We start from the raw sequence: 72,089 nt of genomic DNA, 5'->3' as shown, positions 1-72,089 counted from the left end.
CAAAATGAAAACTACATGCCAATAATACTGCTGAACATAGATGAAAAAATACTCAACAAACTACTAGCAAACAGAATCCAACAGCCCATTAAAAGGATCATACACCATGATAAAGTTGGGCTTTCCCTGGAATGCAAGGATTCATCAATATACACAAATCAACCAATGTGATAAACCATGTTAACAAACTGAAGGATAAAAGCCATATGATCATCACAAAAGTTGCAGAAAAACCTTTTGACAAAATTCAACACCCATTTATGATAAAAACCCTCCAGAAAGTAGGCATAGAGGGAACTGACCTCAACATAATAAAGGCCATATATTACAAACCCACAGCCAATAACATTCTCAATGGTGAAAAACTGAAACCATTTCCTTTAAGATCCAGAACAAGACAAGGTTGCCCACTCTCACCACTATTATACAACATAGTTTTGGAAGTTTTATCCACAGCAATCAGAGAAGAAAAAGAAATAAAAGGAAACCAAATCGGAAAAGGAGAAGTAAAACTGTCACTGTTTGCAGATGACATGATACTATACATAGAGAATCCTAAAGATGCTACCAGAAAGCTACTAGAGCTAATCAATGAATTTGTTAAAGTAGCAGGATACAAAATTAATGAACAGAAATCTCTTGCATTCGTATATACTGATTAAAAATCTGAAAGAGAAATTATAGAAACACTCCCATTTATCATTACAACAAAAAGAATAAAATACTTAGGGGCTTCCCTGGTGGTTGAGAGTCTGCCTGCCGATGCAGGGGACATGGGTTCTTGGGGCGGGAAGATCCCACATGCCGCAGAGCAGCTAGGCCCGTGAGCCATGACTGCTGAGCCTGCACATCCAGAGCCTGTGCTCCACAATGGAAGAAGCCACAACAATGAGAGGCCCACGTACCGCAAAAAAAAAAAAAAAAAAAGGAACAAAATACCTAGGGATAAACCTACGTAAGGAGACAAAAGACCTGTATGCAGTAAACAATAAGACATTGATGAAAGAAATTAAAGATAATACAAACAGATGGAGAGATATACCATGTCCATTGGATTGGAAGAATCAACATTGTGAAAATGACTGTACTACCGAAAGCAATGTACAGATTCAATGCAATCCCTATCAAACTACCAATGGCATTTTTCACAGAACTAGAACAAAATATTTCATAATTTGCATGGGAACACAAAAGACCCCAAATAGCCAAAGCAATCTTGAGAAAGAAAACTGGAGCTGGAGGAATCAGGCTCTCTGACTTCAGACTATACTACAAAGCTACAGTAATCAAGACTGCATGGTACTGGCAGAAAAACAGAAATATAGATCAATGGAACAGGATAGAAATCCTAGAGATAAACCCACGCACATTGGTCACCTTATCTTTGATAAAGGAGGCAAGAATATACAATGGAGAAAAGACAGCCTCTTCAATAAGTGGTGCTGGGAAAACTGGACAGCTACATGTAAAAGAATGAAATTAAAACACTCCCTAACACCATACACAAAAGTAAACTCACAATGGATTAAAGACTTAAATGTAAGGCCAGACACTATAAAACTCTTAGAGGAAAACATAGGCAGAACACTCTATGACATAAATCACAGTATGTTCCTTTTTGACCCGCCTCCTAGAAAAATGGAAATTAAAACAAAAATAAATAAATGGGACCAAATGAAACTTAAAAGCTTTTGCACAGCAAATGAAACCATAAACAAGACGAAAAGACAACCCTCAGAATGGGAGAAAATATTTGCAAATGAAGCAACACACAAAGGATTAATCTCCAAAATATACAAGCAGCTCATGCAGCTCAATATCAAAAAAACTAACAACCCAATCTGAAAATGGCCAGAAGATCTAAACAGACATTTCTCCAAAGAACATACAGAGACTGCCCACAAACACATGAATGGATGCTCAACATCACTAATCATTAGAGAAATGCAAATCAGAACCACAGTGAGGTAACACCTCACACCGGTCAGAATGACCATCATCAAAAAAAGTACAAACAATAAATGCTGGAGAGTGTGTGGAGAAAAGGGAACAATCTTGCACTGTTGGTGGTAATGTAAATTGAGCAGCCACTATGGAGAACAGTATGAAGGTTCCTTAAAAAACTGAAAATAGAACTACCATATGACCCAGCAATCCCACTACTGAGCATATACCCTGAGAAAACCATAATTCAAAAAGAGTCATGTACTACAGTCTTCATTGCAGCACTATTTACAATAGCCAGGACATGGAGGCAACCTAAGTGTCCTTTGACAGATGAATGGATAAAGAAGATGTGGCACATATATACAATGGAATATTGTTCAGCCATAAAAAGAAATGAAATTGAGTTATTTTTAGTGAGGTGGATGGACCTAGAGTCTGTCATACAGAGTGAAATAACTCAGAAATAGAAAAACAAATACTGTATGTTAATATATATATATGGAATCAAAAAAGAAAGGTTCTGATGAACGTAGGGGCAGGACAGGAATAAAGATGCATAGGTAGAGAATGGACTTTAGGACACGGGGAGGGGGAAGGGTAAGCTGGGACGAAGAGAGGGAGTGACATGTGCATATATACACTACCAAATGTAAAATAGATAGCTAGTGGGAAGCAGCTGCATAGCACAAGGAGATCAGTTCCATGCTTTGTGACCACCTAGATGGGTGAGATAGGGAGGGTGGGAGGGAGATGCAGGAGGGAGGGGATATTGGGATATATGTATATGTATAGCTGATTCACTTTATTATACAGCAGAAACTAACAGAACACTGTAAAGCAATTATACTCCCTAAAAATGTTTTTAAAAAAAAGTACTACGGCTGACAACTATTACTTATGCAAAACATAAATGTTTTAAATATAACATTTTATTTTCTTCATAAACAAAAATTGTCACTTAGTTTGGGTTTCACAATAAAATGTCCAGAAAAATGCCATTTAGAAGACACAATCATATTCTACCTCAGAAATCACCGCAAGGTAATCTAGGAGCTTTAAAAATTTCAGTTATCTCAAATTTAGCCACTTTGAACTCTATTTGTTTTGTCCTTACTAATTACAATTGCCATTTTATAAGAAGAAACAATTACAATCAGGTTATTATTAGAAATATTTTATTGTGTGTTGATGCCTGGTATTGACACTGTCAAATAAGATATCAATAGGTAAATATTGACAATGACATTTGCAAAGACGTCCTGAGGAGAAACATGTTAGAGAACATTTGAAGAAAAAGACTGAAGCAAAATATAGAAACCGTTATTTTCATTTAGTGGAAGCTGAGATCCATATTTGTCCTCTAATTAGACATCTGCTCTATTCTCATTCTTTATATTCCTAAGAAATTATCAGGCCAGGTTTCCTCAGTATCAAGGACAAGATACTCTGATGAGCTCCTGCTGCAATACAATTTCCTGTCCTGGATGAATTACAACAGTTATACTTTTGAACGTATTGCTAAAATCATAAGAAAGTAAGTGAAATCTCCAAGGGCTAGAGAGCAAAACAAAACATAAAGGCAAGTCTGCATTTCCCTGGGCAAATGACGACTCTAGAATCTGCTCCATGGCCTAAATACTTCAGTCTCCAAACCTGACACTTCCAGATATGGTCAGGATCCCACAAGGAGGAGTCTGCTCAGTGATTACCCCTGGCTACAGATCCTACCAAACAAGTTGTATATACATTTCAGTCTGCTGCCTGGGCTTTGCCTCTCACTGCCTCTGGCTTAGTGTGCAGCCCTATTTTATTTATTTTTTAATGAAACTCAGAAATATTCATGCTGAGCCAGAAGGTTCCATTTGTGTCTTTTAAATTCAGTCTCCATTCTATGTCTTCTTCATCTTTCAAAATACGGTCTATTTTACCACCAAAGTCTCTTGAACTTCTTTCACTGAAACAACTCCATGTCTTTTGGGTATACTTTTGAATCAATTGAGCAACTTGGATAAATTTTTTCTTTTTTCATCAAACATTTTTCATTTAATGGCATTGATGGCAGCTGTGGTAGCAGGCAACCCCATCCTGTGTCTGCTCTTCTGTCTCACTCAAGTTGAATGCCAAACAAGAATAAGTTGTGTTTCTTCCCAAAACTGGTTACATGATTTGTATTTATTATATAATTAACATATAATTTGATTAAATAGTATGTAAACAGAAGAAATATCAATGTGAAAAAAAATTCTCTGAACAACTCATTGACTGCTTTGGAAAAACTTGATAGAATTGAGTATAAAATTGTTGTTGATTTGGTTGTGGGAAAAACAACTTTAAAAAGATAGGGAACAAATTCATAAAAATCTAAGAAAATATTGCCTTCAAAATGCGTTGCAGTGTCGTTAAATGCTTACTTGACATAAAAAAGCAGAAATAGGAGATGGCAAATGCTGCATTATGGGTAGGATTTATGCAAGAAATTGAATAGAGAACTCCAGCCAGCCAAATCCATGGGCCCTTTCCATTGGACCTGGAAGAAGCTGGCAATCTTCTCATCACCCTCCACCATAGCAGTAAACTGAAATTCATTTACCACCCTGAGGCCATGTTGCCTCTTAAGAGGGCAATGTTAGGCAATCTCTCTACTCTAATTCTCTCTTTGAAGAATACTGTCACACATGGGGAGGAGAGGAGGAATAAGAGGCCAAAGCTAGCTTTTTTTTTCTTTTTTGAGGACGAGCAAAGCATCAGACACTACTAAATGTTTTGTAACTCTAACCCATTTAATCCTTACAAGAGTGCTAGCATAGGAGTATTATTCTCATTTTACTAGTGATTTTTTAAAAGACCAAGAGAAGATACATACATAACCAAGGACCCCTGACTGAGAAGTGGCAGGGTATGGATTCAGCTCATATCTTTCTGAATCCAGAGTCTGACTCTTTCCTCTCTCCCATTTCTTTAGCAATCAAATACTAACTCTTACTATATGATAACAATTTAGAGAGAGCTTTATTTCTCCCAAACTCAACCCTTTAGTGTGGTATAATGAATTTTATGTAGGTCCATTAGTTCACAAAAGATTGTAAGAAAGTGTTTATAAATCAATTCAAAGAAATATTTTTAAAACACATAGCTTCAAAACATCTGTATTTTAAATCTTCAAAATTCACAAGGGTACTCTTATAAACAATATATTTACTTTTAAAGTAAAAGTGTTTTAAATTATGTTGACAAAACCATGGCTTTTATAACTAAAAACTTTCCCAATATCCCATTCAAATAAAGACAGTTTTTTAAATTCTGTATGCTATGATATTGAATGTATAAGCCTACTATATTTTCTGAGAGTTTATCCTCAAAAAAAGTACACATTTAAGAAGGTCTTCAAAATATCTCCTCTACTAGAAGCACCTGCTCTAGAACTTATGCCTTGTCTCTAATTAAACTTGTCAACATTGAGCTTCAATTTCCCCATGGATTTCAGTGCTTGCTACTCCCTGCTTTGCCATGATTTTTCCAACTGTACTAATTATGGGTTGGTTGATTCTTTCATTCATTCCCACACTCATTAACTCATTAAAGCATTCATTCAACAAGTATTTATTGAGTTCCTACTATGCTCCTATCACTGTTATAGACACTCATGATGCAGTCAATAAATAATTCACAGTACCTGCTTTCTTGGGCTGTGTATTATTCTGTATTTTCCAGCCCCCTTGAAACTACAAGACAGAGGGTGGGAACAAACAACTGAATTCTGTCCAATGAAACAGAGACAAAATAAATGTAAATTATTTTTAAGCCTGGCATCAAAAACCTCTCAGTGATCCTCCACATTTCCCTTATTCCTCATACGCTGTCTAGAAACAGGGATCCAGTGAAAGACTTTGAGTTCCTAGGGGATGATGAAGAAGCCTGGTAGAAAGAACCTGAATTCCTAAAACACATGGAAGACCACTCATCCAACAACTTTGGCATAAGTGACAAATAAACACATACTCTAATAGGGCAGCCACTGTGGAAAACAGTAGGGAGGTAGCTTTAAAAAATTAAAAATAGAAGTATGTATGATACAACAATTCCACTTCAGGGTATATGTACAAAGAATAATAAGACTGAAATATATTTTTTATTCAGTCTGGTTCCTTTTGGACCCCTGAACAAAGCTGACTTCTAGAGATGGACTACCCTAAGCATAGGCCTTTTAAATTGTCAACTGAGACTGACATTTTTCATTTTATTATTTCTCAACCAAATATTTGGTATATTTTCTTTAGAATAATGATTCTCATTCCTTTTATCTATTCATTAATGGAATACACCACTTTCCTCTAGGTGAAGTTACAGTTTGAGTCTCTGAAAGCCAAAACGTTGATTAAAGATAATGTAAATAACTATAGTCAGATCCAACTAGAGACCAAATATTGGAGAAGGACTCTTGAATATGTGGGCAAGACACATAAATGCCAGAGGTTAACAATCCCCTCAGATCTCTTCTATGGCCTTGAATGAGATAATGAAATCTGAGCAAGCTAGGTTAGCACTGAATGTGTAGGTCTAGAACAATAAATTTCAATAAGAGTGCTATAAGATCTCTATACATTATACACACATCTATTCCAAGTTATTCTTATTGATATGGAACTTTTGTGTCAAAGGGCACATACTTTCAAAAAAATATCATCAAATGTCTTTAGGAAAAGTTAATACAATTTAAACACCAACCAATAGTATACAAAAGGGTAGTTTCTATGAACCCACTCCAATACTAAGTATTGTGATTTTCTCTTCACCTTTGACATGATACAGAGTGCCATACTATCTCATTTAAACTTTTTTTCTAATGATTTTCAGTAGTTTTATCACTCTATTGTTCATTTACATTGTGTGTGTGTGTGTGTGTGTGTGTGTGTGTCTGTGTGAATTTAAGAAGTCTCTGAATAATAAGCTATCAACTGTTATAAATGTTTTCTAAAATTTTCCTTTTGTCTTTTAAATTTCTTTATATTATGGCATACCAAATACATACAATAATAGTCAGCTTTATCAATTTTAAAATAATTTTTCAAATTATCATGTGTTTGAAACTGGGTTTCTTTTTAATGATTAGAAGTTCAAAAGTCCTTTCCATCTCTACATCAGAAATATATACTTAGGTTTTCTTCTAAATTTTAATAGCCTTTTTTACATTTAACACCTTACTATATATAGAATTTATTTTAATATATAGATATTATATCTTTTCAAATTATTATTCAATTGTTTTTAAAACATTGGTTAACTCCTTTTTTCTCCCAATTGCTTGCAATGTATTATTTAATAAAGTCAAACATACACACATGAGGAACTTTTGTAGGTTACTTTATTGTCCCATTCATCTCTAAATCCTTATGTTAATATCACATCGTTTAGTTATATATCTGATGTATAAAATACTTCTACATTTAAATCCATTTACAAAATTTTATTAGCTATCTATATTTGCTTATTCTTCAGATGAACTTCAAAATTTTATTATCTATTCTTGTTTTTTCTTCAAGAGAAATTTAAAACCACTATCAAGTTCCAAAAGTAATTTAATGGGATTATTGTAAGCATTGCATTATAAATTAATTTTTATAATTATTTTTTATAATAGCCTTTCCATTCAAGAATGCAGTATGCAGAATAATTTAGTCACTTCTACTTTTTATGACCCACAGTGTATTTTTTTCAAATACATCTTTCTAATATAATATTATGAAATATAGAAAGCCAATGTACAAAGCATGTAGATGAGTATAAATAAACATTACACAACATACACACACCTACATAATGATAAATATTTACTCTGGCATAAGACATCTTTCTATACAACTTACTAGTTATTACTGGTATATTGGAAACTTAACGGTTTATGTATATTTACTTATTACCAGTTTCAGTAGTTGGGGTCATGGCAGAGAAACAGATGGCACACTCAAACAGATAATTGTTAAGAATTTCAAAAAGTCTATTGACAGAGGTATGAACAGGGTTAAAAATCCAACAAGAGGTGATGAAACACCAGGGACTGGCAACGCTGGAAGCTATTACTTTGTACTAGCATGCAGGAGCAAGGAAATAGTCTTGCACTGTGTTCCCAGAACCCAGTGAGGGTTGTAGCTATGGAAGAGAACCTCCTGAGCAAATCCATGGCCTGACAGGGAGTAAACAGTAAATCAGTACTATGATTTCATTCTGCTTCTACACATGGCTTTCCAGCTGGTGCTTCCCAGTTGCTGAATTCAAGCAAAAGGCAAAAGTGGATTATCCCAGGTGAAATATTTTGAAGAACTCAACCTCCCTGCTGAGAAGAAAAGGATAAAGAAGGGCTCTCAAGAGCCAAATAAATAGGGGGAATAAAGAAGCATGGCTTTTTAATAGAATTTAAATCTAGGCACCTGTAAAAAGAATGAAAGAAAATTGACAAATGTTGACAAGGATAATTACTAAAAATGTTGAGTGAATAAAAATAAGTTAAAAAATACAAGTTCAATATGATTCAAGTCATGTATATTTATGAAGCACAAAAAGCAACGATATATATTTTATGTCCATAAACTAACTTATTAAAAATAATATTAAAAAGTAAAAACATGGAAAGGAAAAATACATATTAATTTCAAAATTACATCTGAGAAGGGAGAGAGTAAACCCTGTGGGAATGAAAAGGCTTCCACTTCTATTTTATTTTATTAAATTAAAAAAAGAGATTTGATACTTTGTAAAACATGGGTAATGGGTACATGAATTTCTGTTATACTTTCTCTTTACTTTTCTGTATGTTTGAAGTATTTAATAATTAACTATACAATCTAAAATTGGGGTAAGAAAGAGAGAGGGCAAGAGTAGCCCAGTTCCTTAAAGAAAGCAGCTGCAAGTTTTCTTTCTGGTTCAAATCAAGGTCTCTGAGTCAGGACACACAAACTAAAGGAGATTCTTCCAGAAGCCTCTGTTCCATAAGCTAAGGCTGTGTGTATCTTTCTCAGTCCAGTGCCATCTCCCTTAAGAGTCAGTGGGAATTGCAACTGGATTCTGCCATTAGATTTTCCCTAAGGCTTAGTTTTAAGTGGTGTTGCTAATTTTTTCTCCTTTCCTATGACTTGATTTTAAGAAAGAATCTAAGATAACCTACACTGGCTGCTGGTAATGCTGGTAGGCATCATTTTAAACTGGAGCTCAAAAGAATGAATCAGTGTAAATGAATCATTTTGTGTGAAGATTTTTAAGACGTTGTATTCTAATTTATCTGTTTTTCATTCTCTTCCTTAATAGCCTATATGTTCCTTTGGGAAAGGAAACATTTTTTATTTCTATTATTTATCTTTGTGTCTCAGCACCTGTCACAGTGCCTGACAGCAATTAAAGCAAACACCTGTGTTCAAGATGTAGTGAAAATTTAGAAGTGTATAGCATTCCACAGTAAGAGGAGCAAAATCAAAAAAAAAGAAAATGATATATAGGAAAAGAATTTTGAGAAAAGTTATATAATGAGACACACTACAAATTAGGACAATTCTGACAATACATTTATTTCTGCATATGGATTAATTCTAAGATATAAGTATTATTCTACAATGCATGCATGTATGGAGTTTATATAATTTATATGTTTCAGATGAACTAATAGGTCCACTGACCTATTCTATCCCACTGAAAGCCTTCTAGCTATTGTCTTTTTCTTGCTTTTGTCTTAGTTTCTTTACTTTCCTAAATTTCAAACTAATGGAAAAATTGATAAAATAACACAAGCACTGGTATAAACTTTGACTAAATAAAGGCTCTTTATAGCTACTTTTCCCCTATTCAGAATTCAATCAATGTATTATGCATTACTTTTGATTGTCATGTCCCCTTAATCTCCTGAAATCTAGAAGTGACCCCCTTTCAATACGCTTTTTTTTTGTTCTCCATGATATTGGCATTTTTGAAGACTCCAAGTAATTTTTCTTATAAAATGTATCTTCATCTATATTTGACTAATCGTTCCCTCACTTTTAGATGCTGGTTAAACATGTTTGGCAAAAATAATACTTATGTGATTTTGTGTGTCTCAAAAGATGTGTGTGCATGATTAAATGAAGTATGTAATGTCAGTTCGTTCCAATAGTAATGATGCCAAATTTGATCACTTGGTTAAAGTAGTGTTACCAAATCACTCCTGTAAAGACACTGCTTTCTCTTTGTAATTAAAAAGTAATCTGTGGTAATACACCATTGTAAAGCAATTATACTCCAATAAAGATGTTAAATAAATAAAAATGTCACAAACATTAAAAAAAAAGTTAGTCTGTGAGATGGTTTTTGGAGACTGGATATTCTATGATCCCAAAGATGTAGTCCACTGATGAATCTTACTTGAATTAATTATTACATAGATTTTGCACAATAATGATTGTCTAATTCTATCAGGCATTCTACATTTCTTAGCTGACATCCTTTTGTAAAGAAGAGTTTTCTCTCCACACATACATTTACTTTATCACTGTGTAGTCACAGCTTCTATTTCTGACTTCAATGTGCTATCATCTATTACCACTATTAGCTCCTTCGCTGCCTTCTGAATCATTTTGCTGCTCCACCATCATTTTTGAGCAAGTCTTTGCTTTCTGACTCAACAATATTACAGGCTTTCCTTTTGCTTTTCCTTCCCTAGACCTGGAAACAGCCTTTACTCTAAAGACCCTGAACCCTTTACTGGAATGGTGCTCAGATCCTAACACCTGTGCAGTAAATGTGGTCATTGGTACTGAGGTGTAGCTTCAATAAGTCTCTGACCTATCTCCTCTGCTTCCACTATGTCACTGAAATAACCTCCAGTTCATCTCCTGACAGACAATTTGGCTTCCCTTCAACAGTTCTTCCCACTGCACTCAGAGCGATCTTTCCAAAATACAAGTCTATTCCTGTCATACCCAGGGCAGAAGCGTGTGTGCATGCAAATATTCATGACACACTGAAAACCATTTGGTGGCTGCCCTTTGATTGTAAGATAAACACCAAAATCATTAGCATGATCACAAAGACCGCACATGGCCTGTCCCTTTCCCTACTCCCCAGTCACATTTTGACCACATTACCCCAGTCCTAAACCAATATGACTGGTGTCTTTATAAGAAGAGGAATCTTAGACACAGACATGTACAGAAGGAAGACTGTGTGAATATAAAGGAGAAGATGGCCACGTGGAGAGAGACCTGGAAAAGATCCTTCCCTTACAGCACTCAGAAGGAACCCTGCCAACACTGTAATCTCAGATTTCTAGCCTCCAGAACTGTAAGAAAAAATATTTCTATTCTCTAAACCACCCAGTCTGCGGTACTTTTTTACAGCAACCTTAGCAGACTAATACACTGCTTTTCTGCCTTTTTAGTTCACTAGCTTTTAGCACAGAGAATTACATACCACAGACACTCAATAAATGTTTTTTTCTTGTGAATTGAATTAATCCCCATGTTATGGTGTATGCCTTCCCAATTAGAATGTGAATAACTTTGACTTTGGAATCAAAACTGAATTCAAGTTCTACCACCTTACTAAATGAGTGACTTTGGGAAAGAAAGCAAACCTTAGGTTAAAGATAGGGATAATAATAATCTAATTCATGGAAGTAGTTTGATAATTAAATGAGTTACTGAATATAAAGTATTCAACACAGTGCCTGAAAAATAGTAAGTATTCAATAAATATTAACTATATTTTCTGCTATGATTACTGTATTATGTGTAATAAAAATATGATGAGGCAGGTTGGAGAAATATATAGAAGTGTATTTTAGTGATCCAGTGTAAGATAGATAACTTTAAATACATTGTACATTTTCCTCAATATCTTAATTGTAAGTGAACTGAAGAACATACTAAGTTCCCCTAAAGAAGAATATCTTCCTTTGCTGTGTACTAAAATACTTTGTGGGAATATTCCTGCTTTAAGGCTCTCACAACCAAGATTCTTTACAAAGAGACATATCCCCAGGGTAAGACAAGCCCAACTGCCCAGCATTTCTCCAGATTGACAGGCTATTAAGTTTTAGCTTCAGAAGGAGGGCTGTCCAGGGATAGGGCGCTGAAAGACTAAAACTATCCCACAGAGCTTTAAGCCTGGGACAGGGCTGAGCTGGGGGAAAGTAGATTTAAGCACCTGAACAATATTGTTATTCCCTTCTAGAAAATGGCATTGTCACATCTGGGTCACTTTAGCATTTGGATGTAAAATTTTACATAAAAGGAAACAATGAAATATGTATGTTAGGGTGAGAACATTCAATCTAGAAGATACTAGGGGCTGTTGTTTTTCCTAAACATACACACACACACACACACACACACACACACACCTACGATAAATCAGTGCCCCTCATCTCTTAGACTACAAGGGAAATGCAGTGAAGTCAGTCAGGCACATAAAGCCAAATAACATATGATATCACTTACAGGTGGAATAAAAAAGGATAAAAATGGACTTATTTACAAAACAGAAGTAGAGTCACAGATGTAGAAAACAAACATGGTTGCCAGGGGATGGGGAGAGAGAGATAAATTGGAAGATTGGAATTGACATATACACACCTCTATATATAAAATAGATAACTAATAAGGACATACTGTATACCACAGGGAACTCTATTCAATACTCTGTAAAAGAATCTAAAAAATTCTTCGGGAAGAGAATCTAAAAAAAAAGCGTGGATAGGGCTTCCCTGTTGGTGCAGTGGTTGAGAGTCTGCCTGCCAATGCAGGGGACACGGGTTCGTGCCCCGGTCCGGGAAGATCCCACATGCCACGGAGCGGCTAGACCCGTGAGCCATGGCCGCTGAGCCTGCGCGTCCGGAGCCTGTGTTCCGCAACGGGAGAGGCCACAACGGTGAGAGGCCCGCGTACCGCAAAAAAAAAAAAAAAAAGCGTGGATATATATGTATATGTAAAACTGATTCACTTTGCTGTACACCTGAAAACACAGCATTGTAAACCAACTATACTCCAATAAATTTTTTTTTAAGCAGTAGGAAAAAGGGACTCCCTGGGTGGTCCAGTGGTTAAGAGTCTGCTTTCCAGTGCAGGGAACGCGGGTTCAATCCCTGGTCAGGGAACTAAGATCCCACATGCTGCAGGGCAACTAAGCCTGCACGCCACAACTACTGAGCCCACATACTCTGGAACCCACGCGCCACAACTAGAGAGAAGCCCACACACCGCAACTAAGACCCAACACAGCCAAATAAATAAATATTTTAAAAATAAATAAATTAAATTTAAATTAAGGAAAAAAAGAAAGGCAGACTATTTCAAGTAACAGGTGAAATCCATAAACCTTACTTAAGCAAAAAGCAACAGAGGGGAAGAGAGGGACAAGGAAGGCCCAAGTGCAAACAGAGGTAATGAGTGAGACTTGCTGGCCTCAGCCATCTCCTGAGCCAAGCTGAGGCTGAAATTTCAAGGTTAAGAAGCACAATCTCTTGCCTTAGCAAATTTCCAGTAAACAGTACAGTATTGTTAACTGTCATCACCAGGCCATACCTTAGATCTCCACAATTCCTTCATCCTGAGTAACTGAAACTTTGTACCCTTTGACCAACATCTCCTCATTCCCCCCCACCCCACTCCTAGCAATCACCATTCTACTCTCTGCTTCTGTGTATTTGACTAGTTTAAATTACACATACAAGTGAGATCATCTCAATAAAGTTAAGAAAATTCTAAAAAGAAGCACTATCCGATCTTGCCATCTCAGTTTGAGAAAGCAGACTTTGGTGAATGGTTAACTCTTTTCCTTTATTTTTTAAGCATAGACTAGGATATTTCTGAGTCCCTATGGGTCTGCCTGGTCCTAATAGGCCAAATTTTCCTATAAGTAATAAAGAAAATGCTCTAAATTCCATTTGAATAATATCAATTGCCATGCTACTCTCACAACAGCCCTGGAGGGGTATGATCCACTTGATATACTAAAAATCAAAATTATTCTTACTCTTGGAAATCAGATATCCCCCACCTCAAGCTAGTCTTCCAGGCCATACAGTCTATAGGTACAAAATCTGCAGAGGCTCCCAAGACCTATAGCTGAATACCTGGATGCTTTTTCCCATCCAGCAGGATAAAATATCCACTCCTGTGAGTATGCCATATCCCAAACTACTTTACTTTCTCAAGATTGCTAGATCCTATCCTATCCCCAAATTACCCCCATGATTTTTATCCCCAGTGAAGAGGACTCCTTACCCACCCCCATAAGCCATGAGACATTTACACCATAACCTCTTCCTCCATATTTTCAACCATGCTCCTCCACTGAAATTTGGAAGATTACACATAAGGATGAGAGAGATTTTCAGGGACTTTTCTACTATAAAGTTTACTACTTCCTACTTGTTATATTCAGAGAACAGTACTCTGTGATTAAAAATAAATGAAATACAGCTAGTATTTTAAAAATAGACACAGCTTTACAAAGAGCATTGATGTGCTCTTTGATAAAGATGTGTGTTCATTTTCTTTTAATAACTCCACATCCTATGACTGATTTCTGAGAAAATACTGTATAGACCAGTCATAACTCTTCCTTTAAACTTCAAGCAATCACAGTACCTACCACTGATGATGCTGAAAGAAAAACATTTTTATACAGAAGCAAAGGCCATTTATGGCAATGTTTGAATTGCTGTTTAGTAAACACAGACACTTGACAAGAGTCAGCCATAAACTAAAAACCTTGAGTATGAGGGAGTGGGTAGAAAGAACAGCAAGCAGCAGAAGGTTTTCATGACCTAAGCATAGACAGTTTGTACATGTTGTATCTATTATCATAAATATTTCTACAAGCCATTGAGGCAATGATCTCTTTTCTGAAAAATGAACACTGACTTGTAAATATTTAACAGCTCAGTTTGTAATAGCTATATTTTTGCATTTCATTTATGGTATTTCCTTTAATCATCATTTAAAAATTGTTTACTAAACTAAAAAGTATAGAGCTTCCCTGCTGGCGCAGTGGTTAAGAATCCACCTGCCAATGCAGGGAACATGGGTTCGAGCCCTGGTCCGGGAAGATCCACATGCCGCAGAGCAACTAAGCCCATGCACCACAACTACTGAGCCTGTGCTCTAGAGCTCGCAAGCCACAACTACTGAGCCCATGTGCCACAACTACTGAAGCCTGCACGCCTAGAGCTCATGTTCTGCAACAAGAAAAGCCACCGCAATGAGAAGCCCACACACCGCAACGAAGAGTAGCCCCCGCTCACCGCAACTAGAGAGCCCACGCAGCAACAAAGACCCAACACAGCCAAAAATTAATTAATTAAAAAAATTATATTTATCAAGTGTAACAAATACTGTTGCTGTTCTGCGTGTCATCCCCACAGCCCACCTTGGATTCCAGCTGCAGTTTGGAGTTGCCAACATCCCATCTTAAGCATGTATGTTTCATCTCCACCTTTCTAAATCAAGGGCTTTCCAAAGCCAAGGAGCTTGCTCAGCCCTGCAAAAGCACAGCCCAGGAGCATGGGCAAGTTAAAGGCCCAGAGGCACACTCCATCCGTGGGGCATGGGAAATGGCAGAGAAGTGTCCAACCTCCTTTCTTTTAGATGGACAGTCCCAGGAGGTATTCTGTATGTTTCTCAGAGGTTCATGGGAAAATTGTGTCTGCCTCAACTTCAATGACTCATTGTAATATTGGTTCCTTCTCTTTCCCAAGCTCATTCTCTATGCACCTTCACTACTATTTCCTGGGCTCCCCTTCCAATTAAAGTACCTGCTCCCAACTTCTAATCTTAGGCTCTGCTTTCAGAAGAACCCCAAAAAAGACATCAAATATCTTAAAATCTAGTGAAATCTGGACAGTGGAAATTTGTATATTGAAACAAAGTCAGTGAGAGCAACATGGAAAAATATTATCTAATCATTAAATAATACCTCTTTAGCACTTACTAGTGTCAAGCAGTGTTGCAGGCACTGGGGACACTGCTCTAGGAACTGGCTATTAAAAATAACCATTTACTGAGTTAATATTTACAAAGCACTTAGGACTGTACCTGACACATTTTAAGTGGTAGGTGTCTATTAAATAAAAAATAAATAAACGTATGAAATCCTAAGTATCTACTGTTATATCTCAAAGTTTAAATCATCTCTTTGTTTTGCAACAAACTCTGATAGCTTTTTTTAATTAAATTTTTATTTTGAGATAATTATATATTTAATACAGTTGCAAGAAATAATAACAGAAAAATCCCAAGTACCTTTTATGTGAGTAGTTTAATTTTAAATCTAGTGCTATATTCAAATCAAGTTCTCTCTCTGTTTTTTTTTTTTCACTTACCTGGAACTTAGAGTTCAGTGCTTTTATTTTTATTGAGGTGCAATTTTCATAACAAAATTTACCATTTTAAAATGTACAGTAGCATTTAGTACATTCATAATATCGTGCAACTACCATCCATATCAAGTTCCAAAACATTTCATCAACCCATAAGAAAACCTCACACCCAGTAAGTAGGCACTCCCAATTCTTCCCTTCTCACAGCTCCTGGCAACCACTAACATGCTTTCTGTCTCTATGAATGTTACCTATTCTGGATATTTTATATAAATGGAACTATGCATTATATGACCATCTGTGTCTGGCTTCTTTCACTTAGCATAATATTTTTGAGACTCATCCACATTACAGCATAGTATATAGGTACTTCATTCTTTTTCATCACTGAATAGTAAACCATTGTATGTATATACCACATTTGGCTATCCATTAATCTGTTAATGGACATTTTGGTTGTTTCCACTATGGGGCTATTGGGAATAGTACTGCCATGAAGTTTCTTGTATAAGAATTTGTCTGAGTACTTCTTTTCAATTTTTTTTTTTTTTTTTTTTTTTTTTTTGCGTTGGGGAGAACATACCTAAGAGTGGAATTGCTGACTTATATGGTAATTCTATGCTTAACTTTTTGAGGAACCACCAAACAATTTTCTACAGTGCTGTACCATTTTACATTCCTACTAGAAGTGTGCAAGGATTCTAATTTATCCACATCTTTGCCAACACCTTTTAATTTCACTTTTTGTATTATTATTATAGCCATCCTATATCGGCTATAGGTTGGTATCACATTGTGCTTTGACTTGCTTAATGGCTAATGATGTTAAGCATCTTTTCATATGTTTGTTGGCCATTTGTATATCCTCTTTATAGACACATCTATTCAACTCCTTTGCCTAATTTTTTAATTGGGTTGTTTGTCTTTTTGTTCTTCAGTTGTAAGAGCTCTTTATATAATTCTCAGTAATGGATGCCTATCAGATATATGATTCACAAATATTTTCTCAGATTCTGTAGGTTGTCTTTTCTCTTTTTTTTTTTTTCTTTTTTTTTTGTGGTATGCGGGCCTCTCACTGTTGTGGCCTCTCCCGTTGCAGAGCACAGGCTCCAGACACGCAGGCCCAGTGGCCATGGCTCACAGGCCTAGCTGCTCTGTGGCATGTGGGATCTTCCCGGACCAGGGCACAAACCCGTGTCCCCTGCATCGGCAGGCAGACTCTCAACCACTGCGCCACCAGGGAAGCCCATCTTTTCTCTTTTTTTATAGTGTTCTTTGATGCACAAGTTTTTAGTTTTGATGGTATCTAATTTATCTTTTTTCTTTTATTGTTCATGCTTTTGAATCATCTAACAATCAATTGCCAAATCCACAGCCATGAAGATTCACCTCTATCTTTTCTTCCAACGTTATGGTATTAGCTCTTATGTTTAGGTTGTTAACCATTTTTCAGTTAATTTTGTATATAGTATGAGTGAAGGGTACAACTTCATTCTTTAACATGTGGCTATCTAGTTGCCCTAGCACCATTTGTTGAAGATTATTCATTCTCTATATAATGGTTTTGGCACCCTTGTTGAAAATCAATTAACCACATATGTAAGGGTTTATTTCTGGACTCTCTGTCATTTTCCACTGATCTTTATGCCAGTTCCACACTGCTTTGATTACTGTAGTTTTTTAGTACATTTTGAAACCAAGAAGCAAGAGTCACCCAACTTTGTTCTTTCTTAAAATTGTTTGGCTCCTGCCAATGTCATATGAATTTGAGGATTGGCTTTTCTGTTTCTGGAAAAACAAAAAAAGAAAAGGCCATTGGAATTTTAATACGGATTACATTGAATCTGTAGATCACTTTGTGTAATATTGCCATTAATTCTTCCACCCCATTAACATAGGATATCTTTCCATTTATTTAGATATTCCGTAATTTCTTTCAATAATGTTTTGTAGTTTTCAATGTACAAGTCTTTCATCTCCTTGGTTGAATTTATTCCTAAGTATTTCATTCTTTTGGATGCTATTGTAAATGAAATAGTTTTCTTAATTTTACTTTTGATAATTCATTGCTAGTGTATAGATATAAAACTGATTTTTGTGTGTTGATCTTGTGTTCTGTGACTTAACTGAATTCATTTATTAGTTTTAATTGGGTTTTGTGGATTCTTAGGATATTCTATATATAAAATCATGTCATCTGTGAATAGAAATAGTTTTATTTCTTCCTTTCCAATTTGTATGCCTTTTTTCCTTGCCTAATTGCTCTGGCTACAACTGCCATTATAACCTTGAACAGAAGTGAGAAACTGAGTACCCTTGTTTTGTTCCTGATCTTATGAGGAAAACTTTCAGTCTCTAACCATTGAGTATGAAGTAGTTGTGGGTTTTTCATAAATGTCTTTGTGAGGTTGAGGAAGTTTCCTTCCTCCTAGCTTAAGTACTTTTTTAATCGTGAAATTGTGCTGAATTTTATCAAATATTTTTCTGCATGAATTGAGGTGACCATGTGGGTGTTTCCCTTCACTGTATTAATGTGATGTATTACATTGATTTTCATATATTGAGCCACATTTGAATTCTGAGAATAAATCCCATTTGGTCATGATATATAATCCTTTTAATATGCTAATTGATTCAATTTTATTGAGGATTTTTGCATCTATATTCATAAGGGGTGTTGGTTTCTCATTTTCTGTTCTTTTGATGTTATTACCTGGTTTTGATTCAGGGTAATACTGTACCTAAAATTAGCCTCTTTTAGATAGCATATACTTAGACGGCTTTTAAATCCATTCTGCCAACCTTTGCCTTTTAATTAGAGAGTTAATCTATTTACATTTAAAGCAATTACTGACAAGGAAGGACTGACTTCTGCAATTTTGCTATTTGTTCTCTACATGTCATATCTTTTTGATCCTCAATTCCTTTATTATTGTCTTCTTTTGTGTTTAATGAATTTCTTATATCTTTTTGACTACTTTAATATTTTATTTTCTGTATTTTTTTTAGTTATTTTCTTATTGGTTATCCTCTGCTCCCATAACCATTCTTCTATACAGTTCCATCCCTCCCTTTTTATGATAATGCTATCACAAATTACATCTTTAAATGTTATGTACCGATTAATATAGATTTATAATTTATATTTTATGCATTTGTCTTTTAATTCCTATAAGAAAAAAAAGAAGTTACAGACCAAAAATACAATAAAACAATAATACTGTCTCTTGTACGCACCTGTATAGTTAACTTTACCAATGTTACTTATTTCTTTGTATGGCTTCAAGTTACTGTCTAGTGTTCCTTCATTTCCACCTGAAAGATTCCCTGTAGGGCAACTCTAGTAGTGATGAACTACCTCAGATTTCATTTAACTAGGAATGTCTTAGTGTCTCCTTATATTTTGAAGAATAGCTTTGCTTGGTACACAATTCTTGGTTGACATATTTTTTTTTCCTTCTGCACTTTAAATATGTCATTCCACAACCTTCTGGATTCCATGGCTTCTGCTGAGAAATAAACTGTTATTCTTACTGAGGATCACTGTACATGGTGAGCTGCTGCTTTCAAGATTCAAGCAGCAACTTCAAGATTGCTGAAAGCAGAATTTCAAGATTCCTTGTTTTTGACTTTCAACTGTTTGCTTATAATGTGTCTCAGTACAGTTCTCTCTGTGTTTATCCTCCTTGGAGTTTGTTCAGCTTCTTGTAAGTGTAGAATCATGTATTTTATCAAATTTAGGAAGTTTTGACCATTATTACTTCAAATAGCCTTTCCACCTCTTTCTCTATGTCCTCTCTCCTTTTGGGACTCCCATGATGCATTTTTGGTATTCTTGATGTTTCCAACAGGTCTCTTTTTCTCTTTTTTTCTTTGTTCTCTTCAAACTGGATAGCTACAATTGATCTATTTTCAAATTTGCTGATCCTTTCATCTGCCTTCTCAATTATGCTATTAAAATCTACTACTGAATTTTTCATTTCTGTTATTGCAGTTAAGCTCAGAATTTCTTTTGGCTTCCTTTTTATAATTTCTATAATTTCTTTAATGATATCCTTTATTTGTTGAGACATCATTTTACCAGTTTCCTCTATCTGTTTGCCCATAGATTCCTTTAGCTCTTTGATTATATATAGGATTTAAAATCTTTGTCTTTTAAGTCTAATATATGTGCTTCCTGAGGAACAGTTTCTGTTCACTTTCTGTGAATAAGCCATACATTCTTGTTTCTTTGTATACTTCACAATTTTTGTTGAAAACTGAACATTTTGAGTATTATAACGTGTTAACTGAGAAATCATATTCTTCCACTCCTCATGTACTAACTTTTATTTTATATTGTATTATTTTATTTTGCTCTTGCTTGCTGGAGGTTGTAGAGGTTTCTTTTCTGTTGTTGTTGTTAATTTTCTAAACTATTTTTGTAAAGCTTGTATTCTTTCCTGGGTGTAGTTTCTGAAGTCTCTGTCCCTTTAGCTTGCAGTCAACTATTGTAGACAGAGACTGCTTTGAATGCCTGGATTCAAAAAAACAAAAAGAAAGAAAAGGAAAGGCAAAAGCCTCTCTCAGCATTTGCAAATTTGTTCTTTTGATGCTTAGCCAGGCTGTTCACAGTTCTGAATTAACCTGCACTTTGTACTTTCACTGAGCCTAAAGAACAGCCAGAGGTGAAAGCTATGGGTGTTCTCCAGTCTTTATGAGCAGGCAACCTGTCCTGAGCCACACATGTCTTTCTAGATTCCCTGGTATATGCAAGTGCTATTCAATGCCTTAATTTCTCAAAAAAATTCCCTCTCCAGCTTTTCCTTCCAGGCTGTTAAAGTGTTGAGTTGTTGTTGCTGACTTTGTTTGTTTGTTTCATTTTGTTTCACCTTAACTGTAATCTTTTGTCCCAGGAAACAGCAGGTTGTTCATTTGCCTTAAAATGTTTTCAAGGAATGCACTTTGTGTGGCCACTCTTCAACCCTGAGAAAATTTCAAGTAAGGTGAAACAAAAGCTAGAAACTTACATCAGTCCTTCGAGTAGCCCCCAGATAGGTCAAAACATAAAAACACTATTCTTTGAGGATATATTCTGCTTTGTTCCCTCCAGAAGCAGAGACCAGGGGCTCACACTGTGTACACATGCTGCCATCTTTAAGTATACTCTCAGGCCAGGCAGAGGAGCGAAGCAAGAAGAAGCAAAATGCCACAAAGCTTTCATATCACTTATAAGTTACTCCTTTTTAAAATACAGTATTTGCTTTTTTTCTACAACTCTAACTATTTTCCAGAGTTATTGCAAAGTTGCTTCTAACAGTTTTTGCATTATATTTTGAACTTTCTGTAGGGGAAGCAGGCCCTTGGATTTACCAACTCTACCTTTTTGCTGACTTTAATTTTTCTGATAATTTTTTGAATTTCATTTTCTACTCACAGGAATTTTCAAAGGGGAGAAGCTAATAAAAATTATGATCACCAGCAAGTAGATAATAAGTTTCATGAGGATTTCTTGATCATATTTATGTGCATAAAATAGATTTAAATATGTATATAGAAATGTTTGTAATACACATCAGCATCAATTGTGAAAATGGTACAAACCTGGAGGGGAAAGGCAATTTTAATGGAATAAGTTTCCACCTCTTTTATACTATTATTTTAATATATACACTGGTGTCAATTCCAGGGTGAAAATCCCACCAGTTTCTTGACACTAAAACCGACAATCAGCCAAGTCCCCCTGGGCCCCACAGTCAACAACATCAGGGAATAGACCATGCCCACCAGTTGGCCAACGCCAATTATGGGACCACCTTAGCCACCAGTCCCAACCAAGAGCAGCCAGCAGCCTCCACGAAAAGGAGGTCCTAGAAACCCCACTAGGAGCCAGCCACATCTACCAGCTTGCCCACAGTAGTCAGCTTTCCAAAACAGAAGTACCCATGAAACCCACAAGAGGGCATTCCTAAGACATATAACTCTGATGACCAGAGGGGAGTGTGTTGCTGGGCTCCATAAGACATTTCCTACATAAGGACACTCCTCCAAGATTGGGGGACATAACCAACCTACAAAATACATAGAAATAAATACAGTGAATTATGCGAAGTGAAGTGGCAGAGAAACACGTTCCACATGAAAATGCAAGATAAAACCTGAGAAGAACAGAGCAAAGTGGAGAACAGCAAACTATTCAATAAAATCTTTAAGGTAATGATCATAAATACGTTCAAAGAACTCTAAAGAAAAGTAGATGAACTGAGTGAGAAGTTAGAAGCTTTTAACAAAAATTAGAAAATATAAAGAACCAAACAGATTAGAATAATACAATAATTGAGATTAAAAAATATACTAGAAGTAATCAATAGTAGAATAGATGATACAGAAGAACAGATCAGCAAACTGGAAGACAGAATATTAGAAATCACTCTGGTTTAACAGAGAAAAGAAAAAAAGAATTTTAAAAGTGAGGACAGTTTGAGGACAGTCTAGGAAAACATCAAGCAAACTATTATTCACATTATAGGGATCCCAGAAAGAGAAGAGAGAGAAAAAGGGGCAGAGAAAATAGTTGAAGATAAATTAGCTGAAAACTTCCCTGACCTGGGAAAGAAAACAGGCATCCAGGTCCAGGTAGCAAAGAGAGTAGCAAACAGAATCAACCCAAAGAAGACCAAACAAAGACACAATATAATTAAAATGGCATACATTAAAGAGAATATTGACATCAGCAAGAGAAAAGCAACTAGTTACATACAAGGGAAGTCCAATGAGGCTATCAGATGACTTTTCAGCAGAAAATCTGCAGGCCATCTAAACAGTATGGTACTGCCAGAAAAAGATACATAGATCAATGGAACTGAATAGAGCCTAGAAATGAATCCACAATTATATGGGCAATGAATCTATGACAAAGGAGGCAAGAATATATAATGATAAAGGACAGCTTCTTCAGTAAATGATTTTGGGAAAACTGGACAGTTACATACAAAAAAAAAATCATACTGGACTAGTTTCTCATACCATATACAAAAATAAACTCAACATGGATTGAAGACTTAAATGTAAGCCTAAAACCATAAAACTTCTGGAAGAAAACATAAGTAGTAAGTTCTTTGACATGGTCTTAGTAATATTTTTTACATACCTCCTCAGGCAATGGAAACAAAAGTAAAAGTAAACAAATGAGATTACATCAAACTAAAAAGCTTTTGCCCAGCAAAGGAAACTATCAACAAAACAAAAAAGCCACCTACTGAATGGGAGAAGACGTTTGTAAACGATGTATCTGACAAGGGGATAATATCCAAAATATACAAAGAACACATACAACTGAACATCAAAAAATAAACCCCAAATAACCCAGTTTAAAAATGGGCAGAGTACCTGAATAGACATTATTTGAAAGGTATACAGATGGTCAACAGGCACATGAAAATATGTTCAACATCACTAATTATCAGGGAAATGCAAATCAAAACCACAATGAGATATAACCACACATGTCAGAACGACTGTTATCAAAAAGATGATAAAAAAAAAGTGTTGGCAGGATGTGGAGAAAAGGCGACCCTTGTGCACTGTTGGTGGGAATGTAAATTTGTGTGGCCACTATAGAAAACAGTAGGGAGATTCCTAAAAAATTAAAAATAGAACTACCATACCATCTAGCAATTTCACTTCTGGATATTTACTGACAGAAAACCAAAACACTAATTTGGAAAGATATATGCATTCTTATGTTCACTGCAACATTATTAAAAATAGCCAAGATATGGAAGCAACGTAAGTGCTTATCGATAGATGAATATATAAGGAAGATGTGGTATATATATATATATATATATATATATATATATATATATATACCACATACACACTCACACAATGGAATATTACTCAGCCATATAACAAATGAAATTTTGCCATTTGTGACAGTATAGATGAGCCTAGAATCTAAAACACAATTTTTGTAAATGAACCAACATATCTAAACAGAAACGGAACCATAGACACAGAGAACAAACATGTGGTTTCCACAGGCGAGGGAGGTGGAGCGGAGGAAAGAAATTAGGTAAGGGAGATTAAGAGGAACAAGTTTTCAGCTGCAAAGTAAATGAAACACAAGTATGAATTGTACTGTGTGGGAATAGTCTATAATTATGTAATAACTTTGTATGGTGACAGATGACAGCCAGACTTCTTATGGTAATCATTTTGAAATATATAGAAATATTGAATCACTGCGTTCAGGAAGTAACATCATTGAAGTAGGTCAATTAAACTTCAAAAACAAACAAAATCATACAAAAAGAGATCAGACTTGTGGCTACCAGGAGTGGGGTGTGGAGAGAGAAAATTGGGTGAAGGTGGTCAAAAGGTACAAACTTGCAGTTATAGGATAATGTACAACATAATAAAGATAATTAACACAGCTGTATGTTATATATGAAAGTTGTTAACAGAGTAAATCCTAAGAGTTCTCATCACAAGGAAATTTTTTTTTCTTTCTTCAATGTTGTGTCTATATGAGATGATGGATGTCCACTAAACCTATTGTGGTAATCACCTCATGATGTATGTAAGTCAAATCATTATGTTGTACACCTTAAACTTACCAGTGCTGTAGGTCAAGTATATCTCAATTTTTTAAAAAAATACAATTGGGGTTCAGGATGATGGTTGAAAAACACTTTCCCCACTTTAATTTGACAGAACATCTACCAGCTGCCCATCTTTGACAGCCATGAGTGAAAGCAGCAACTTCTGTGTTTTATAGGTCTTACCTCCCCTCATCAACTAAATTCTTCCACTTATCCTTCTGGAATCTGGATCCAAATCAAGGTCAGCCATCGTAATGAAGTGTGTGAAATACTCCTATGTACACTCATCTCTCTTCTCTCAACTTCTAGAGGACTTATTTCTAATATTAATTTTTGTTTTTAATAGAATAACAAATACCTAAAACACTTAAATGACAGTGCATTAGTAACTTTTAAAGATTGAAAATCATCTCTTGGGGTATAGGGTCTCTTGGGGTAATAAAAATGAATTCCAATTGTGGTGCTTGTTATACAACTGTGAATATATTCAAAATCATTGAATTGTACAATTTATATGTGTCCATCATATGGCACCTGAATTGTATCTCAGTAAAGCAGCTTATAAACATTTTTTAAAAGTTCATTTTTTAATAAATAAATAAATCTTTAATGATTGAAAGTCAGTGAAGGCAAAAAAAAATCCTATCTCAACATTTTACTTTTGTACCTATCTCAGTACTAGACACATAGGATGCATTCCAAAAACATATTGACATCATCTTCCTTGTCAGATAGGCCCAGAGAGCACTACCTTAGTCATGAGTATACATACTCTCAAAAGTTTTCCAACTTCCACTATTTTCTAAACATAAAATAAGTATCAAAATGATGACTGTTGAATCAAAGCAAAAAGACAGTAATTTCATTAAAAGGCAATCTACACTTTTTCTCCATTCCAGCCAGTCTGGATGCCAATTCCAGGTATCTTAGACTCACATACCTGGATCTGAGAAAACATGTGTCCAATCTTCTTTCAAATGGATAAAATATTTTCAAAATATGTAACAAAACAAATAAACAGAAAAATATATGCCTCAAAATATGTTATTTAGGGAAAATTATGAAACACCAAAAACATCTTTTGGCTTTCATTTTGTTCTCTAGTCATCCACAATTAATAAGCTGTCAATGATATCACATTTGTAGAATCTTTAAAAATAATACAAATGAACTTATTAACAAAACAGACTCACAGATATAGAAAACAAACTTATGGTTACCAAAGGGGAAAAGATAGGGGAGGGATAAATTAAAAGTATGGGATTAACAGATACATACTACTGTATATAAAATAAACAATAAGGACTTATTATACACTACAGGGAACTATATTCAATATCTTGTAAAAGCCTATGATGGAAAAGAGTCAGAAAAAGAATATACATGTATGTGTGTGTGTATATATATATATATATATATATATATATATGAATCACTTTGCTGTAAAACTGAAACTAACACAATATTGTAAATCAACTATATTTCAATTTTTAAAAAATAACCTTTCAGAATCAACATTGTGAAAATGACTATACCACCCAAAGCAATCTACAGATTAAATGCAATCCCTATCAAACTGCCACTGGCATTTTTCACAGAACTAAAATAAAAAATTTCACAATTTGTATGGAAACACAAAAGACCCCGAATAGCAAAAGCACTCTTGAGAAACAGAAATGGAGCTGGAGGAATCAGGGTCCCTGACTTCAGACTATACTACAAAGCTACAGTAATCAAGACAGTATGGTACTGGTACAAAAACAGAAATATAGATCAATGGAACAGGATAGAAAGCCCAGAGATAAACCCATGCACCTATGGCCAACTAATCTATGAAAAAGGAGGCAAGGATATACAACGGAAAAAAGACAATCTTTTCAATAAGTGGTGCTGTGAAAACTGGACAGCTACATGTAAAAGAATGAAATTAGAACACTCCCTAACACCACACACAAAAATAAACTCAAAATGGTTTAGAGACCTAAATGTAAGACCAGATACTATAAAACTCTCACAGGAAAACACAGAAATAACACTCTCTAATATAAATCACAGCAAGTTTCTTTTTGATCTACCTCCTAGAGTAATGGAAATAAAAACAAAAATAAACAAATGGGACCTAATGAAACTTAAAAACTTGTTCACAGCAAACGAAACCATAAACAAGATGAAAAGACAACCCTCAGAATGGGAGAAAATATTTGCAAATGAATCAATGGGCAAAGGATTAATATCCAAAATTTACAAGCAGCTCATGCAACTCAATATCAAAAAAACAAACAACCCAATCCAAAAATGGGCAGAAGACCTAAATAGACATTTCTCCAAAGAAGATATACAGATTGCCAACAAACACATGAAAGAATGCTCAACATCACTAATCATTAGAGAAATGCAAATCAAAAGTACAATGAGGTATCACCTCACACCAGTCAGAATGACCATCATCAAAAAATCTACAAACAATAAATGATGGAGAGGATGTGGAGAAAAGGGAACCCTCTTGCACTGTTGGTGGGAATGTAAATTGATGCAGCCACTATGGAGAACAGTATGGAGGTTCCTTAAAAAATAGAAATACCATATGACCCAACAATCGCACTACTGGGCATATACCCTGAGAAAATCATAATTCAAAAAGAGTCATGTACCACAATATTCATTGAATCTCTATTTACAATAACCAGGACATGGAAGCAACCTAAGTGTCCATCAACAGATGAATGGATAAAGAATATGTGGCACATATATACAATGGACTATTACTCAGCCATAAAAAATAAAGGAAATTCAGTTATTTGTAGTGAGGTGGATGGACCTAGAGTCTGTCATACAGAGTGAAGTAAGTCAGAAAGAGAAAGACAAATACTGTATGCTAACACATATATATGGAATCTAAAAAAAAAAAAAAAAAGGTCATGAAGAACCTAGGGGCAAGACGGGAATAAAGACACAGACCTACTAGAGAATGGACTTCAGGATACAGGGAGGGGTAAGGGTAAACTGTGACAAAATGAGAGAGTGGCATGGACATATATACACTACCAAACGTAAAATAGATAGCTAGTGGGAAGCAGCCGCATAGCACAACAAGATGAGCTCAGTGCTTTGTGACCACCTGAAGGGGTGGGATAGGGAGGATGGGAGGGAGGGAAATGCAAGAGGGAAGAGTTATGGGGACATATGTATATGTACAACTGATTCACTTTGTTATAAAGCAGAAACTAACATACCATTTTAAAGCAATTATACTCCAATAAAGATGTTAAAAAATATAAAATAAAAAAATAAAATAAAATCACCTCTTTCCCATAAAACTGCTCTACTTAAATCACTGAAGACTTCCTAATTATCAAATAAAACAGTTTTCAATAGCAGTTATGTTGGCAGTATTGATGAGTTGACATTTTTTCCTTAGCTTCTCCAGTGATGTTTCTACCAGTTCTTTATCTGCTTCTGCTCTCACATCCTTCCAACTATTTTCAGAGACTCCTTTTCCTCCATCTGTCCCTTACATGTTATTGGCCCCATTCCAAATAGAGGTAAATCAAAAAGAAATCTTTAAATGTGAGGAAAAGGGACTTCCCTGGTGGTCCAGTGGTAAAGAATCTGCCTTACAATTCAGGGGATGCAGGTTCGATCCCTGGTTAGGGAACTAAGATCCCACAGCCGTGGGGCAACTAAGGCCACACGCCACAACTACTGAGCTCATGTGCCTCAATGAGAGGGTTCACGTGAGCCCACGCTCTCTGGAGCCTGCATGGCACAACTAGAGAAGAGAAAAACCGTATGCCACAACTAGAGGGAAGCCCACCCACTACAACAAAGAGCCCGCACGCCGCAACAAAAGATCCCACATGCCTCAATGATGACCCTATGTGCCACAACTGAGATCCGACACAGCCAAAAATAAATTAAATAAATAAATAATAAATCTTTTAAAAAATAGATTCAAAAATAAATAAATTTGAGGAAAAAAAGCTAGAAGTATCTATACAAAGCTATGTTAACAATGGTTGTTTGAGGTGGTAGTTATATAGGTAATTTTTTCTACCTTTTCTGGTAGCTTTCAAATTTTCTTTGCTGAAAATATAAAATAACTTTTATTTTTTTAAGTTTTAAGAATAAAATGGAATTCCACGTGTTCCATTCTTAATACTATTCTCTTCCTAATGTATATTTTCTCCTCTGGTAAACACTTTTCCTCTGGTTTTGGTCAGCAAATCCACAATAACAAATTCTAACTTTACACAAGTTGTCCCCTTTTCAAAAAGTGTGTTCAAAAGTTGAAAGTGTGAAGGGAAAATAAAAGATACATAAGTTAAGGGAAACTTACACTTTCAAAGAGCTAAAATTTGTTAAGCAAACTCTATATGTGGTATCTTTAGGATCTGCAATTTATCATAAGAACTAAGAAAATCAAGCCAGGTATCTCCTCTCCCCTTGCATGGATTCATACATGGGTGATAGGGACCAGAGCAGAATATCTCCATCCTGATGTCCCATGGGCACATTAAGGGATCCAAAATGAATTCTTCTTCCCTCTCCCCACTTAAAAAGAATTTCCCATAGTTTCACTCTCACTAAGTGACATCTACTCCAGTGAATTATGTTATGCAAAAGCTGAGAGAGAATTAGGGAGTCTAGAATAAATCTCAGATCTCAAATTTATGCAACATTCTACTTAATTCTATTTCTAAACTTTTCCATCCTCCACTCCATCCTCATATACTTATCTTAGTTCAGACATTCATCATTTCCTAATCAGATTTATGATCTTGACAGTTCTCCAAATTTTCAGTCTTGCTGACTGACCTCCAATCAATCCCAACATTGTATTAGAGTGATATTTCTGTAATATGTGATGAATAGTTAGCATTCAATAAACATTTATTGAGTACTTAAATGATCAAAATTGGATAAATCTCTATCACTAATCTCAAAATGCTTAAAATATACTTGGAGAAACAGAGACTGACAAACTAATTTTTCCACCTATAACATTGTACATTTACAATATTTTTTCCTTACTTTGTAAAATAAGTCTTTTGCAGTAAAGGCATTTTAAATTCAAAAACATTTTAACAAAACTTTTAATTAATAGATACTTTTACAGGAAAATAACATATGTATCATAGTAATATTTTTAATTGTTACAGTCTAATGAGGAAAAACCATTGGCAGACTTACAATGCAATTGATGAGTTGGCACCAAGTAAAAACTAAATCATGTTATAAGGTATGAACAAAGGTTCCACTGTGATTCAGTTGAAGAAAGTCCTGAAAGAATTGAGTTACCATGTGGCTTGTGGTAGTAGAGATTTCTAAACACAAAGATACCTACTCCATAGCACTGGGTAGCATAATCACTTAGAGCAGCTGCTTGGGCAGATCCTGTCTTACACAAAATAACTTATGGTTAAAGGGGAAAATGTTCTCTAAATGGTGATTAAAATTATTTTACTTTAATTTGCTTTCCTTTTTTTTTTTGCCATATCATATTCAATTCATTGGCGCCACAAAATGATGTATCAGTAACTAAAGCCTTACTAAAAAGTATATTAATGACATCAATCATGGTGGTCACTCTGAGGATGGTTTATTGGGGTTCAAATTAGAAGAATGAATGAGTGAATAAATAAATGAATGAATGGATAGACAGAGAGCCAGAAAGTACATCCTTCTACTATTAAATTTAAACTAGGAATTTAAGCCTTCCCTGATGGCCCAGTGGTTAAGAATCCACCTGCCAGGGGCTTCCCTGGTGGCATAGTGGTTGAGAATCTGCCTGCTAATGCAGGGGACATGGGTTCGAGCCCTGGTCTGGTAGGATCTCAAGTGCCGCAGAGCAACTAGGCCTGTAAGCCACAACTACTGAGCCTGCGTGTCTGGAGCCTGTGCTCCGCAACAAGAGAGGCCGCAATAGTGAGAGGCCCGCAAACCGTGATGAACAGTGGCCCCCGCTTGCCACAACTAGAGAAAGCCCTTGCACAGAAACGAAGACCCAACACAGCAAAAAATAATTAATTAACACCTACCCCCAACATCTAAAAAAAAAAAAAGAATCCACCTGCCAATGCAAGAGACATGGCTTTGAGCCCTGTTCTGGGAAGATCCCACATGCCATGGAGCAACTAAGCTCGTGTGTCACAACTACTGACCCTGCACTCTAGAGCCCATGAGCCACAACTACTGAAGCCTACATGCCTAGAGCCTTTGCTCCACAGCAAGAGAAGCCACCACAATAAAAGCCCACACACCACAAAGAAGAGTAGCCCCTGCTCACTGCAAACAGAGAAAAGCCTGCACACAGAAATGAGGACCCAATGCAGACAAAAATAAAATAAATAAAAAATGTAAAATTAAATTTAAAAAATAAACTAGCAATTTAATTTTACCAACTACCACTCACTGTTTTTTTTTTGAGTTTTATTTTTTATACAGCAGGTTATTACTTATCTATTTTTTTTTTTAATTTTGCCAAATGATTTTCTACAATTATTGAAACGATCACTTGATTTTTTCTGCTTTATTCTGTTAATATCATGAATTACACTGATTGATATTTAAATGTTAAATGTCTTTGTCATATTTTTGACACTACTTTCTGCTGATTTTATAAAATAAATTGGGAAGTGCTAACCTCTTTCTATATATTTTTTTGAATTTTATTTTATTTATTTTTTTATACAGCAGGTTCTTGTTAGTCATCAATTTTATACACATCAATCCGAATCACCCAATTCATCACACCACCACCATCACCACCCCACTACTTTCCCCCTCTTGGTATCCATACATTTGTTCTCTACATCTGTGTCTCAATTTCTCCCCTGCAAAACAGTTCATCCGTTCCATTTTTCTAGGTTCCACATATATACAATATTTGTTTTTCTCTTTCTGACTTACTTCACTCTGTTTGACAGTCTCTAGATCCATCCACGTCTCAACAAAAGACCCAATTTTGTTCTTTTTTATTGCTGAGTAATATTCCATTGTATATATGTACCACATTTTCTTTATCCATTTGTCTGTCGATGGGCATTTAGGTTGCTTCCATGACCTGGCTATTGTAAATAGTGCTGAAATGAACATTGGGGTGCATGTGTCTTTTTGAATTATGGTTTTCTCTGGGTATGTGCCCAGTAGTGGGATTGCAGGATCATATAGTAATTCTATTTTTAGTTTTTTAAAGAACGTCCATACTATTCTCCATAGTGGCTGTATCAATTTACATTCCCACCAAGAGTGCAAGATTGTTCCCTTTTCTCCACACTCTCTCCAGCATTTGTTGTTTGTAGATTTTCTGATGATGCCCATTCTAACTGGTGTGAGGTGATACCTCATTGTAGTTTTGATTTACATTGCTCTAATAATTAGTGACCTTGAGCACATTTTCATGTGCTTCTTGGCCATCTGTATGTCTTCTTTGGAGAAATGTCTATTTAGGTTTTCTGCCCATTTTTGGATTGGGCTGTTGTTTTTTTTAATATTGAGCTGCATGAGCTGTTTATATATTTGGGAGATTAATCTTTGTCTGTTGATTCGATTGTAAATATTTTCTCCCATTCTAAGGGGTCTTTTCATCTTGTTTATGGTTTCCTTTGCTGTGCAGAAGCTTTGAAGTTTCATTAGTTCCCATTTGTTTATTTCCATTACTCTAGGAGGTGGATCAAAAAAGATCTTGCTGTGATTTATGTCAAAGGGTGTTCTTCCTGTGCTTTCATCTAAGAGTTTTAGAGTGTCTGGTCTTACATTTAGATCTTGAATCCATTTTGAGTTTATTTTTGTGTATGGTGTTACAGAGTGTTCTAATCTCATTCTTTACCCATAGCTGTCCAGTTTTTCCCGCACCACTTATTGAAGAGACTGTCTTTTCTCTATTGTATACCTTTGCCTCCTTTGTCATAGATTAGTTGACCATAGGTGCGTGGGTTTATCTCTGGGCTTTCTATCTTTTTCCATTAATCTATGTTTCTGTTTTTGTGCCAGTACCATTTTGTCTTGATTATTGTAGCTTTGTAGTATAGTCAGAAGTCAGGGAGTTTGACACCTCCAGGTCCGTGTTTTTCCTTCAAGACTGCTTTGGTTATTCGGGGTCTTTTAGGTCTCCATGTAAATTTTAAGATTTTCTATTCTAGTTCTGTAAATTTGCCATTGGTAATTTGATAGGGATTGCACTGAATGTGTAGATTGCTTTGGGTAGCATAGTGATTTTCACAATATTGATTCTTCCAGTCCAAGAAAATGGTATACCTCTCCATTTGTTGGTATCATCTTTAATTTATTTCAACAGTGTTTTATAGTTTTGTGCATACAGGTCTTTTGTCTCCCTAGCAAGGTTTATTTCTACATATTTTACTATTTTTGTTGCAATGGTAAATGGGAGTGTTACCTTAATTTTTCTTTCAGATTTTTCATCATTAGTGTATAGAAATACAAGAGATTTCTGTGCATTAATTTTGTATCCTGCAACATTACCAAATTCATTGATTAGGTCTAGTATTTTCCTGGTGGCATCTTTAGGATTCTCTTTGTATAGTTTCATGTCATCTGCAAGCAGTGACAATTTTAATTCTTCCTTTACAAGTTGGGTTACTTTTATTTCTTTTTCTTCTCTGATTGCTATGGCTAAGACTTCCAAAGCTAAGTTGAATAATAATGGTGAGAGTGGACATCCTCATCTTGTCCCTGATCTTAGAGGAAATGCTTTCAGTGTTTCACCATTGAGAATGATGTTTGCTGTGTGTTAGCTGTATATGGCCTTTATTATGTTGAGGTAGGTTCCCTCTATGCCCACTTTCTGGAGAGTGTTTATCATAAATGGGTGTTGGATTTTGTCAGAAGCTTTTTCTGCATCTATTGAGCTGACCATATGGCTTCTCTTCTTCAATTTGTTAATATGGTGTATCACATTGACTGATTTGCATATATTGAAGAATCCTTGCATCCCTAGGATAAATTGCACTTGATCATGGTGTATGATCCTTTTAGTGTTGTTGGATTCTGTTTGCTAGTATTTTGTTGAGGATTTTTTGCATCTATATTCACAGTGATATTGGTCTGTAATTTTCTTTTTTTGTAGTATCGTTTTCTGGTTTTGGTATCAGGGTTATGGTGGCCTCATAGAATGAGTTTGGGAGTGTTCCTTCCTCTGCAATTTTTTGCAAGAGTTTGAGAAGGATGGGTGTTAGTTCTTCTCTAAATGTTTGGTAGAATTCACCAGTGAAGCCATCTGGTCCTGGATTTTGTTTGGTGAAAAATTTTTAATCACAGTTTCAAATTCATTACTTGTGATTGAGCTGTTCATATTTACTCTTTATTCCTGGATCAGTCTTGGAAGGTTATACATTTCTAGGAATTTCTCCATTCTTCCAGGTTGTCCATTTTATTGGCATAGAGTTGCTTGTACTGGTCTCTTAGGGTGCTTTGTATTTCTGCGGTGACTCTTGTAACTTCTCCTTTTTCATTTCTAATTTTATTGATTTGAGTCCTCTTCCACTTTTTCTTAATGAGCCTGGCTAATGGTTTATCAATTTTGTTTACCTTCTCAAAGAACCAGCTTTTAGTTTTATTGATCTTTGCTATTGTTTTCTGTGTTTCTATTTCATTTATTTCTGCTCTGATCTTTATGATTTCTTTCCTTCTGCTAACTTTGCATTTTGTTTGTTCTTCTTTCTCTAGTTCCTTTAGGAGTAACGTTAGATTTTTTATTTGAAATTTTTCTTGTTTCTTGAAGTAGGCATGTATAGCTATAAACTTCCCTCTTAGAACTGCTTGTGCTTCATCCCATAGGTTTTGGATAGCTGTATTGTCATTGTCATTTGTCTCTAGGTGTTTTTTGACTTCTTCTTTGATTTCTTCAGTGATCTCTTTGTTATTTAGAAACATTGTTTAGCGTCCATGTGTTTTTTTTTAACTTTTTTTCCCTGTAATTCATTTCTAATCTCATAGCGCTGTGGTCAGAAAACATACTTGATATGATTTCAATTTTCTTAAATTCATTGAGGCTTGAATTGTGACCCAGGATGTGATCTATCCTGGAGAATGTTCCATGTGCACTTAAGAAGAAAGTGTAATCTGTTGTTTTTGGAATGTCCTGTAAGTATCATTTAAATCTCTCTGGTATATTGTGTCATTTAAAGCTTCTGTTTCCTTATTTATTTTCATTTTGGATGCTCTGTCCATTGGTGTAAGTGAGGTGTTAATGTCCCCCACTATTATTGTGTTACTGTTGATTTCCTCTTTTATAGTTGTTAGCTATTGTCTTATGTGTTGAGGTGCCCCATGTTGGGTGCATATATATTTATAATTGTTATATCTTTTTCCTGGATTGATCCCTTAATCATTATGTACTGTCCCTCCTTATGTCTTTTAACATTCTTTATTTTAAAGTCTATTTTATCTGATATGAGTATTGTTATTCCAGCTTTCTTTTAATTTTCATTTGCATGGAATATCTTTTTCCGTCCCTTCACTTTCAGTCTTTATGTGTTCTTATGTCTGAAGTGGGTCTCTTGTAGGCAGCATATATATGGTTCTTGTTTTTGTATCCATTCAGCAAACCTGTGTCTTTTGGTTGGAGCATTTAACCCATTCACTGTTGAGGTAATATTGATATGTATGTTCTTATGACCATTTTCCTAATTGTTTCGGGTTTGTTTTTGTAAGTCCTTTTCTTCCTTTGTGTTTCCCATTTAGAGAAGTTCCTTTAGCATTTGTTGTAGAGCTGGTTTGGTGGTGTTAAATTCTCTTAGCTTTTCCTTGTCTGCTAAGCTTTTGATTTCTCCATCGAATCTGAAGGAGATCCTTGCTGGGTAGAGTAATCTTGGTTGTAGGTTCTTCCCTTTCATCACTTTAAGTATATCATGCCACTCCCTTCTGGCTTGTAGAGTTTCTGCTGAGAAATCAGTTGTTAACCTTATGGGAGTTCCCTTGTATGTTATTTGCTGTATTCCCCTTGATCCTTTCAATAATTTTTTTTGTCTTTATTTTTTGTCAATTTGATTACTATATGTCTTGGTGTATTTCTCCTTGGGTTTAACCTCTATGGGATTCTCTGTGCTTCCTGGGCTTCGGTGCCCATTTCTTTTCCCATATTAGAGAAATTTTCGACTATAATCTCTTCAAACATTTTCTCCGGTCCTTTCTCTCTCTCTCTTCTCCTTCTGGGACCCCTATAATGCGAATGTTGCTGTGTTTAACATTGTCACATTGGTCTCTTAAGTTCTCTTCATTTCTTTTCATTCTTTTTTCTTTATTCTGTTCTGCAGCAGTGAATTCCACCATTCTGTCTTACAGGTCACTTATCCGTTCTTCTGCCTCAGTTATTCTCCTATTGATTCTTTCTAGAGTAGTTTTCATTTCAGTTATTGTATTGTTCATCTCTGTTTGTTCTTTAATTCTTCTAGATCTTTGTTAAACATTTCTTGCATCCTCTCGATCTTTGCCTCCATTCTTTTCTGAGGTCCTGGATCATCTTCACTATTATTATTCTGAATTCTTTTTCTGGAAGGTTGCCTATCTCCACTTCATTTGGTGTTTTTCTGAGGTTTTAACTTATTCCTTCATCTGGTACATAGCCCTCTGCCTTTTCATCTTTTCTATCTTTCTGTGAATGTGGACTTTGTTCCACAGGCTGCAGGATTGCCGTTCTTCTTGCTTCTGCTGTCTGCCCTCCCTACTTATCTATTATATACATATTAGTGTATATATGTCAATCTCAGTCTCCTAATTCATCTCACCACCATGACCACCACCCTCTTCCCACTTTCGATCTTTGGTGTCCATATGTTTTTTCTCTACATTTGTGTCTCTATTTCTGCCTTGCTAACTGTTTCATGTGTACCATTTTTCTAGATTCTACAAATCTGCATTAATATACCATATTTGTTTTTCTCTTTCTGACTTACTTCACTCTGTATCACAGTCTCTAGGTCCACCCACGTTTCTGCTTATGACCCAATTTTGTTCCCTTTATGGCTTAGTAATATTCCATTGTATACATGTATGACATCTTCTTTACCCATTCATCTTTCAATGGGCATTTAGGTTGCTTCCATGACCTGGCTATTGCAAATATTGCTGCAATGAACATTGGGGTGCATGTGTCTTTTTGAACTATGGTTTCCTTTGGGTATATACCTAGTAGTAGTATTGCTGGGTCATATGGTAATTCTATTACTAGTTTTTTAAGGAAACTCCATACTGTTCTCCATAGTGGCTGTTTCAATTTACATTACCACCAACAGTGCAAGATTGTTCCTTTTTCTCCACACCCTCTCCAGCATTTGTGGTTTGTAGATTTTCTGATGATGTCCATTCCTACTGGTGTGATTTGATACCTCATTATTGTTTAGATTTGCATTTCTCTAATGATTACTGATGTTGAGCAACTTTTCATGTGCTTCTTGGCCAACTGTATGTCTTCTTTGGAGAAATGTCTATTTAGGTCTTCTGTCCATTTTTTGATTGGGTTATTTTTTTAATATTGAGTTGCATGAGCTGTTTCTATATTTTGGAGATTAATCCTTTGTTCATTGATTCATTTTCAAATATTTTCTCCCATTCTGAGGGTTGTCTTTTCGTCTTGTTTAAAGTTTCCTTTGCTGTTACAAAGCTTTTAAGTTTCATTAGGTCCCATTTGTTTATTTTAGTTTTTATTTCCATTACTCTCAGAGCTGGGTCAAAAAAGAGCTTGCTGTGATTTATGTCAAAGAGTGTCATGCCTACGTTTTCCTCTAAGAGTTTTAGAGTCTCTGTTCTTACATTTAGATCTTTAATAAACTGTGAGTTTTTTGTGTGTATGGTGTTAGGGAGTATTATAATATCATTCTTTTACATGTAGCTGTTCACTTTTCACAGTGACACTTATTGAAGAGACTATCTTTTCTCCATTGTATATCCTTGTCTCCTTTGTCATAGATTTGTTGACCATAGGTTTATCTCTGGGCTTTCTTTCCTGTTCTATTGATTTATATTTCTGTTTTGTGCTAGTACCTTACTCTTTTGATTACTGTAGCTTTGTAGTACAGGTTGAAGTGAGTCTGATTCCTTCAGCTCCGTTTATTTCCCTCAAGATTGCTTTGGCTATTCAGGGTCTTTCGTGTCTCCATACAAATTTTAATATTTTTGGTGCTAGTTCTGGAAAAAATGCCATTGGTAATTTGATAGGGATTGTGTTGAATCTGTAGATTGCTTTGGGTAGTATAGTCATTTTCACAAGATTGTCTCTTCCAATCTACAAACATGGTATATCTCTCCATCTGTTTGTGTCATCTTTTATTTCTTTCCTGAGTGTCCTATAGTTTTCTGAGTACAGGTCTTTTACCTCCATAGGTAAGTTTCTTCCTGGGTTTTTGTTTTTGTTTTTGTTTTTGTTTTTGCAATACCACTCGTTTAAAATTCCTGATATTAATTTGACTTTTATAAGCCTTTTAGTCTTGTTTTTGTTTAATATATAAATTTGTTTTTGTTTGAATCGCATGAAAGACTTTAAGTATGAAGAGTTTATAACAGTTTTATGTCCTTACATTTTTAAGAAATATAATATTTAATAACAAGGTCCTTGAAAAATATTTCCCTATATATGGAATTTCTATATTACTCAAGATTGAGAAACACAGCTAAAGATAATGAGTGGGGAGAAACAAGATGGCAGACTAAAAAGACGTGCTCTCACTCACTCTTGAGAGAGCACTAGAATCACAACTAACTGCTGAACGATCATCAACAGGAAGACACTGCAACTCACCAAGAAAGATATCCAACATCCAAAGACAAAGGAGAAGCCACAATGAGAGGGTAGTCCGTGCAAAATCACGATGAAATCAAATCCCATAACTGCTGGGTGGGTGAATCCCAAACTGGAGAACACTTATACCATAGAAGCCCACCCACTGGAGTGAAGGTCCTGAGCCCCACGTCAGGCTTCCCAACATGGGGATCCAGCAACAGGGGAAAGAATTCCTAGTGAATCAGTCTTTGAAAACTAGTGGGATTTGATTACAGGACTCTGACAGGACTGGGGGAAACAGAGACTCCACTCTTGGAGGGCACGCACAAAGTAGTGTGCTCACTGGGACCCAGAAGAAGGAACAGTGACCTCATAGGAGACTGAACCAGTCTTACCTCCTAGTGTTGGAGGGTCTTCTGCAGAGGTGGGGGCTGGCTGTGTCTCACCATGAGGACAAGAACACTGGCAGCAGAAGTTCTGGGAAGTACTCCTTGGTGTGAGCCCTCCCACAGGCCACCATTATCCCCACCAAAAAGTCTGGGTAAGCTCCAGTGTTGGGTTGTTTTAGGTCAACAACAAACAAGGAGGGAACCCAGCCCCAACCATAAGCAGACAAGCAGATTAAAGTTTTACTGAGCCCTTCCAATCAGAGCAACACCCAGCTCTACCCACCACCAGTCCCTCCCATCAGGAAACTTGCTCGTGTTCTTTGATAGCCTCATCCCCCAGAGGGAAGACAGCAGAAACAAGAAGAGCTACAGTCCTGCAGCCTGTGGAACAAAAACCACATTCACAGAAAGATAGATAAGATGAAAAGACAGAAGCCTATGTACCAGATGAAGGAACAAGATAAAACCCCAGAAAAACAACTAAATGAAGTGGAGATAGGCAACCTTCCAGAAAAAGAATTCAGAATAATGATAGTGAAGATGATCCAGGACCTCGGGAAAAGAATGGAAGCAAAGATTTAGAAGATGCAAGAAATGTTTAACAAAGATCTAGAAGAATTAAAGAACAAACAAACAGAGATGAACTATACAAGAACTGAAATGAAAACTACTCTAGAAGGAATCAATAACAGAATAACTGAGGCAGAAGAACAGAAAAATGACCTGGAAGACAGAAAGGTGGAATTCACTGCTGCAGAACAGAATAAAGTAAAAAAGAATGAAAAGAAATGAAGACAGCCTAAGAGACCTCTGAGACAACATTGAATGCAACAACATTCACATTATATGTGTCCCAGAAGGACAAGAGAGAGAGAAAGGACTTGTGAAAATATTTGAAGAGTTTAGTGTCAAAAAATTCCTTAACATGGGAAAGGAAATACCACTGAAGTCCAGGAAATGCAGAGAATCCCATACAGGATAAAACCTAGGAGAAACATGCTGAGACACATGTAATCAAATTGGCAAAAATTAAAGAAGAAAAATTATTGAAAGCAACAAGGGAAAAATGACAAATAACATACAAGGGAATTCCCATAAGGTTAACAGCTGATTTCTCAGAAGAAACGCTACAAGGCAGTAGGGAGTGGCATGACATTTTTAAAGTGATGAAAGGAAGGAACTTACAACCAAGATTACTCTACCCAGCAAGGATCTCATTCAGATTCAATGGAGTAATCAAAAGCTTTGCAGGCAAAGAAAAGCTAAGAGAATTTAGCACCACAAAACCAGCTCTACAACAAATGCTAAAGGCACTTCTCTAAGGGGGAAAACACAAGAGAAGAAAAGGACCTACAAAAATAAACCAAAAACAATTAAGAAAATAGTCATAGGAACATACAGATAGAAATAACCTTAAACGTGAATGTATTAAATTTTCCAAGCAAAAGACACAGGTTTTCTGAATGGATACAAAAACAAGACTCATATATATGCTGTCTACAAGACACCCACGTCAGACCTAGGTAAACATACAGACTGAAAGTGAATGGATGGAAAAAGATATTCCATGCAAATGAAAATCAATAGAAAGCTGGAGTAGCAATACACATATCAGATAAAATAGACTTTAAAATAAAGAATGTTACAAGACACAACAAAGGACAATACATAATGATCAAGGGACCAACCCAAGAAGAAAATATAAAAATTATAAATATTTATGTACCCCACATAGGAGCACCTCAATACATAAGACAATGGCTAAGAGCTATAAAAGAGGAAAACGACAGTAACACAATAATAATGGGGGACTATAACACTTCAGTTACACTAATGGAAAGATCACCCAAAATGAAAATAAATAAGGAAACAGAAGCTTTAAATGACACAATAGACCAGATAGATTTAACTGATATTTATACAACATTCTATGCAAAACAGCACATTACACTTTCTTCTCAAGTATGCACAGAATATACTCCAAGATAGATCACATCTTGGGGCACAAATCAAGCCTCAGTAAATTTAAGAAAAGTGAAATCACATCAAGCATCTTTTCTGACAACAACACTATGAGATTAGAAATGAATTACAGGGAAAAAAGGTAAAAAAACAGAAACACATGGAGACTAAACCATACGTTACTAAATAACCAAGAGATCACTGAAAAAATCAAAAAGGAACAAGAGACAAATGAAAATGAAAACATGATGATCCAAAACCTATGGGATGTAGCAAAAGCAGTCCTAAGAGGGAAGTTTATAGCTATACAAGCCTACTTCAAGAAACAAGAAAAATCTCAAATAAACAATCTATCGTTACACCTAAAGGAACTAGAGAAAGAAGAACAAACAAAACCCAAAATTAGCTGAAGGAAAGAAGTCATAAAGATCAGAGCAGAAATGAATGAAATAGAAAGAAAGAAAACAATAGCAAAGATCAATACAACTAAAAGCTGGTTCTTTGAGAAGGTAAACAAAATTGATAAGCCATTAGTCAGACTCATCAAGAAAAAGAGGGAGAGAACTCAAATCAATAAAATTAGAAATGAAGAATGAGAAGTTACAACAGACACCACAGAAATACAAAGCATCTTGAGAGACTACTACAAGCAACTCTATACCAATAAAGTGGACAACCTGGACGAAATGGACAAATTCTTAGAAAGGTATAACCTTCCAAGGCTGAACCAGGAAGAAACAGAAAATGTGAACAGACTAATCACAAGTAATGAAATTGAAACTGTGATTTAAAATCCTCCAACAAACAAAATTCCAGGACCAGATGGCTTCACAAGTGAATTCTATCAAACATTTACAGAAGAGCTGACACCTATCCTTCTCAAACTCTTCCAAAAATTGCCATGGAAGGAACACCCCCAATCACATTGTATGAGGCCACCATCACCCTGACATCAAAACCAGACAAAGATACTACAAAAAAAAAAAAAATACAGACCAATATCATCGATGACTATAGATGCAAAAATCCTCTAAAAAATACTAGCAAACAGAATCCAACAACACATTAAAAGGATCATACACCATCATCAATTGGGATTTATCCCAGGGATGCAAGGATTCTTCAATATATGCAAATCAAACAAAGTGATACACCATATTAACATATTGAAGAATACAAACCATATCATCATCTCAATACATACAGAAAAGGCTTCTGACAAAATTCAACATCCATTTATGATAAAAATTCTCCCAAAAGTGGGCATAGAGGGAATCTACCTCAGCCTAATAAAAACAATATACGACAAACCCACAGCAAACATCATTCTCAATGGTGAAACACTGAAAGCATTTCCTCTAAGATCAGGAACAAGACGAGGATGTCCACTCTCACCACTATTATTCAATTTAATTTTGGAAGTCTTAGCCATGGCAATCAGAGAAGAAATAAAAGGAATACAAATGGAAAAAGAAGAAGTAAAACTGTTACTGTTTGCAGATGACATGATTTAATACATAGAGAATCCTAAGGATGCCACCAGAAAACTACTAGACCTAATCAATGAATTTGGTAAAGTTGCAGGAAACAAAATTAATGCACAGAATTCTCATACACTCCTATACACTAACAATGAAAAATCTGAAAGAGAAATTAAGGAAACACTCCAATTTATCACTGCAACAGAAAGAATAAAATACCTAGGTATAAACCTACCTAGGGAGACAAAAGACCTGTATGCACAAAACAATAAGACACTAATGAAAGAAATTAAAGATGATACAAATAGATGGAGAAATATACCATGTCCTTGGATTGGAAGAATCAACATTGTGAAAATGACTCTACTACCCAAAGCAATCTACAGATTCACTGCAATCCCTATCAAACTATCACTGGCATTTTTCACAGAACTAGAGCAAAAAATTTCGCAATTTGTATGGAAACACAAAAGACCCCGAATAGCCAAAGCAATCGTGAGAACAAAAAAATGGAGCTGGAGGAATCAGGCTCCCTGACTTCAGACTATACTACAAATCTACATTTATCAAGACAGTATGGTACTGGCTCAAAAACAGAAATATAGATCAATGGAAAATGATAGAAAGCCAAGAGATAAACCATGCTCCTTATCTTTGATAAAGGAGGCAGGAATGTACAGTGGAGAAAGGACAGCCTCTTCAATAAGTGGTGCTGGGAAAACTGGACAGCTACATGTAAATGTATGAGATTAGAACACTCCCTAACACCATACACAAAAATAAGCTCAAAATGGATTAAAGACTTAAATGTAAGTCCAGAAACTATCAAATTCTTAGAGGAAAACATAGGCAGACACTCTATGACATAAATCACAGCCAGATCCTTTTTGACCCACCTCCTAGAGAAATAGAAATAAAAACAAAAATAAACAAATGGGACCTAATGAAATTTAAAAGCTTTTGCACAGCAAAGGAAACCATAAACAACACCAAAAGACAACTCTCAGAATGGGAGAAAATATTTTCAAATGAAGTAACTGACAATGGATTAATCTCCATAATTTACAAGCAGCTCATGCAACTCAATAAAAAAACAAATAACCCAATCCAAAAATGGGCAGAAGACCTAAAGAGACATTTCTCCAAAGAAGATATACAGACTGCCAACAAACACATGAAAGAATGCTCAACATCATTAATCATCAGGGAAATGTAAATCAAAACTACAATGAAATATTGTCTCGCACTAGTCAGAATGGCCATCATCAAAAAATCTAGAAAAATAAATGCTGGAGAGGGTGTGGAGAAAAGGGAACACGCTTGCACTACTGGTGGGAATGTGAATCAGTACAGCCACTATGGAGAACAGTATGAAGCTTCCTTAAAAACCTACAAATAGAACTAACATATGACACAGTAATTCCACTACTCGGCATATACCCTGAGAAAACCATAATTCAAAAATAGTCATGTACAAAAATATTCATTGAAGCTCTATTTACAATAGCCAGGAGATGGAAACAACCTAAGTGTCCATCATCAGATGAATAGATAAAGAAGATGCGGAACATATATACAATGGAATATTACTCAACCATAAAAAGAAACGAAATTGAGTTATTTGTAGTGAGGTGGATGGACCTAGAGTCTGTCATACGGAGTGAAGTCAGATAAAGACAAATACCATATGCTGACACATACATATGGAATCTAAGAAAAAAATAAATGTCATGAAGTACCGAGGGGCAAGACATGAATAAAGACACAAGCCTACTAGAGAATGGACTTGAAGATATGAGGAGAAGGAAGGGTAAACTGTGACAAAGTGAGAGAGTGGCACGGACATATATACACTACCAAATGTAAAATAGATAGCTAGTGGGAAGCAGCCACATAGCACAGGGAGATCAGCTCGGTGCTTTGTAACCACCTAGCATGGTGGGATAGGAAGGGTTGGAGGGAAGGAAACACAAGAGGGAAGATATATGGGAACATACGTATATGTATAACAGATTCACTTTGCTATAAAGCAGAAACTAACACACCATTGTAAAGCAATTATGCTCCAATAAAGATGTAAAAAAAAAAAAAGATGAATGGGCATCATCAGAAAATCTACAAACAACAAATGCTGGAGAGGGTGTGGAGAAAGGGGAACCCTCTTGAACTTTTGGTGGTACTCTACATTGATACAGCCACTATGGAGAACAGTATGGAATTTCCTTAAAAAGCTAAAAAGAGAATTACTATATGATCCAGCAATCCCACTACTGGACATATACCCAGAGAAAACCATAATTCAAATAGACACATGCACCCCAATGTTCATTGAAGCACTATTTGCAATAGCCAGATCATGGAAGCAACCTAAATGCCCATTGCAGACGAATGGATAAAGAAGATGTGGTACATATATACAATGGAATATTACTTAGCCATGAAAAGGGACGAATTGGGTCATTTGTTGAGATGTGGTGGATCTAGAGACTGTCATACAGAGTGAAGTAAGTCAGAAGGAGAAAAACAAATATTGTGTATTAATGCATATATGTGGAACCTAGATAAATGGGACAGATGAATCAGTTTGCAGGGCCGAAATTGAGACACAGATATAGAGAACAAATGTATGGATATGAAGGGGGGAAAGTGGTGGGGGGATGGTGGTGGTGATGTGATGAATTGGGAGATTGGGATTGACATGTATACACTCATGTGTATTAAATTGATGACTAATAAGAGCCTGCTCTATAAAAACTATAATTAAATAAAATTTAAAGAAAGGGGGACTTCCCTGATGGTCCAGTGGTTGGGACTTTGTCTTCCAGTCGATGGGTTGAGGGTTTGATCCCTGGTTGGAGAGCTAGGATCCCACATGCCTTGTGACCAAAAATCCAATATATAAAACAGAAACAATACTGTAACAAATTCAACAAACACTTTAAAAAAAATTCAGAGGAAAAAAAAAAGAAGATGAGATATAAAAGGAATTGCTACTACTATCTAAATATGGTATTACACTAATATGTATAAAATGAATAACTAATAAGAACCTGCTGTATAAAAAATAAATGAAATGAAATTCACAAAAAATAAAATAAATAATGAGTGGAAGATTGATTTTTTAAAAACATCTTTATTAGAGTATAATTGCTTTACCATGATGTGTTAGTTTCTGCTTTATAAAAAAGTGAATCAGTTATACATATACATATATCCCCATATTTCTTCCCTACTGCATCTCCCTCCCTCCCTATACCACCTCTCTATGTGGTCACAAAGGGCAGAGCTGATCTCCCTGTGCTATGCAGTTGCTTCCCTCTAGCTATCGGCTTTACATTTGATACAGTATATATGTCCATGTCACTCTCTCACTGTGCCAGCTTACCCTTCCCCCTCCCCATGTCCTGAAGTCCATTCTCTAGTAGGTCTGCGTTTTTATTCCCCTCTTGCCCCTAGGTTCTTCATGACAATTTTTTTTCTTTTTTTTTAGATTCCATATATATGTGTTTTAGCATACGGTATTTATTTTTGTTTTTGACTTACTTCACTCTGTATGACAGACCCTAGCTCCATCCACCTCACTACAAATAACTCAATTTCAGGTTTTTTTTATGGCTGAGTAATATTCTATTGTATGTATGGGCCACATCTTCTTCTTCCTCTTTTTTTTTTTTTTTTTTTTTTTTTGCCATATCCGGGCCTCTCACTGTTGTGGCCTCTCCTGTTGTGGAGCACAGGCTCCGGACATGCAGGCTCAGCAGCCATGGCTCACGGGCCCAGCCGCTCCTTGGCATGTGGGATCTTCCCATACCGGGGCACAAACCTGTGTCCCCTGCATCGGCAGGCGGAATCTCAACCACTGCACCACCAGGGAAGCCCAGTGTCACATCTTCTTTATCCATTCATGTATCGATGGGCACTTAGGTTGCTTCCATTTCCTGGCTATTGTGAATAGAGCTGCAATGAACATTGTGATACATGACTCTTTTTGAATTATGGTTTTCTCAGGGTATATGTCCAGTACTGGGAGTGCTGGGTCGTATGGTAGTTCTATTTTTAGATTTTAAGGAACCTCCATACTGTTCTCCATAGTGACTGCATCAATTTACATTCCCACCAACTTTGAAAGAGCGTTCCCTTTTCTCCACACCCTCTCCAGCATTTATTGTTTGTAGATTTTTTGATGATGGTCATTCTGACTGGTGTGAGGTGATACCTCACTGTGGTTTTGATTTACATTTCTCTAATGATTAGTGATGTTGAGGATCCTTTCATGTGTTTGTTGGCAGTCTATATATCTTCTTTGGAGAAATGTCTATTTATGTCTTCTGCCCTTTTTCGGATTGGGTTGTTTGTTTTTTTGACATTGAGCTGCATGAGCTTCTTGTAAATTTTGGAGATTAATCCTTTGTCATTCATTTGCAAATATTTTCTCCCGTTCTGAGGGTTGTCTTCTTTATGATTTCCTTTGCTGTGCAAAAGCTTTGAAGTTTCATTAGGTACCATTTGTTTATTTTTGTTTTTATTTCCATTTCTCTAGGAGGTGGGTCAAAAGGGATCTTGATGTGATTTATGTCATAGAGTGCTCTGTCTATGTTATTCTCTAAGAGTTTGATAATGTCTGCCCTTACATTTAGGTCTTTAATCCATTTTGAGTTTATTTTTGTGTGTGATGTTAGGGAGTGTTCTAGTTTCATTCTTCTACATGTAGCTGTCCAGTTTTCCCAGCACCACTTATTGAAGAGACTGTCTCTTCTCCATTGTATATTCTTGCGTCCTTTACCAAAGATAAGGTGACCATATGTGTGGGGGTTTATCTCTGGGCTTTCTATCCTGTTCCATTGATATATATTTCTATTTTTGTGCCAGTACCATACTGTGTTGATTACTGTAGCTTTGTAGTATAGTCTGAAGTCAGAACCCTGATTCCTCCACCTCCATTTTTCTTTCTCAAGAGTGCTTTGGCTATTCGGGTTCCTTTGTGTTTCCATACAAATTGTGACATTTTTTGTTCTTGTTCTCTAAAAAATGCCGTTGGTAATTTGATAGGGATTGGATTGAATCTGTAGATTGCTTTGGGTAGTAGAGTCATTTTCACAATATTGATTCTTCCAATCCAAGAACATGGTATATCTCGCCACCTATTTGTATCATCTTTAATTTCTTTCATCAGTGTCGTATAATCTTCTGCATACAGATCTTTTGTCTCCTTAGGTAGGCTTATTCATAGATATTTTTTTCTTTTTGTTGCAATGGTAAATGAGTGTGTTTTCTTAATTTCACTTTTAGATTTTTTCATCATTAGTCTATAGGAATGCAAGAGGTTTCTGTGCATTTATTTTGTATCCTGCTACTTTACTAAATTCATTGATTAGCTCTGGTAATTTTCTTCTAGCATCTTTAGGATTCTCTATGTATAGTATCATGTCATCTGTAAACAGTGACATCTTTACTTCTTTTCTGATTTGGATTCCTTTTATTTCCTTTTCTTCTCTGATTGCTTTGGCTAAGACTTCCAAAACTATGTTGAATAATAGTGGTTAGAGTGGGCAACCTTGTCTTGTTCCTGATCTTAGTGGAAATGTTTTCTGTATTTCATCATTTTGGATGATGTTGGCTGTGGGTTTGTCATATATGGCTTTTATTATGTTGAGGTACGTTTCCTCTATGCCTACTTTCTGGAGGGTTTTTGTCATAAATGAGTGTTGAATATTGTCAAAAGCTCTCTCTGCATCTATTGAGGTGATCATATGGTTTTTCTCCTTCAGTTTGTTAATATCGTGTATCACGTTGATTGATTTGCATATATTGAAGAATCCTTGCATTCCTGGGATAAACCCCACTTGATCATGGTGTATGGAAGATTGATTTTTAATTGGAAAATGTTAAAGTGTTTGGCTTGGTATAAATGATTTTGTTGTTTACTAAATCTCCTCCAATGTCACTTCTGCCATTTCCCCAACATAGACTACTACACAAAGCTACTTGCAGTTTTCCAAACATGTCTGTTCTCTCAGTAGTCCAACCCTTAACAGAAGAATTGAAGCAAACCTCCTAAACCTTCCAAATTACTTGGTACTCTTCCATGCCTCTGCCTTTTTTCACACATCTGATGTGAAACTCCCAGCTATTCTTACACACTCAGCTGAGAAGTCACTTGCTCTTTCACAGCCCCTGCCCTCCAAGAACAAATACTCTCACTGGAGGAGGAAAGCCTAATCAAGCAATCGATGAAGGGCATTCTAGATTTAGGAAACATGATTTTGGAAAGCATTTTTGTGACTTCTAAAAACTAAAGAGCAGGGATGCACGAATAGTGAGAGAAGAAATGGAGAGAAGAGGCCAGTGCTTAAGGAGATAGATTTACAAGCTTTGCTGATGGGTTGGACCTCCATGGTGAAAGCCTAAAAGAAGCTTGAAAGACTATGTGAGCAGCAGAATTTTCCATACAGAAGAAGAATGCGGAGGAACACAAGTTCAGTTTTGCCCCTACTTCCTCACAGTCTGAGTTTAATTTCTCTTCTTTGATAGTCTCATCCTCAATATAGAGCACCTTATATTTACTGTTTTCAGAACATTTAATACGTTGTCCTGTGGTTATTTATGAACATAATACTGCTCCCCACCTTCATTATACTCTAGGTCTCTGACAATGAGGAAGGAACAACATTTATTTGATTCAGGGACTACATAAGTTGGTTAAAGCAGGAGTACAACTGACAAGGAAAAGAGAGAGGCGTAAGGATAGGGCAGAGGGAAAAGTGCAAAAGGCAAATGGGTTTTTCAGAATTATTACATCTTCTGCCTGGGTATTTGGTGGCCATATTTACCTAGATTCATCAGACTGAAGTTTTAACATACATTAATATTTTGAGTAACTCTGAAAATGTGTCTGTTTTTCTGAAAATCTAGAATTCCTGACATTGTGGTTTCATTTAGGTAGCACCTCCCATAAATTTTTTTTATGCATGGAAGGTTTTTATCCATACAGTTATCTGAAAATAACTACTAATGACTTCTGGAAACCAAGGGATTTAGAAAGGGACCACAGAGTCAGTGACAGAGCATTAGCTGTTCCTTGTAGTAAAAAAGTGAGTAAAAACGTTTAGCAACAAAAGGCTTCTGGATGAACCTGTAGCAAAAGGGTTATCTTTACAAAATTTCACACTCACCAATTATTAATTTTGTTATAAAGTGTAAATAAGGAAAACAGTTACAAGACCTGACTATCATAGAAAGTTTATCTCCAATCCAGGCCACACTGAATGACTTCTGTATTGAGATGGTAGCAGGAAAGGGGGAAAGCTGACAGGACAGTCCCACTGGATGGCATGTGACCTTTAAAATGAGTAACCCACTGGGGTCTGACAGAGTCTGAATCAGCTGGCCCACAAAGCAAAGTACAAAACTTGAGATTTCAGGTCAAGCAATTTCCAGAAGCTTGAGAACCAGATGCCTTTTAACTCTTCACACTTGCTTCTCTAAATAAAACATAATGGAAATGTCAAGGAGAAAACAAAAATGAATTGACATCCTGGGGTATAAAGATTACAGAAGGGATCCTCATGAAGTTAATAGTTCTTGTCACATCTCAGACTAGATGATAGCATGACATCCTTGGCCTTGGATCCACGGCTTAAATATCTACTTGCATTTATGGTAGCAGAGAAGATAAGCTGAGTATGATGAAGAGTTGCCAATCTGCAAACTTCCTGAATTGACCCAACAGATGAAAATGTGCAAATATGTGAGAGTTCCTGGAGCTAAGAAGACAGACTCTTTGAAAAATACCAAGGGGAAAATGGAAAAGAAGATGAATGACCTTTGTGAACAGTTGGCAATTGCAGATGGAAAAATAAGTGGAAAATTTACATGATGGGCCTGTGCTGCTATAAATAACTTTTAGACTTTTCAATAAGGATTTCAAGTATATGATAAGAATTATAATATCATTGAGACAGGGCTCATAGTCTAAACTTTTTAGTAGCCCCTACCACACAGCCTACTTATGATTTTATGTTAATTGAATTTAAAACATTCAAATTCTCATTTAGTTCCTTTTTCCATATCCATATTTTTGTTGCCTTCATCCATTCCAATTTGATTATATTATCAGTCTGCTTTTAAGTAACTGGTAAACTCCTAAAATAGCATTCATCATTTGCTATATAGTTTATCACATCTGATACCTAACAACAAGAAATATATTTAATATGGCACAAGTCAGGCAATCAGCAACCTATTATTCTTAAGGTCCTCTTCACCAATTTACTGAAAATTATCATTACTATCTATTCAGAACGTTTGGTTGCATTTGAGTACTTGAGGCTTTATACTACAAGAACTTTTACTAGATATAAAAATAAAATATGCTTCCATTCATCCTTTATTCCAAGTTTGTGGTTTTTAATCACATACACTTTTATGAGACTCACACAGGTGTTCAGTGACACTGGTTCCACCTCTTTTCCATGATTGTCAATTTCTCCCTTTTGTTGGTTATTTTCTCTAAACATAGAATGCTCAAGAATCTGACATCTTAAAATACCTACATGCACCCTTATGCACACACACGTGTGCAGGCATACACCCCTCTCTTTGCTTCAACCCCAAATCTCTCTACCCTATGGCTCTGCTTAGTTTCACAACAGAATGCTTGGTATATTTGTCTAAATTCATTGACTTCTGTAGCTCACCTTCCATTCTTTATTGTTATTCTCCAGAGTTGTTCTCGCTCTTCATCCTTCTTAGGTGATCTCATTATCACGCATGGCTCCAAATACCACTATTATGCTGATGGCTCCTGTCTTCGGTCAGAGTCCCTAGAATCAGCCTGAGACCAGGATCCTTGTTAAAATTTTTTATTGAAGGAATATTCTCAGGAGAAGTGGGATGAGAGAAGCAAGATAAGGTGAAGAAAATAACCGAGCAGGAATGTGTTCTTGTCTGAAGGCTAGCTTTAGTTTGATACCATGGAGAAGCTCTGGAATGCAAACAGCAACACAGATTTGGTCTCACGTTAAGGATAAGAAGCTGTACCCCTTTGTATTTTCATGTCAGTTAATCACTGGTTTTGGTCTACCTGGGGGAGTGCAGTGCAAGGGGGTTGAAGGGAACTTCCCTGTAACTAAAATCTTTCCAGTGCCTGAGCTCATTGGATAGTGCCTGAGCACAGGCATTTGAGTGACCAAGGACAGAGACTACTAGATAGCTTCTGAGTCATTTCCTCCACTTGGTAGTTTAGTTTTCTGAATTGTATACTTTCTGGTGGTCATTAAATTACAACAAAAATATCCTCACATTTTGTGTTTGCTTCCATAGGTGCATTGCCATCTCTCTTCCCAAATATTCTTTGCCCTTCATTTTCCAATTTTGTTCCTTTCAGGCCCCTGGAAAAACTGTTAAGCTAGTCACCACCACCCACGTAACACATATATACTCGTGCCTTGTGCCAATTTTCTCTCCACACACAGCTCTGCCAAATAGGAAGATTTCACCTCACTACTGCCTTTCAGAGCCACCTCGAGGGGAACTATAATGAATGAGTTGTCCCTTTTCAGCCAACCTAAATGTGATTGGTTTACCCTTTTCTTCCTTCATCATCTGTTCATAGGGAACTCTTCCCCTACCATTTTTATATAAATTTATGCTGAAAAGAAGCATCAACAATAATGTCATGTGATGACTATCTGGGTCGGTTGCTCATGTAGTTTACTTGTGCCTTCTGCACAAGCCCTATCATGTACTCCCATTATACAATGAATAGATTCTCATTTACCTGACTTTATGACTTGGTGTATCTGGCAGCACTCAAATCATGATTGGTACTTTCAGATTCATGGTCACTTAGGCCCCATGGTGAAATGCTCAGTTTCTCTTAGGGCCCAGTAACATGCCAAGGCTGTTTAAATGGTGTATAGTAGTTATAAACTGTATAAGGAACCTTATGAGTCTGTACTGTGTTTCGCCTATTTGGTCTTGCCAGAAACTCCAAACAGCATCTTTCTTTACCACTCTAGCATCTGCTAAATTATATAGGATCTGCTAAATTGTATATCCCTAGTAGCAGAACTGCTTATATTGCAAACTAGATGTGCTGCAGTGTCCTTTCTCGATCTTGATCTGAGTCCTTCTCAAAATGAGAAGCATTTCACCACATAAGTTGAGCATTAAAGTAATCGTGTAGAATATGTGGACCACAAAACCCAAAGAGCCTACCAACATTTCTGCTTCTTCCTTAAGTGTAGAAAGTACAAAGTGCAATAATTGTGCCATATTCTGGAAGGGATACAAAGGTATACCCATAAACCCCTAAACACTTCAATAATGTGGTATTTCCCTGAATTTTTGTAGGGTTTTTCTCCTACATTCTGGAGCACAAATGCTTTACCAAAGCATCCAGAATATTTGCCAGTTCTTGTTCATCATATCCCATTAACATAATGTAATCAATATAAGGGAACAATGGTCTTCTGCAGAATTTCCATATAACTGAGGTCCCTTTGGACTAAATTATGACAAATAGTAGAATTAATAGTAAGATTTTGAAAGTGTACTGTTGACCTTCCCTTATGAGTACAATCTCTTTCTGATCTTCCTTCATAATGGATAAGTAAACGAATGCATTTACCAAATCAATAGTCACATACCATGTAGGCAGAGCAATGTTAATCTGTTCTAGCAAAGATACCACAACCAGTGTAGCAACTGCTATAGGTATCTTACCTGGTTAGGTTTATGGTAGCCCAGCCATCAATGAAGTTGCAAACGAGACTTAAACCAATCCAACAGGTTGTTCTGAAGCTGGAAGGACTCCTCAGAATTGTCCCAAACAGAGTCAAAAGGGCCAGACTTTTAGATGCCCTCGTATCAGCCAATCATTGGCAGAATCTTGTCTGCTGGGCAAAGTAGTTTAACCTTGAACCATACAGTTCCCTGAGACCAAGGGACACAGCTATGTGCCAATACTAACCAATATTCTCAGCAACTGGGGAAACATATGCCTGAAAAAGAGGACATCTAAGTGAAGCATGATAGTGTCTAGTACACCTTTTTGCCTTGCCTTTGATGGTAAAATGTTGCCACCTGGCCTCAGCTATTCCAGGATCCTATAATCCACAGCACTACTAGGGGTACAAGTTCTGACAGCATGCCTGAGCTCTCAGTGTTACCGGTGCTCAGTTGTATCCTTTTCTTGTTTTTTTTTTGTTTTTTTTTTTTTAAATATTGAAAATCTTTATTAAATCCAGGGAAGAAGTAGTTGTGGTGCCATAAGAATGGCAGAAATTGTACCAAAAAGGTGCCAAAGACAATTGTGGTAAATTCTCTCTGAGCTGTCCTGACTCGTCACCTCCTTTCCTACCTGATGTCACATAGATGCATTTTCTCTCTTGAAATGGTTCTTCCAGCCCCACCTTACTGTCCTGCCTAAAAAGACAACCTAATTCGAATTCAGGCACCCAGGGGTCTGTTACATTGCAGGGCAAACCTGGAGGTCCATTTCTCGAGTCCAGTAGTTCTCTGTGGGGGACCGTTTGTCTGAAGATTGATTGATTGATGGCTGCGTTGGGTCTTCGCTGCTGTGAGCAGGCTTTCTCAAGTTGCGGCGAGCAGGGGCCATTCTCCGTAGCAGTGCGCAGGCTTCTCCTTGCGGTGCCGTCTCTTGTTGCATAGCACGGACTCTAGGCACGCGGGCTCAGTAGTTGTGTGGCACACGGGCTTAGCTGCTCCGCGGCATGTGGGATCTTCCCGGGCCAGGGCTCGAACCCGTGTCCCCTGCGTTGGCAGGCGGACTCTTGACCACTGCGCCACCTGGGGAGCCCTGCTGACTTTTTTTTTTTTTTAACATCTTTATTGGGGTATAATTGCTTTACAATGGTGTGTTAGTTTCTGCTTTATAACAAAGTGAATCGGCTATACATATACATATGCTCCCATGTGTCTTCCCTCTTGCGTCTCCCTCCCTCCCACTCTCCCCATCCCACCCCTCCAGGCTGTCCCAAAGCCCCGAGCTAAAATCCCTGTGCCTTGTGGCTGCTTCCCCCTAGCTATCTACCTTACTACTTTCGTTAGTGTGTATATGTCCATGACTCTCTCTCGCCCTGTCAAAACTCACCCTTCCCCCCCCATATCCTCAAGTCCGTTCTCCAGTAGGTCTGCGCCTCTATTCCTGTCTTATCCCTAGGTTCTTCATGACATTTTTTTCCCTTAAATTCCATATATATGTGTTAGCATACGGTATGTGTCTTTTTCTTTCTGACTTACTTCACTCTGTATGACAGACTCTAGGTCTATCCATCTCATTACAAATAACTCAATTTCATTTCTTTTTAAGGCTGAGTAATATTCCATTGTGTATATGTGCCACATCTTCTTTATCCATTCGTCCGATGATGGGCGCTTAGGTTCTTTCCATCTCCGGGCTATTGTAAATAGAGCTGCAATGAACATTTTGGTACATGACTCTTTTTGAATTTTGGTTTTCTCAGGGTATATGCCCAGTAGTGGGATTGCTGGGTCATATGGTAATTCTATTTGTAGTTTTTTAAGGAACCTCCATATTGTTCTCCATAGTGGCTGAACCAATTCACATTCCCACCAGCAGTGCAAGAGTGGCCCCTTTTCTCCACACCCTCTCCAGCATTTATTGTTTCTAGATTTTTTGATGATGGCCATTCTGACTGGTGTGAGATGATATCTCATTGTAGTTTTGATTTGCATTTCTCTAATGATTAATGATGTTGAGCATTCTTTCATGTGTTTGTTGGCATTCTTTATATCTTCTTTGGAGAAATGTCTGTTTAGGTCTTCTGCCCATTTTTGGATGGGGTTGTTTGTTTTTTTGTTATTGAGCTGCATGAGCTGCTTGTAAATTTTGGAGATTAATCCTTTGTCAGTTGCTTCATTTGCAAATGTTTTCTCCCATTCTGAGGGTTGTCTTTTGGTCTTGATTATGGTTTCCTTTGCTGTGCAAAAGCTTTGAAGTTTCATTAGGTCCCATTTGTTTATTTTTGTTTTTATTTCCATTACTCTAGGAGGTGGGTCAGAAAGGATCTTGCTGTGATTTATGTCATAGAGTGTTCTTCCTATGTTTTCCTCTAAGAGTTTGATAGTTTCTGGCCTTACATTTAGGTCTTTAATCCATTTTGAGCTTATTTTTGTGTATGGTGTTAGGGAGTGATCTAATCTCATACTTTTACATGTACCTGTCCAGTTTTCCCAGCACAATTTATTGAAGAGGCTGTCCTTTCTCCACTGTACATTCCTGCCTCCTTTATCAAAGATAAGGTGTCCATATGTGCGTGGGTTTATCTCTGGGCTTTCTATCCTGTTCCACTGATCTATCTTTCTGTTTTTGTGCCAGTACCATACTGTCTTGATTACTGTTGCTTTGTAGTATGGTCTGAAGTCAGGGAGCCTGATTCCTCCAGCTCCTTTTTTCGTTCTCAAGATTGCTTTGGCTATTCGGGGTCTTTTGTGTTTCCATACAAATTGCGAAATTTTTTGTTCTAGCTCTGTGAAAAATGCCAGTGGTAGTTTGATAGGGATTGCATTGAATCTGTAGATTGCTTTGGGTAGTGGAGTCATTTTCACAATGTTGATTCTTCCCATCCAAGAACATGGTATATCTCTCCATCTATTTGTATCATCTTTAATTTCTTTCATCAGTGTCTTATAATTTTCTGCATACAGGTCTTTCGTATCCTTAGGTAGGTTTATTCCTAGATATTTTATTCTTTTTGTTGCAATGGTAAATGGGAGTGTTTTCTTGATTTCACTTTCAGATTTTTCATCATTAGTATATAGGAATGCCAGAGATTTCTGTGCATTAATTTTGTATCCTGCTACTTTACCAAATTCATTGATTAGCTCTAGTAGTTTTCTGGTAGCATCTTTAGGATTCTCTATGTATAGTATCATGTCATCTGCAAACAGTGACAGCTTTACTTCTTCTTGTCCAATTTGGATTCCTTTTATTTCCTTTTCTTCTCTGATTGTTGTGGCTAAAACTTCCAAAACTATGTTGAATAAGAGTGGTGAGAGTGGGCAACCTTGTCTTGTTCCTGATCTTAGTGGAAATGCTTTCAGTTTTTCACCATTGAGGATGATGTTTGCTGTGGGCTTGTCATATATGGCCTTTATTATGTTGAGGAAAGTTCCCTCTATGCCTACTTTCTGGAGGGTTTTTATCATAAATGGGTGTTGAATTTTGTCGAAAGCTTTCTCTACATCTATTGAGATGATCATAGGGTTTTTCTCCTTCAATTTGTTAATATGGTTTATCACATTGATAGATTTGCGTATATTGAAGAATCCTTGCATTCCTGGAATAAACCCCACTTGATCATGGTGTATGATCCTTTTAATGTGCTGCTGGATTCTGTTTGCTAGTATTTTGTTGAGGATTTTTGCATCTATGTTCATCAGTGATATTGGCCTGTAGTTTTCTTTCTTTGTGACATCCTTGTCTGGTTTTGGTATCAAGGTGATGGTGGTCTCGTAGAAGGAATTTGGGAGTGTTCCTCCCTCTGCTATATTTTGGAAGAGTTCGAGAAGGATAGGTGTTAGCTCTTCTCTAAACGTTTGATAGAATTCACCTGTGAAGCCATCTGGTCCTGGGCTTTTGTTTGTTGGATGATTTTTAATCACAGTTTCAATTTCAGTGCTTGTGATTGGTCTGTTCATATTTTCTGTTTCTTCCTGATTAAGTCTTGGCAGGTTGTGCATTTCTAAGAATTTGTCCATTTCTTCCAGATTGTCCATTTTATTGGCATAGAGTTGATTGTAGTAATCTCTCATGATTTTTTTTATTTCTGCAGTGTCAGTTGTTATTTCTCCTTTCTCATTTCTAATTCTATTGATTTGAGTCTTCTCCCTTTTTTTCGTGATGAGTCTGGCTAGTGGTTTATCTATTTTGTTTATCTTCTCAAAGAACCAGCTTTTAGTTTTATTGATCTTTGCTATCGTTTCCTTCATTTCTTTTTCATTTATTTCTGATCTGATTTTTATGATTTCTTTCCTTCTGCTAGCTTTGGGGCTTTTTTGTTCTTCTTTCTCTAATTGCTTGAGGTGCAAGGTTAGGTTGTTTATTCGAGATGTTTCCTGCTTCTTAAGGTGGGCTTGTATTGCTATAAACTTCCCCCTTAGAACTGCTTTTGCTGCATCCCATAGGTTTTGGGTCGTTGTGTCTCCATTGTCATTTGTTTCTAGGTATTTTTTTATTTCCTCTTTGATTTCTTCAGTGATCACTTCATTATTAAGTAGTGTATTGTTTAGCCTCCATGTGTTTGTATATTTTACAGATCTTTTCCTGTAATTGATATCTAGTCTCATGGCGTTGTGGTCAGAAAAGATACTTGATACAATTTCAATTTTCTTAAATTTACCAAGGCTTGATTTGTGACCCAAGATATGATCTATCCTGGAGAATGTTCCATGAGCACTTGAGAAAAATGTGTATTCTGTTGTTTTTGGATGGAGTGTCCTATAAATATCAATTAAGTCCATCTTGTTTAATGTATCATTTAAAGCTTGTGTTTCCTTATTTATTTTCATTTTGGATGATCTGTCCATGGGTGAAAGTGGGGTGTTAAAGTCCCCTACTATGAATGTGTTACTGTCAATTTCCCCTTTTATGGCTGTTAGTATTTGTCTTATGTATTGAGGTGCTCCTATGTTGGGTGCATAAATATTTACAATTGTTATATCTTCTTCTTGGATCGATCCCTTGATCATTATGTAGTGTCCTTCTTTATCCCTTTTAATAGTCCTTATTTTAAAGTCTATTTTGTCTGATATGAGAATTGCTACTCCAGCTTTTTTTGGTTTCCATTTGCATGGAATATCTTTTTCCATCCCCTTACTTTCAGTCTGTATGTGTCTCTAGGTCTGAGGTGGGTCTCTTGTAGACAGCATATATAAGGGTCTTGTGTTTGTATCCATTCAGCCAATCTGTGTCTTTTTGTGGGAGCATTTAGTCCATTTACATTTAAGGTAATTATCGATATGTATGTTCCTATTCCCATTTTCTATATTGTTTTGGGTTCGTTATTATAGGTCGTTTCCTTCTTTTGCATTTCTTATCTAGAGAAGTTCCTTTAGCATTTGTTGTAAAGCTGGTTTGGTGGTGCTGAACTCTCTCAGCTTTTGCTTGTCTGTAAAGGTTTTAATTTCTCCATCAAATCTGAATGAGATCCTTGCTGGGTAGAGTAGTCTTGGTTGCAGGTTTTTCTCCTTCATCACTTTCATTATGTCCTGCCACTCCCTTCTGGCTTGTAGGTTTTCTGCTGAGAGATCAGCTGTTAACCTTATGGGGATTCCCTTGTGTGTTATTTGTTGTTTTTCCCTTGCTGCTTTTAATATGCTTTCTTTGTATTTAATTTTTGATGGTTTGATTAATATGTGTCTTGGCGTATTTCTCCTTGTATTTATCCTGTATGGGACTCTCTGTGCTTCCTGGAATTGATTAACTATTTCCTTTCCCATATTAGGGAAGTTTTCAACTATAATCTCTTCAAATATTTTCTCAGTCCCTTTCTTTTTTCTTCTTCTTCTGGAACCCCTATAATTCGAATGTTGGTACGTTTAATGTTGTCCCAGAGGTCTCTGAGACTGTCCTCAGTTCTTTTCATTCTTTTTTCTTTATTCTGCTCTGCAGTAGTTATTTCCACTACTTTATCTTCCAGGTCACTTATCCGTTCTTCTGCCTCAGTTATTCTGCTATTGATCCTATCTAGAGTACTTTTAATTTCATTTATTGCGTTGTTCATCGTTGCTTGTTTCATCTTTAGTTCTTGTAGGTCCTTGTTAACTGTTTCTTGCATTTTGTCCATTCTACTTCCAAGATTTCGGATCATCCTTACTATCATTATTCTGAATTCTTTTTCAGGTAGATTGCCTATTTCCTCTTCATTTGTTAGGTCTGGTGGGTTTTTATCTTGCTCCTTCATCTGCTGTGTGTTTTTCTGTCTTCTCATTTTGCTTATCTTACTGTGTTTGGGGTCTCCTTTTTGCAGGCTGCACGTTCGTAGTTCCCGTTGTTTTTGATGTCTGTTTCCAGTGGTTAAGGTTGTTTCAGCGGGTTATGTAGGCTTCCTGGTGGAGGGGACTAGTGCCTGTGTTGTGCTGGTTGAGGCTGGATCTTGTCTCTCTAGTGGGCAGGTTCACGTCTGGTGGTGTGTTTTAGGGTGTCTGTGGCCTTGTTATCATTTTAGGCAGCTTCTCTGCTAATGGGTGGGGCTGTGTTCCTGTTTTGCTAGTTGTTTGGCATAGGTTGTCCAGCACTGTGGCTTGCTGGTCGTTGAGTGAAGCTGGGTGCTGGTGTTAAGATGGAGGTCTCTGGGAGATTTCCACCGTTTAATATTATGTGGAGCTGGGAGGTCTCTTGTTGACCAGTGTCCTAAAGTTGGCTCTCCTACCTCAGAGGCAGAGCCCTGCCTCCTGGGCTGGAGCACCAAGAGCCTTTCATACACACGGCTCAGAATAAAAGGGAGAAAATGTAGAGAGAATTAGTAGAAGTATCGGGAAAGAAAGAGGGAAAGGAGGAAAGGAAGGAAGGAAGGAAGAAGCAAAGAAGGAAAGAAAGGAGGGAGGGAGGGAGGGAGGAAGGAAGGAAGGAGGGAAAGAAGGAGAAAATGTAGAGAGAATTAGTAGAAGTATGAGGAAAGAAAGAAGGAAAGGAGGAAAGGAAGGAAGGAAGAAGCAAAGAAGGAAAGAAAGGAGGGAGGGAGGGAGGGAGGAAGGAAGGAAGGAGGGAAAGAAGGAGAAAATGTAGAGAGAATTAGTAGAAGTATGAGGAAAGAAAGAAGGAAAGGAGGAAAGGAAGGAAGGAAGAAGCAAAGAAGGAAAGAAAGGAGGGAGGGAGGGAGGGAGGAAGGAAGGAAGGAGGGAAAGAAGGAGAAAATGTAGAGAGAATTAGTAGAAGTATGAGGAAAGAAAGAAGGAAAGGAGGAAAGGAAGGAAGGAAGAAGCAAAGAAGGAAAGAAAGGAGGGAGGGAGGGAGGGAGGAAGGAAGGAAAGAAGGAGGGAAAGAAGGAGAAAATGTAGAGAGAATTAGTAGAAGTATGAGGAAAGAAAGAAGGAAAGGAGGAAAGGAAGGAAGGAAGAAAAGCAAAGAAGGAAAGAAAGGAGGGAGGGAGGGAGGGAGGAAGGAAGGAAGGAGGGAAAGAAGGAGAAAAGACAGAAAGAAGATACAGTAAAACTAAAATAAAGTATAATATAGTTATTGTACTAAAAAATATTTAGAAAGAAAAAAAAAAAAAAGGAACGGATAGAACCCTAGGACAAATGTTGGAAGCAAAGCTATACAGAGAAAATCTTACACAGAAGCATACACATACGCGTTCACAAAGAGAGGCAAAGGGGGGACACTCATAAATCCTGCTCCCAGAGACCACCTCCTCAACCTGGGGTGATTCGCTGTCTAAAGGAGGGAAGGAAGGAAGGAAAGAAAGAAAGAAAGAACGAAGGTAAAGTACAATAAAGTTATTACAATTAAAATTAATTTTTAGGAAAAAAAAATTTTTTTTAAAAAAAACCATGGACGGATAGAGCCCTAGGACAAATGTTGGAAGCAAAGCTATACAGAGAAAATCTTACACAGAAGCATACACATACACGTTCACAAAGAGAGGCAAAGGGGGAAAAATCATAAATCCTGCTCCCAGAGACCACCTCCTCAACCTGGGGTGATTCGCTGTCTAAAGGAGGGAAGGAAGGAAGGAAAGAAAGAAAGAAAGAACGAAGGTAAAGTACAATAAAGTTATTACAATTAAAATTAATTATTAGGAAAAAAAAATTTTTTTTTAAAAAAACCATGGACGGATAGAGCCCTAGGACAAATGGTGGAAGCAAGAGTATACAGCCAAGATCTCACACAGAAGCATACACGCACACATTCACAAAAAGAGGAAAAGGGAAAAAAATCACAGATCTCGCTCCTAAATTCCACCTCTTCAATTTGGGATCACTCCCTGTCTATTCAGGTATTCCACAATGCAGGGCACATCAAGTTGATTGTGGAGCTTCAATCCGCCGCCTCCGCGGCTGCCGGGAGAGACCTCCCCCTCTCCTCCCTGCTCTCACAGCTCACAGGAGCTCAGCTTTGTACCCGGCCCTGCCCCTAAGCGCAGGTCGCTGGAGGGCGTCTGTTTTTTGCTCAGACAGGACGGGGTTAAAGGAGCCGCTGATTCGGGAGCTCCGGCTCACTCAGGCCGGGGGTTGGGGGATGGGGGAAGGAGGGGCACTGCGTGCGGGGCGGGCCTGCGGCGGCAGAGGCGGCGTGACGCTGCGGCAGAGGCCGGCGTGACGCTGCACCAGTCTGAGACCCGCCGTGCGTACTCCCGGGGAAGTTGTCCCTGGATCCCGGGAACCTGGCAGTGGCGGCCTGCACAGGCTCCGCGGAAGAGGGGCGTGGAGAGTGACCTGTGCTCGCACACAGCCCCCCTGGTGGCGGCAGCAGCAGCCCCAGCGTCTCCCGCCCGTCTCTGGGGTCCGCGGTTTTAACCGCGGCTCGCGCCCGTCTCTGGGGTTCGCGCTTCCCGCCGCGGCTCGCGCCCGTCTCGGGGGCTCTCGCCCTCAGCCGCGGCTCACACCCGTCTCTGGGGTTCGCGCTTTTAGCCGCGGCTCGCGCCCGTCTCTGGAGATCCTTTAAGCAGCGCTCTTAAACCCCTCTCCTCGCGCACCAGGAAACAAAGAGGGAAGAAAAAGTCTCTTGCCTCTTCGGCCGGTGCAGGCTTTTCCCCGAACTCCCTCCCGGCTAGTCGTGGCGCACCAACCCCTTCAGGCTACGCTCAAGCCGCCAACCCCAGTCCTCTCCCTGCGCTCCGTCCAAAACCGAAACCCGAGCCTCAGCTCGCAGCCCCGCCCGCCCCGGCGGGTGAGCAGACAAGCCTCTCGGGTTGGTGAGTGCCGGTCGGCACCGATCGTCTGTGCAGGAATCTCCCCGCTTTGCCCTCCACACCCGTCGCTGTGCACCACTCCGCGGTCCCGAAGCTCCCCCCTCCACCTCCCGCAGTCTCCGCCCGCGGAGGGGCTTCCTAGTGTGTGGAAACTTTTCCTCCTTCACAGCTCCCTCCCACTGGTGCAGGTGCCGTCCTTATTCTTTTGTCTCTGTTTTTTCTTTTTTCTTTTGCCCTACCCAGGTACGTGGGGAGTTTCTTGCCTTTTGGGAGCTCTGAGGTCTTCTGCCAGCCTTCAGTAGGTGTTTTGTAGGAGTTGTTCCACGTGTAGATGTATTTCTGGTGTATCCGTGAGGAGGAAGGCGATCTCCACGTCTTACTCTTCTGCCATCTTCCCCCGTCTCCCCTTTTCTTGTTTTTTAATGTTTTTTTTATTGTGGTGAAAGTCACATAATATAAAATATACTATTTTAACCATATTTAACTGTACAGTTCAGTGGCATTAAGTACATTCACATTGCTATGCAACTCTCACCATCATCCATCTCCCAAATTTTTCACTTTCCTATACTGAAACTATGCCCCAATTAAACACTAACTCCCCATTCCCCTTCCCCACATCCACACCCCCCTGGCCCCTGGCATCTACCAGTGTACTTTCTGACTATGAATTTGACTATCCTAGGTATCTCATGTAAGTGGAACCAAACAGTATTTGTCTACACTTAATGTATATTGGAATGCAGTTTTAAGGTTAACTTAATATATGTCCTGTCAACAGATTGTGCCTTCTTTTTTTTTTACCCCCTGTGCTATAGTCTTTATTGCCTTGGTAAATGAAGTACACTAAGGAGCATGGGAATCTAGTGACTTTTCTCTTCTTGTATAAAAGACACACTCTAGCATTCCCACTTTTCTCATTTGTTGGAAGAAGGAAGTTGTATCGATAGCATCTCTGCTGTATTTAATGAGGAATATTTTTCTCTAAGCTTTCAAATAGAAATGCCAGCTGTTTATAAGCATTATCTCTTATGTCCACAGAATGTCATAGGAAAATTCTGCATGTTGACAAATTTTTCCTAATCCAGCTTTATATTCCATCCCTTTGATCTAGGACCCTCAAGATTTCCTCTCAGTCATACTCTTCTATTTCTTGGCAGTACATGTAAGCCAGGTTCTGTATCCTTGACATATATAATTTATCTTCCCCTGGTAGGTCAATACTTTCCAGTTGGATTATGCAAATATTTGACCTCAATTAAATATTGAAGTGGCCAGGAAAGGAGATGGAGGCAGAGCCTAATTAGAGAAAGCATTGTCTTAAAAGGAATTGCCTTACTTGAGTGTCTTCAAGCAAGGGGAAGGAACCTTCTATATCCCAACAATGGGCGGTAGGCCTCTTCTGCAGACCCAGAAGGTTTGGAGGAGTCTAAAGTTTCAAGGGTCTCGAGTGCCTCTATCCAAATACCCTCATTCCAATTTTCAAGATCCCACTCCTTCCTTGGTAGGGCTAACCTTGGTGTAGAAGACTTGTCTAAGCTGAGAATTCAACTTTCTGTGATGCTCTTCCACTCTGTGCCTGATCTTCACCTGTGTTTCTCCTCCAACTGCAGGAGAAAAGAATTTATTTAAATGATGTCTTGGAGGCCCTCTGACTCTCATTATTTTCTTTAAATTGTCGATTAATAGATCTGACTAATCATTTTCTTTTATCAATCAATCACTGGTGCTTATTAAGAGCCACCCATTTCCACTGTCCTTCTAGTTACTATTTCTCCCATAACTCTCAATTGCTAAGACTTTTATTCTGGAATGGATTCCAGAATACCATGGATAAAAGTCTTAGCAACTGAATGGCTAGCACATACCAAGAAGTATCAACAGTGTATTTACCTCTAGTGATAGTATCCACTTTGCCATACAGCTGGTAAATAGCCCAGTTCCAGACTCCCATCCTTACAATCTACTTCCAGGCCAATATAAGGATGTTTGTTCAAATTATTTATTGGTGTACATGTTGGAAAATTGGCAATAGTAATAGGTTCAATGTTTTTACTGGGCTTACCCATTCAAAATGTTAGGACATAACATTTGGGGCTTCACAACTTGGTCAAAGTCTGTGTGTGCTCTCTGATTTTGGTTTCAATAAATCTCAAAGTCTTTCAACATACTGATATTATAAAAGACTCACCAACTTCAGACTATACTACAAAGCTACAGTAATCAAACAGTATGGTACTGGCACAAAAACAGAAATATAGATCAATGGTACAGGATGGAAAGCCCAGAGATAAACTCATGCACATAATGTCACCTAATTTACAACAAAGGAGGCAAGGATATACAATGGAGAAAAGACAGTCTCTTCAATAAGTGGTGCTGGGAAACCTGGACAGCTACATGTAAAAGAATGAAATTAGAACACTCATTAACACCATACACAAAAATAAACTCAAAGTGGATTAAAGACCTAAACGTAAGGCAAGACAGTATAAAACCCTTAGAGGAAAACATAGGCAGAACACTCTTTGACATGAATCACAGCAAGATCTATTTCAACCCACCTCCCAGAGTAATGGAAATAAAAACAAAAATAAACAAATGGGACCTAATGAAACTTAATAGTTTGCATAGCAAAGGAAACCATAAACAAGATGAAAAGACAACCCTCAGAGTGGGACAAAATATTTGCAAGTGAAGCAACTGACAAAGGATTAACCTCCAAAGTTTATAAGCAACTCATGCAGCTCAATATCAAAAAAACAAACAACCCAAACCAAAAATGGACAGAAGACCTAAATAGTCATTTCTCCAAAGAAGATATACAGATTGCCAACAAACACATGAAAGAATGCTCAACATCACTAATCATTAGAGAAATGCAAATCAAAACTACAATGAGGTATCACCTCACACCAGTCAGAATGGCCATCATCAAAAAATCTAGAAACAATAAATTCTGGAGAGGGTGTGGAGAAAAGGGAACAATGTTGCACTGTTGGTGGTAATGTAAATTGAAACAGCCACTATGGAGAACAGTATGGAGGTTCCTTAAAAAACTGAAAATGGAACTACCATATGACCCAGCAATCCCACTACTGGGCATATACCCTGAGAAAATCATAATTTAAAAAGAGACATGTACCAAAATTTTCATTGCGGCATTATTTACAATAGCCAGGACATGGAAGCAACCTAAATGTCCATCGACAGATGAATGGATAAAGAAGATGTAACACATATATACAGTGAAATAATATTCAACCATAATAAGAAATGAAATTGAGTTATTTATAGTGAGGTGGACGGACCTAGAGTCTGTCATACAGAGTGAAGTAAGTCAGAAAGAGAAAAACAAATACTGTATGCTGACGCATATATATGGAATTAAAAAAAAAAAAAAAAAACGGTACCGGGCAGGGCAGGTATAAAGACGCAGACATAGAGAATGGACTTGAGGACACGGTGGGGGAGGGGGAAGCTGGGGTGAAGTGAGAGTAGCATTGACATATATACACTACCATATGTTAAATAGATAGCTAGTGGGAGGCAGCAGCATAGCACAGGGAGATCAGCTCTGTGCTTTGCAACGACCTAGAGGGGTGGGATAGTGTGTGTGGGAGGGAGGCTCCAGAGGGAGGGGATATGGGTATATATGTATGCATATGACTGATTCACTTTGTTATACAGCAGAAACTAACACAGCATTGTGAAGTAATTATACTCCAATAAGTATGTATAAAAAATTATGAAATCAAAATGAAATGAATGAATATAAAGAATAGATTGAAGTGCCCTGTCTCACATTTAGGTCTTTAATCCATTTCAAGTTTATTATTATGTATGGTGTTAAGGAATGTTCTAATTGCATTTTTTCCCATGTATCTGTCCAAGTTTCCCAACACCATTTATTGAAGAGAGAGTCTTTCTTCCATTCTAAAGTCTTGCTTCCTTTGTCATAGATTAGTTGACCATAGGTGCATGGGTTTATTTCTGGGCTTTCTATCAGTATCCATTGATCTATAGTTCTATTTTTGTGCCAGTACCATAAAATGCAAATCAAAGCTGCAATGTGATATCACCTCACACCAGTCAGAATGGCTGTCATCAAAAAATCCACACACAGTAAATGCTGGAGAGGGTGTGGAGAGAAGGGAACCCTCTTACACTGTTGGTGGAAATGTAACTTGGTGCAGACACTATGGAGAACAGTATGGAGGTTCCTTAAGAAATTAAAAATAGAGCTACCATATGATCCTGCAATCCCACTCCTGGACATATACCCGGGTAAAAACATGGTCCGTGCGCCCCAATGTTCATTGCAGCACTGTTTACAAGAACCAAGATGTGGAAGCAACCTAAATGTCCATCTACAGAAGAATGCAGTACATATATATGATGGAATATTACTCAGCCATTTAAAAGAATGAAATAATGCCATTTGCAGCATCATGAATAAACATAGAGACTATCATACTGAATGAAGTAAATCAGACAGAGAAAGAGAAATATCGTATAATATCACTTATGTGCAGAAACTAAAAAAAAATGATACAAATAAACTTATTTGCAAAACAGAAGCACGCTCACAGACTTACAGAATGGACTTATGGTTGCTGGGGGGGGAAGGATGGGGGAAGGGATAGTTAGGGAATTTGGGATTGACATGTTCACACTGCTATATTTAAAATAGATAACCAACAAGAACCTACTGTCTAGTGCAGGGAACTCTCCTCAATATTCCTTAACAACCTAACTGGGAAAAGAATTTGAAAAAGAATAGATACATGTATATGTATAACTGAATCACTTTGTCATACACCTGAAATTAATACAGCATCGTTAATCAACTACACTACAATATAAAATAAAAAGTTAAAATAAAAAGTATAGATTGAAAAAACAAAATATAATGCAGTACAGAAAAGGAACAAGACAATTATTTTCAAGCTTATTTGATCTCTATGTCATTTATATCCCACAGTCAAAAATATTCTGTCATCTGTTATTCAGCATAGTTTTGTAAATTCAGGAACTGATTTGCTAAATGTTTTCTCAAAATTACTTATAAATGAGTCACTGAAGACTATAAAATATGTTGTGGCATTCTTGGTAAGAAACTGTTTAATGCAAAATAAGTAAACTTCTTGTTGTCAAAATTAAGTTTTGAAAAATAACAATATATATTAATGTATTATTATATTAATAAATGCAAGATTAATAAAATTACACAAAATATTAATGTATTCATTAATCTTGATTAAATCATAATTCAATCTTCTTTTTATTCTTGGACAATCTGAACTACTATAATATAAAATAGTATTATAAATAGGTTTATATGTATGTACATATATATTATATAATTTATAAGCCATATTACTTGTTACTTAATCTCTCTATCCCTCAGCTTTCTCATCTCTGATATGGAAATAATCATATTACTCTATTCATAGGGTTGGGGATAGAATTCACTGAGTAACATATGTGAACCTCTTAGGGCAGTGGCTACCATATTGGAGGTACTCAGATGTTACCTATTATTATTTTAGGTACATATTCAAAGATCCTCCAAAATTAAATACATATTCAAAGATCCTCGAGTAAAGAGTTATGGCAATTCATCTTCAACACTATTGTAGTATGTCTCACGGAGAAGCTATGATTTGCCGAAAACTAATTTAACTATCATAACTGACTTCTTATGATAAACAAGTGTCTGGTGTTTTTGTTATTTTTTAACGAGAAAAGTCTGATAAAAAATAATCTCCCAGTCATGTTTGTAGTATGATTTGATAAACTTTAGAACAGATTATCATATCTGCTACAATCTTGCTATCAGTTTAAGTGATTATTTTCTGTTCTTCTTACAGATATCAATTTAGGAGCACCATCTCATGAAATCACAAATATCAAACGTATTTTAGAGTTGAAAAGGGCATTTATAGCCATCTAATTCAAGTTCCCATTCAGGGCATAATTTACATTGTAGAGTCTACAATATCTGTGATAGGTTCATGCTCAATTTAAATACTTCCCATATGATGGACATGTGTTGTTTTGCCCTCTGATCATATATTCTCCTTATTCTAGCAAGAATACACATACTTTTCTTCCATGTGCCTCCTCTACCTCATTTCACCTTGTATGGCTCTTGGGAAGGACCCTTGTCTCAGGGGTAGCATAAATAACCCAAGACTAGCTCTCAGCCTATTGAATCCCCCCATCCACAGTAACTGACTTTGGGATAGATATGTGATCCATATTAATCCAAGAATACTGGGAAGAGTCCCCCTTTTCTACCAACTTATACATGGGAGGAAATGGGTATGAGCTACTGGTGGCTATTTTGTAGCCTTCTTTATGGTCTGTGGAACAGAATAAGTTGGAAAGCAGAAATGAGAGATGTAGAGAAACAGGTTTTCAATTACATAGTGTGAGTCTTTGAATTATGTTGCACCTGAATATATTACCTTCAGCTGGGTAAGCCAATAAATTTCCTTTTTGTTATTGTTGTTTTGTTTTTAATTTGGCTTTAGCCAGTGAGTGTTGATTTTTCTGTCATTTGCAAATAGAAGTATGATAACTGACACATCAAATAGATGTCTTCATATATTATTCTTACTTTTAAGGTGTCATTGAATTGAAGGAAGAACTTCTATCTCTCTCTATCCTAGACCCATCAACTCATTTTGAACTTGGGGCCAACTTTAACCTCTGCAGCTAAATTAAGCATCTCCCTGCTATGTACATAATAGTTTGGCACACAGGGAACCCTCAGTGAAAGCTGATTGATATATTATATACAAGAATTTACATTTCCAAGTTTATATGGAAGTTAAGATTAATAGTCAAATTGGATTACTAAATATCATTAATAGAAATGGCTCTTGCAAGGTTAACAGCAGTTTTGTCTTTTTCCTTCAAAAATCTGTAAAAATATTTAGCAGATAGTAGATCTCTGTTTGAATCAGAAACCCTTTAAATAAGCCATAAAAAAGATTTTAAACAGTTAAAAATATTTATATTTTAAAACACCCTTGTTCATAATCATTAAAATGGTATAGTATGGTAATGAAATCAGTATCTGGCAGGGAATTAACCAAAATATGCTTAGATGTAAATGACTAGGAATAATAATATCTCCATCATTGAACAGCTATATATGTTTGTTAGGATGTAGGCACTATGCTAAGTGCTTTAATATCATTATTTTATTCTTCTAACAACCTGTAAGGTACATACCAAAAATGATCTCTCTGAACCTCAGTTTCTTCATCTGTAGAGTAGTCATAAGCAACTTCCCAAGATCACATAAATAATAAATGTAGAAATCCAAGCAGGCTTATCTCAAAGTCCATGCTCTTAATCTGAAGCTCTAACCAATACATCTAGCATGTAGGCAAACATTCTGAATGGTAAATCTTTTAAAGAAAAATATTTTATTTTTTATTTAATTAATCTCAATTCTCTTATTTTGTCCAAACACATTCAACTTTTTGGAGTGATACTCAAGAGTCTATAGAATGCACTTCCATCCCATAAATATTTTCATGCTGTCTTCAATTTTTTGGCATCGTTTCAAGGTACCATAATGAATACTAAATAATGATGTCTAAAAGTACAAGGGAGTTCACCATAGGTCAAAATAATATGTCAAGAGGCCATGGGAAGAGAATGTTACTGAGTCACTCAACTTTTAAAAAACTATTTTAGACTTCTCTTACAGCATGGGGACCTTTATATACAGATTTTCCAGCAATTATGACAATTTTGCTTAATTCTAGTCTATACTCTCTTTAAGAAAAGTTAACTGTAATATAAGCTAGAAAGTGATAAGTAATGTAAGAGAGGAAAACTGCACATAGATGTGAATAATTAATCAATGTAAGTTGATACGGGAATCAAGATATAATTTTTCTTTTTAGGAAAATAAAAGTTTATTTTTAAAAATCAATGATCTCCTTGCATGTCAGGATATTTCACACTGAGATAGTAGAGAAACCTCTGGTTTCTCTCCATAGGTGTTCCTGTCAGTGTGTGCCATTCATGGATCCCAGAGACACAGCTGCTGCCGTTAGTGAGTTATCTACCAACCCCAGCTTCTGGTGACAGTACCTTCCAACAGCTATCCTAAGGTGTTTTATTCATGATGGCAGAAATTTTCATCCTTCTTGCCCTCACCTAAATCCCCATGTCTGACACAGTGGTTGGCCCAGAGTAGGGATTCAATAAATAGTTTTTGAATAAATTAAATAAGGTATAGTTATTAACAACTGCTATGACTCCATTTGGCAGCAACCACTAATGAAATCTGCCTTCAGCATCTACTTGCCTTAACCACTCTAAATTTTAGGTATTTCTTGCCTCTGGGGACAGCTTTTAGATTTCCAGTAGCTGGATGGCTCAAGGGTAATTTCTGAGCACATTTCTGTTGAGCAATTCAAGAAATAGTCCCTGTTGAGCCCTCTAGGTAAAGTCCTACACAATTCTTTTAAACAGCTCTCTGGAATGGATCCAAAGCCCTGTGGAATTATAATCTGAGCACAAATCTAAAATCCATGTGTGACATGTGCACACAAAGTCACATGCTAGCTGTCAGTTTCTAATTCTTGTGTGCCAACTCAGAGCACAATTCCCTTGACTCTCTAAGGGAACCCTTTGATAGTTGAAGTTATCAATAATTCAGTTCATCAAGTATGTACTGAGTGCCTACTATAAAGAGACATTCTTCCGGGTACTCAATGTATGGCTCATAAATGTCTCCTAAGGACTTCAAACCCAGTTAAATGTGGGAATTCGCTAAAGCTCCAGATTCCCCTTCACATATGGTTTGATTTCTAACACTTATATAGCACTTTGGAGTTCAAAAACACCCTTACACATATTTCCTAACTTAGAGCTTCTCATTGGTTCTGTGAGGTTGACATAAAATATTTCAATTTTACAGATAAAAAAATAACAGAATAAGAATGTTGCCTAAGGTCACACCAACTCCTAAACTCCTTAGTAACCAGAAAACTGCAGTGCTTGTTTTTTTACTCAAGCCAAGAGACATTTTCCACTAGATCTTTCTGTCTACTATCAGGGACTATAAATTTTTTGTTGTTGTTATTCAATGTAGGTATTTTTTTATTGATTTATGTACTTTGTCTTTTAAGCACCTCATCTATTCGAGATATTGGAAATACAGTGTGTATATAGCATCTTTTCTCAAGGATGTTTTACATTATAATGGGACAAATAGAACACATATATACATCTATAAACTAAAACAAAGTGAAACATGTCATAAAAGAGCTCCAAAAATAAAAGTATGTGAGAGATCACTTCCAGCTGGAGAAAGAGCAAGTAAGATTTTATGCAAACAAGACACTAGAAATATGTGACTAAAACCAAAAAAAATTACATTTAATGATCTTTGCAAAACATCCCAATATTTTGGTAAGTTACAAGCTAAGGAAAATATGGAAGAAAACTATGACCCGTTTAAAGATCATGACATTATTCTTGCATCAGAAAAAACCCTGAACATGAAATACAAATGCATAAATTCCACACTGGCAAACTGTGGGTGCTAAGTTAATAGAGGAGCTCCACCCACCCACCACCAGTGCACTTTCCATTGGAGAAAATTTAGTCTAAATTGGTAGAAAATTATAAGATTCCCAGTTTAGCTGACTGAAAACCCATCAGAGATAAATCTTAGTGCTGGCAGAATCATCATCCTCCTGGTTAAACTGCATGTGTTAAG

Source organism: Phocoena sinus, chromosome 8 (genome assembly GCF_008692025.1).
Source record: "Phocoena sinus isolate mPhoSin1 chromosome 8, mPhoSin1.pri, whole genome shotgun sequence".
NCBI classification, from domain to species: domain Eukaryota; kingdom Metazoa; phylum Chordata; class Mammalia; order Artiodactyla; family Phocoenidae; genus Phocoena; species Phocoena sinus.
Note: the sequence above shows the minus strand (reverse complement) of the source record.